The 72,089-nt window shown below is 37.2% G+C and overlaps 2 long non-coding RNA genes across 2 annotated transcripts; one reads left to right on the top strand and one right to left on the bottom strand.

Annotated features, from left to right (window-relative positions):
- Positions 1 to 36,213: 36,213 nt before the first annotated feature.
- On the bottom strand, positions 36,214 to 42,382 carry LOC108592217 (uncharacterized). Its single transcript, XR_008482166.2, has 2 exons — positions 40,370 to 42,382; positions 36,214 to 38,175 (listed from the first exon to the last, which is right to left on the bottom strand). It is a non-coding gene; the product is annotated as an uncharacterized LOC108592217 (long non-coding RNA).
- A 2,298-nt stretch (positions 42,383 to 44,680) lies between these two features.
- Positions 44,681 to 56,748, top strand: LOC103793794 (uncharacterized). Its single transcript, XR_620932.5, has 3 exons — positions 44,681 to 44,943; positions 52,614 to 52,710; positions 56,516 to 56,748. It is a non-coding gene; the product is annotated as an uncharacterized LOC103793794 (long non-coding RNA).
- The last annotated feature ends 15,341 nt before the right edge of the window (positions 56,749 to 72,089 follow it).

Below are 72,089 nucleotides of genomic sequence, written 5' to 3'. Positions count from 1 at the left end.
AGAAGAGATTGGGATAAACTTAGAAGCCATTGTCTTCAAAGACCCCAACAACCCTCACCATCATTGTGGCCATCTACAATGATGACCACCAAGATTCTTTAAAATCTTTATTAATGCTGGCCTTAGTTGACGGAATGGCGTGGAAACTACATAACTGTATTCTGACTGGTGCCAGAAATGTTACAGTCCACACAATGAGCATCTTTGCAACACTGCTTTTCTCCCTAGAACCAATTAATTTTTAACAAAAGTAGCACAAAATAAGCAATAAGGGAAGGATTTTCTAGACAATAAATAGTGCTGGGATACTTGGCTAGTCATATGAAGAAGAATGAAACTGAAACCCGTCATTTCACCATATGCAAAACTTTATTCGAGGTGGATTAAAGATCCAAATATAAGACCTCAAACTATAAGAATAATAGAGGAAAACCTAGGAAACACCATTATGGACATTGACCTTAGAAAGAATTTATGACTAACTTCTCAAAAGCAATTGCAACAAAACAAATATTAACAAGTAGAACTTCATTAAAGTAAAGAGCTTCTGCACACCAAAATAAACTATCAACAGAGTATTGCAAACTAAGCATCCAACAAAAGTCTAATATCCAGAATCTATAAGGAACTTAAACAAATTTACGAGGAAAAAACACCACCATTGAAAAGTGAGCAAAGGACATGAACAGACCCTTTATAAAAGAAGATATAAAAGCAGCCAGAAAACATGAAAAAAATTTAACATCACTCATTATCAGAGAAATGCAAATCAAAACCACAATGAAATAACATCTCCCAAGGGTCGGAATGGTTGTTACTAAAACGTCAAAAACAACAGGTGCTGGTGAGGCTGCACAGAAAGGGGAATGCTCATACAATGTGGGTGGGAATATAAAGTAGTCCAGTCACTGTGGAAAGCAGTTTGGAGATTTCTCAATAAACTTAAATAGAACTACCACTTACCTGAGCAGTCCCATTACTGGGTATATATCCAAGAGAAAATAAATTATTCTACCAAAAAGACACAGCACTCAAATGTTCATCGCAGTGCTATTCACAATAGCAAAGACTTGCAATCAACCTAGCTGATCATCAGCAGTGAACTGAATAAAGAAAATTCACTACATGTACAGTATGAAATACTATACAACAAAAAAAAGAAATAAATCATGTATTTAAAGCAGCATATATGCAACTTAAGGTTATTACCCTAATCCAATTAATGCAGAAACAGAAAACCAAATAGCACATGTTCTCATTTGTAAGTGGGAACTAAGCATAGGGTACTCATGGACACAAAGATGGCAACAACAGACAGTGGGAACTGCTACAAGGGAAAGGGAGGAAGAAGGGCCAGGATTGAAACACTATTGGGTACTATGCACACTACCTGTGTGACAGGATTACTTGTATCCCAAACCTCAGCAACAGGCAATATACCCACATAACAAACCTGCCCAACAATCATATGAAAAAATGCTCATCGTCACTGGTCATCAGAGAGATGCAAATCAAAACCACATTGAGATACCATCTCACGCCATTTAGAATGGCGATCATTAAAAAATCTGGAGACAACAGATGCTGGAGAGGATGTGGAGAAAAAGGAACACTTTTACACTGTTGGTGGGAGTGTAAATTAGTTCAACCATTGTGGAAGACGGTGTGGCGATTCCTCAAGGCCTTAGAAATAGAAATTCCATTTGACCCAGCAATCCCATTACTGGGTATATACCCAAAGGACTATAAATCATTCTACTATAAAGACACATACACACGAATGTTCATTGCAGCACTGTTTACAATAGCAAAGACCTGGAATCAACCCAAATGCCCATTGATGATAGACTGGATTGGGAAAATGTGGCACATATACACCATGGAATATTATGCAGCAATCAGAAATGATGAGTTCGTGTCATTTGTAGGGACATGGATGAATCTGGAGAACATCATTCTCAGCAAACTGACACAAGAACAGAAAATGAAACACCGCATATTCTCACTCATAGGCGGGTGATGAAAAATGAGAACACATGGACACAGAGAGGGGAGTACTAAACACTGGGGTCTATTGGGGGGAAAAGGGGAGGGCCAGTGGGAGGGGGAGGTGGGGAGGGATAGCCTGGGGAGAAATGCCAAATGTGGGTGAAGGGGTGAAAGCAAACAGAACACACTGCCGTGTGTGTACCTATGCAACTGTATTGCATGCTCTGCACATGTACCCCAAAACCTAAAATGCAATAGAAAAAATAAATAAATAAATAAAAATAAAAAAATTTAAAAAATTTAAAAAAACCTGCACATGGACCCCCTGAATCTAAAATAGAAGTGAAAATTATTTTTAAAATAGTTTTCAAAAAGATAATAAAAATGGAAAAAAAAGCCTGAATAGACTTTCCCAGAAGAATGCATGCAAATGGCCACAGGTATTTGAAAAAGTGCTCAACATCACTAATTATTAGAGAAATGCAAGTCAAAATCACAATGAGACAGTACTTCATACCTGTTAAAATGGCTATTGTCAAAAAGACAAGAGATAACAAGTGTTGGCAAAGATGTGGAAGAAAAAAAAGAAACTATTGCACACTGTTGGTGGAAGTGTAAAAATTAAAACAGTCATCACAAAAAATATTTGGACATTCCTCAAAAAAATTACTAATTAAACCACCATTTGGTCAAGCAATCTTAGTACTGGGTATATAGCTGAAGGAAATAAGATCTGCCTGTCAAAGAGATCTCTCTACTCTTATGCTCATTGCAGCATTATTTATTATAGCTAGAATATGGAATCAATCTACGTATTCATCAACAGATTAAAGAATAATGAAAACATGTATAATTTACAATGAAATACTACTCAGCCTTATAACCAAATTAAATTCTGTCATTTATGATGTCATTTATGATCCAGAAATGGATGAACTCGGAGGATGTTATGCCTATTGAAATAAGCCAGGTGGTGAGAGACAAATATCCCGTGATCTTATATGTATGTGAAATCTAAAAATGTTTAATTCCTCAAACAGACAGTAGAATAGTGGATACCAGAGGTTATTGGGTGGAGGCTTGAGGAGATGTTGGTCGAGGACACAGCATTTTAGATAGGAAGGGTAAGTGCAACAGATCTATTATAAATCCTACTGACAATAGTTAATAATAATATATTGCATGCTTAAAATTTGCTTTGAAAATAGATTTTAAATTTTCTCACCACAACAAATAAATATGTGAGATAAAAACATGTTAATTAGTGCAATTTAGCCATTAGCAATGTACGCATATATCGAACATGATTTACACCATAAACACATACCATTTTATTTGTTAATTAAATAAGAAACACGGGTAAGTGCCTTCATCTTACAAATGAGAAAACTTGAATTCAGGAGTCTAGATCTACAGCACATGCTTAAGCACTATGTCGACAAGTTTTCCCCAAACCAAAAAGAAAAAAAACCAAAAAACCTGTTTAAAGCTGTCATCAACTACTCAGGATTTAAAAAGTAATGACTTCACAATCCAGACTTTGGGACCTTATGTAGCAGCATTTCTTTGTTTCTTTTTCTCTCTCTTTCTTTCTTTCTTTCTTCTTTCTTTCTTTCTTTCTTTCTTTCTTTCTTTCTTTCTTTCTTTCTTCTTTCTTTCTCTCTCTCTTTCTCTTCCTTCCTTCTTTACTTCCCTCCTTCCTTCCTTCCCTCCTTCCTTCCCTCCCTCCCTCCCTCCCTCCTTCTTTCCTTCCTTCCTTCCTTCTTCTTCTTTTTCTTTCTTCCTTCCTTCCTTCTTTCTTCTTCTTTCTTTCTTTCTTTCTTTCTTTCTTTCTTTCTTTCTTTCTTTCTTTCTTTCTTTCTTTCTTTCTTTCTTTCTTTCTTTCTTTCTTTCTTCTATTTTGACAAAGTGTCGCTCTGTTGCCCAGGCTGGAGTACATTGGCATGATCTAAGCTCACTGCTACCTCTGCCTCCTGGGTTCAGGAGATTCTCCTACCTCATCCTCCTGAATAGTTGGAATTATAGGCGCCTACCACCCATGCCTGGCTAATTTTTGTATTTTTAGTGGAGACGGGGTTTTTCCATATTGGTCAGACTGATCTTGAACTGCTTACTTCAGGTGATCCAACCGCCTTGGCCTCCCAAAGTGCTGGGAATACAGGCATGAGCCACTGTGCCCGGCCTATAGTGGCATTTCTTAGCAAATAAGACACGCAGTTGAAGGCGTTGCAGTGAATGCTAAAGTGTATTAGTCAGGGTTGTCCAGAGAAACAGAACCAATAGGATATATGTATGGAAATATACTATAAGAGATTTATTATGAAGGATTAACTCACTCAATTACAAACACTGAGGAATCTCATGATCTGCCTTCTGTAAGCTGGAAGTCCAGGAAAGCCAGAGATATAGACTCAGTCCAAGGCCAAAAGCCTAAAAACCTGCAGTCTAGGGAAGGAGAAGATTGATGATCCATCTCAAGCAGAGAGAACAAATTCGTTCTTCTTCCACCTTCTACCTCTTTGCTTTATTTGGATCCTCAAGGAATTAGATGATGTCCACCCACATTGGTGAGGGCAGACCTCCTTTACTAAGTCTACTCATTCAAATGTCAATCTCTTCTGAAAATACTCTCGCAGGCACAGCCGGAAATAATGTTTAATAAGATGTCTGGGCATCCCATGGCCCAGTCAAGTTGACACATAAACTTAACCATCACAACCAGTTCTTTGGATTTTCCTTTCCCCTTTCTCCATTGATGACTGTTGCAGTGTACAGGAAGGCTAGCAGCTGCAGAAGGCCATGCCTGCTTCTGGGAGCAGCACAGAAGCCAGAGTTTCCATAGAAAGACTAGATCCCCACAATGGTCAAACAAGGGCTTCAGGTGGCTCAGCAGGTAAACAGCATCTTAGCAGTAGTGATCAGATGTTTTAAATGTATTTGTTCTGACTCTGAAACTACACATCATCTTTGGTAAAGTGATGCAGCCTTGACATTAAGCCACTGTCTAATACATAGATGATATAAAACCCAGACTACCATTTCTCCTGCTTAGGGCACATGCTAAATGAGAAAAGGTGTTTAAGAGGTACGGGATTTGCTCCGTTTTCAGGAGATTATAAAAACATATGTCCAAGCATCTTTATCTTAGTGATCTCCTGAGGGAAACAGTCTGAGTTTAAGTACGAATTACCTGAAGCAAGCACAACAGCTGATCTTTCCACTCTGACATGGTTGCAGATGACTACTGTGTTGCTAATTCCTCTCTCAGGGTTGAAAAAGTGCAGCCCTGCTTAAGACCAAACAGATATATCACTGAGTGTTCAGCTTCTCAATTCATCATGTGTTATGAATCCACTAATTCACAAATTTACTTAGCTGCTTATTAGAATTAAGCAGGGAGCTTGCAAAATACTGATGCCTGCATTCTTCCCTGGCACATTCCAATTTAAATATCCTAGAGTGGGGCCTGGATACAGAGATTTTTGCAAGCTCCAAAATGGCTCTACTATGCAGTCACCACTGAGACCCACTGTCTGGGAGTGCTGTTTATAAACTGCTCAGGCCCAAATAAGCATGTTTGCTATGTATATTGACAAGCTCTCTTTTGATATCTTACAAAGTAACAGTCAAATGAGATAATGTCTGCAAATTGCTCAGCATAGTTTCTGGCAAAAATAAGGTCTCAATAAATACCTATCCTTATTTTCCCATATAGTAATCCTTATTTTGGCACATGCATGCACACACACACATGCACGCCCGGCATCACCACCCTACAATCACAAGTTAATAATATGACAGAAATTTTTTAGTATCAAGATCAATATAAAGTTCACTTCTTTTGTCCTAATTGCATCAAATTGTTCTAAATTATAGGTCATTTTCTGCTTAAGGATAAGTCTAAATGACAAAAACATATCTTCTTTGGATGTTTGGGTTTTGCTTTAGAAATTTTTAATAATTCATATTATTTTCTATGTATAGATAGCACTAGAAAGCTTAAATATGAGAATTCAGGCCTTATTGAAAAATCAGTGTTCCATTTTAATAAACTCTGGTTATTTAATTTTTAGTAATTTGCCTCTTATCTGTCACTATGGAATATCAAAAGAAATTTGGTCAATTTAAAGTTCTGGGCAGTTCGATTATTATTATTTTAAATGCTGTAATCCCAGCACTTTGGGAGGCTGAGGCAGGCGGATCATGAGGTCAAGAGATCAAGACCATCCTGGCCAACATGGTGAAACCCCGTCTCTACTAAAAATACAAAAATTAGCTGGGGATGGTGGCACACGCCTGTAGTCCCAGCTACTCAGGAGGCTGAGGCAGGAGAATTGCTTGAACCTGGGAGGCAGAGGCTGCAGTGAGCCAAGATCGTGCCACTGAACTCCAGTCTGGTACCTGGCGATGGAGCAAGACTCTGTCTCAAAAAAAAAGAAAAAGAAAAAGAAAGTCAAATTGTCCCTCTTTGCAGATGATTTTATATCTACATATTCTTGCATGATTTTATATCTATAAATCCTAAGGACTCCACACACAAAATAACTCTTAAATCTAATAAATTCAGTAACATGGCAGGATACAAAATCAACAAACAAAAATCAGTAGTGTTTCTATACACCAATAATGAACTGGCTGTGAAAGAAATCAAGATGGCAATTCCATTTATAGTATTAATAGCGACAAAGTAAAATGCCTAGGAATAAATTTAACCAAGTAGGTTAACTACATCTATAAGAAAAACTAAAAAAAAGGATGAAAGAGATTAAAGAGGATATAAAAAATGGAAAAACATCCTAGGCTATGGATCAGAATAATTTATATCACTAAAACGACTTCCCAAAGCAATCTATAAATTCAATGCAATCTTTACCAAACACTGTCATTTTTCACACACACACACACAAACTAAAATTTGCATATAACCAAAACAGCGACCAAATAACAAAAGCAATTCTGAGCCAAAAAACAAAACAAAAAAGAAAAACTTGAGGCATCACACTACCTGACTTCAAAGTATACTTTAAATCTCTAGTAACCAAAACAGCATAGTATTGGTATAAAGATAGACACACAGATCAATGGAACAAAATAAGGAATTCAGAAATAAATCCATGTATTTACAGCCAAAGGATTTTTGATAAAGGAGCTAAGAGCATACCTTAAGGAAAAGACACACTTTTCAATAAATGGTTTTGAGAAAATTGGGGATCCGTATGCAGAAGAAAAAAGTTGGACCCTTATCTTTCACCATACATAAAGATCAACTCAAGATGGATTAAACACTTAAATATAAGACAGAAATATATAAAACTATTAGAAGGAAACAAAAGGAAAATACTTCAGGACATTGGTCTAGGTAAAGATTTTATGAATAAGACCTTAAAAACACAGGCAACAAAAATAAGGAAAAGACAGATGGGACTACAATAAATTAAAAAGCTTCTGCATGGCAAAGAAAAAAAATCAACAGAGTGAAGAGACAGTCTGCAGAATAGTGGACAATATTTATAAACTCTTTGTACAAGAGACTAATATCCAGAATATCCAAGTAACTCAAACAATTCAACAGAAAAAAAAAATCCCATTAAAAGTGGGTAAGGGACATGAATAGACATTTCACAAAAGAAGACATACAAATGGTCAACAGATATATGAAAAAATGCTTCACATCACTAATCATCAGAGAAATGCAAATCAAAACCACAATGAGATATTATCTTAGTCCTGTGAGTGGCTATTATTAAAAAGACAAATAAATAACAGATGCTGGTGAGGATGTGGAGAAAGGGGAATTCTTGGTACATCGTTGGTGGGAATATAAATTAGTAGAGCTACTATGGAAAACAGTACAGAGATTTTTGTAAAAAACTAAAAAAACTACCATATGATTCAACAATTCCACTACTGGGTATTTATACAAAGGAAAAGGAATCAGTATATCAAAGGAATACCTAAACTCACATGTTTATCACAGCACGATCTACAATAGCCCAGATATGGAATCAACATAAATGTCTATCAGTGGATGAATAGATAAAGAAAATAAGGTACACATACACAATAGAATACTATTTGGTCACAACAAACAATAAACTCAAGTCATTTGCAGTGACATGGATGAAACTGGAGGTCATTATGTTAAGGGAAATAAGCCCGGCACAGAAAAACAAGTATCATATGTTCTCACATATGAGGGAGAAAAAAACGTTGATCTCATGGAGGTAGAGAATAGAATGATAGATACCAGAGGCTGGAAGGGTATGTGTGGGCAAGGGCAGAGGAAGGCAGGGAGGAATAAAAAGAGGCTGGTTAATAGGTACAAACATAGAGTTAGACAGAAGGAATAAGTTCTAATGTTCCAAAGCAGGGCTGGTTGACTATAGTTGACAATATATTGTATATTTCAAAATAACTAGAAGAAAGGACTTGAAATTACTCCAACACATAGAAATGGTAAATACTCAAGGTGATGGGCATCCCAAACACGCTGACTTGATCATTATACAGTCTCTGTGTGGAACAAAATATCATATATGTGTTCATATATATCCCATTAATATGTACAAATATTTGTATTTATGAAAAATACTAGTAGAAAAAATAAATGTTTTACTGTATTTCTGAGTATTTTTACCAAGAAACTTGCTTTTGCTTTTATGTTCATTTAGAACCTGTTCAAAATTACAAGAAATTGTATAAATTGTGTTGTCATCAACGGAATCATTTTTATTGATCTGCAGGTTCCTAGATTTTAAGTTCCCCCTTAATGCCACTGGAGGCACACCTGGAAGACAAAGGTATCCCATTAGCTGAGAAGGTAAAGGCTATGTTAAGACATTCAGGAAGTGGATGGCAGTGAGAAGTAAGTTGTTTAGAGAGAAAGAAAAAGCATATGCTTTTTGTATATGCTTTGTGACCTTGATGTATGGAAGTGCTTAGCATATTCAAAAACTGGAGGTAGGATATTATGACAGACTCAAAAGGCTAAATGGAGCATATTAGACAGTGAAGCTGAAGAGATAGGTAAATGCAGGTCTTTATCTTTGTGGAGACTTGATTCTTCATGTTGATTCTTTCAGACATCTATTCAACTCCAATCTGATTTGGCTTTACAGTAGAGGTCAACTATTTCCACAATAATTCTGTTTAAAAAACCAATCCAAAACTCAGTGGCTTAAAACACTATTATTTGTTCTCTCTCACACACCTGCAAGTTGACTGGAAACTAGCTGTTCCGGACTGGTCTAGACCCTAAGCTTCAAGTTAGGGCCAGTTTGTTGCACGAGTCTCTCTTCTTTCCTGGACCAGTCAGCTACCTTGGTAGTCCCTCTCACAGCCACAGCAACAGGCAAGTGGGGAAGTCCAATTACCTAAGCACATTTCAAGCCTCTGCATGAATACTGTCTGCTAATGTCTCATTGCTTGGCCAAAGCAAGTCACATGGGGGGCTCTGAGTCAAGGGTCAGGGAAACATACTCTGTCTATCGTAGGGGGAAGTACAAAGTTATACAAGTTAAATGGTTAAAAGTATGGATGGAGAGAGAGGTAAGACATTTGGGCTAAAAATATAGTTTACCATACTCACTGAGGTGAGGTTTTGGTGATTCATTATTTTACACTGTCCTGGTCACCCAGTATCACCCATATTGTCTTCCTGTAGGAGTCGACTTGGCCTTTGTTGACACTGTTCTTTCATCTGGTCCTTTTCCTCTTATGCTGCATGAATTATTCCCCAAAAGAAAGAATAAGAACAGTAATCACTATTCATTTACTTAGGGAAAACATCTGGTGGATTGTTTTTGTTTTTCTTCAGTTTTCATCTGGATGTTTGGCATCGCGTCAAGGTTTTACTCTGAGAAGTTTTAAAAAGTGAGTCCAGTTAGTGTGTTACTTCCTCTCCACTTTATAATAATACACTAGAGTCTTGCTCAAATGCCACCCCTGGGATGCATGCTGGGAACCAAGTTACAGAGGAAAGAGCAGGCTAAATCCCTTCTGATGTTCATTCACAACAGTAAATTCCCTCATAAGCGTAAACCACTGGCCCACTTTAGAAATCATCCCGGGCCTTATTTTTTCACATTACAATGAGATTCTAATGTGCAGGAGACCCTGGGCATCCTTAGATTTAACCTGCACAGTTTGGGCTATTTGCTAATTACCCATGGGAGCACAGTGGGTGATCACTTGTCATTTTTGTTGAGATGCATATTTGAGTGCTCTTCGTTCCCATCTTGGTGCCACAGTTCTGTTCTCTAATTGATTCTTTTTCTTTTCTTAGGGAAAATTACTTTACTGACAGTATTTCAAATTGGGAACATTTCCAAATATCTTAGGATATAACTCTTTTGATTGCTAGAAGTCTTTCTTGATCTTTTTTTTTTCCAAAAAAAAAGATGATTATAAATTCAACTTTTGATACTTCAAATGAAATAAAGTTTAAAAAAAAGCACTTCAGGGCAGCTTTGGTATATATTTAGTAAAAAATAGATATGCGTATGCTATCTTTGGTCCTGAATTGGTTTTTCTGCATGAGCAAAGCACATATGAAATTGATATGTTAAAGTGCTAGATATGGCCTGTGGTATAATCAGGGATGCGGGAACTGCAAGCAGAAGGAGCAAGGTATAAGAAACCAAGAAGACCTGAGAAGAAAGAGGTAGGCATTAAAAAGAAACAAAAACTGGGAGACAGATCTAGTCAAACAAAGGGAAAGTAAAATCAGGAGATCATGTACCCGTGACCATGAAGGTAAACAATTAGCAAAACCATAAAAAAGTTTCAGGATGCTGTATCAGGACTCAGTACCCAAGAATCTAGATTTAGTCATTGCAGGTCCATGTCAATGGGTCACGTTCCACTACATTATATGCCTTCCTAAAAGGAAGGAACCATATTCTGCTCTATTTTTTTTTATATCTCTGCTTTCTAGCACACTATTTAACTTAAAATAGGTACTTTATACATGCCTGATGAATGAGTAAATGTGCGTAAATGAACATAGGAAAATTTGTCAATGAAGAACAAGGCCCAGCCTTTCAGGATGGTGTTAGAAGCAGAAGTTTCTTATCTGCTGGGCAGTTTGGAGAAGGCCATGGAGATTTATCTTTAGTGGAGAGTGATAGTAGAAAAGGGGTTGAAAGAAGTTCTTGAGTCCAGGTATGAAAACAGTGATCTGCTTGCAGGTCTGAGGAACAAGGTAAGAATGTAGCATGGCAAGAGATATCACATTTAGAATGAGGTTGTAAGGTGATGGCAGGACAAGAAGGACTTCTTACTGCATGTCTGAAGAATTGAATTAAAGTTCCTTAACATCCCCAACCAAGTACATATACTACTCCACAGCCAGAGGTAAGGGTCAAGTGACCTGCAATGATAGGGAAAAAAGGTCTATTTGGTTAGGAGACCTGTGAGATCACTTAACTATATATTCTTTTTGAATTATCAATAAATTTTGAAAAAGTATAATTTTCTTAAAGTAAATTTGAATAATGCTTAAAACCCTAATCAACCGATGCTATTTTTGTTATTGTACACTGAAATGAGAGCAGTTCATCAAGCAAGAACAAATAACATTGTGGATCCCTACTTAAAAAATCTCAAAGGACACTGTAGGAAATCTACTTCATACTGTATTTTTACAACCCTCTTTTTCTTTGAATAAAGTATTAAATTTTAAAAGTTTGGAAAAGGAAAACAAAATAAATAGAAAAAAGAAGAACGAAAAATATAAGTAGTAGAAATAAGTAAATTAGAAAACAGAAAGCAAAAGATAAAACTACTAATTGAGTCCAAGATTTGGTTAAGGGAGAGTTAGAGAGAGAGAGAGAGAGAGAGAGAGAGATCATGAGAGCAAAAACAAGAAGAAAAAGAGAGAGGAAGAGTGAGGGAAAGGCAGGGAGAAAGAGAGAAAGAGAGAGAGCAAACCATTAGCTAACCTAATAAAAAATAAACAAAGATATGGTGTATAAAGAAGGATAAAACATGAATGTGCAAAATTATCTATTATAATAGAGAAAATAGGCACAGATACAAAAAACCTTTACTCTGTTTCACTCCGTAGGAAAAAAAAAAATTGAAACCTAGGATCAAAGGAACAAATTACCAAAATATGTCCTGGTAAAAATATGAAGTTAAAATGAAAAAGTTGTCAGGAGAACATCAAACACAAAAGTACTTGGTTCAGACATTTTTTACAGGTGAATCTATGAAATCTATAAGAAATAAGAAATTCTAATCTGATTTAGAGATGTTTCAGGCTGGGTGCAGTGGCTCACGCCTATAGTCCCAGCACTTTGGGAGACCGAGGTGGTTGGATCACCTGAGGTCAAGAGTTCAAAACCAGCCTGGCCAATGCAGCAAAATCCTGTCTCTACTAAAAATAAAAAAATTAGCTAGGCATGGGTGGTACACACCTGTACTCCCAGCTACTTGGGAGGCTGAGACAGGAAAATCACTTGAACCCAGAAGATGGAGGTTGCAGTGAGCCAAGATGATGTCATTAGCTCTAGCCTGGGTAACAGAGCCAGAATCTGTCTCAAAAAAATAAAATAAAATAAAATAAAGAAAATGTTTCTGAAACTAGAGAACAAAGGGAAAGGGAAAGCTTATCTACTTGTTTTATGAAGCCCTTATTATCAAAAGCTGACAATATAGCATGGTGCAATAAAAACATTAACTATTTTATTATAGCAGAAACCAAAAAGAAAGTATTGTCAAATAAACCACAGTCACATACTGTAAGAATTATGTACCATGAACATACGAAGTTTATACCAGGAATGCAGGAATAGTTCAATAGATGGAGATCTAGCAACATAACTTGCATATCAATAGATCCCAGGACAGCAGTCATTTGACCATCTTCATAAATACCAAAAGGCATTTGATAAGTGTCTTTTATAACACAAATTGATTTTTAATCCCCTAATAATAACATTGAATCACCATGGGCTCAATGTTAAAATACTAAAAAAATTATTAAAATTAAATACAAGCTAAAGATATCTACCATTTTATTAGTTTTAACTTTCTGTAAGTATTAGAAATACCTTTAGCCAAAATAGAATAATAAGAAGCATAAAGATTAGAAGGAATGATGCTAAATTTTCATTATTTGCAGATTAATTTTGACAAATGAGAAAAAAACTATAACACTATTACAATTAAACATTCAGTAGTTCGGCTGTAGAGATTAATATACAAAACGATTGTTTTTCTAAATGTAAATCATAATTGATAGGAAAATATAATGGAAGAAAAATTTCATCTATTAAAAAATGTAAAACACCTAGAAACAAATGCGCCCTTTCTATTTGGAAAAACAAAAACACAAACTTCACTGTTGCATCCAAAAGACTCAAGTAAATATGAGGAACTGACTTATTCTCAGATAACAGTGATCAGCTTTCTACCTACAGAACAGTGTTTCTCAACTCTGTTTTCACTATAGTCTTTCTAAGGAGATTTTTTAAAACTTTGTTTTTTCTTAATTACTTCCTCCTATTAAATTTTAATGCTACAGATATACTAAATATATTTTTATGTATATATATCTGTTCTTTAAATATAAAAAGGAGTAAGATTTTTTTCTCCAAATGAATTTTTGTCCTTTTAGAGGTAATATCACCTCTGTTGAGAATATATGAAACAGACACTCTCCCTTAATTAATTCATAACTTTAATTCAATCACAATAAAAATACCAACATTTTTTGACAAGAATTCCAATTTATAAGACTGAAGAAAAGTTTCAAAGAATAAGAATAATAATGGGTACTAGGCCTTTTAATTATTAGGCATATTATAGGAAACCAGTAATAAATATTCTATAATAGATTTTCCAGAGTAGACATTTGTTAAGTAGAGCCAATACACAGGTGAAATTTAATTGTGATTAAAAAATGGATTATCAAGCAAATGGAATTGGAACAAATAACTAACCAGAGAAGTAAGATTGGGAAGGTGAGTATCTAATCACACTCTTTCTACCAAAATAAATAAAATGGTTTAAAGGTTTTAATACAAAATGAGATACCATATAAGTAGTAGAAAATATAGGAGAATTATTTATAGCTTCTTAGAGGAGAAACTTGTAGAGTAAGAAACAAAACCCAGAAAATGTTATAAAATTAAAGTCTTTGCATAAAACTTAAATATTTGCAAGGTTAAAATACCATAAAGTTAAAAGACAAAACATGCCAGAATAAAATATATTTGCATCGTATATGGAAAAATGCTATCCGTAAGATATATTGAGCTCTAATAAATCAGTGACAAAAATACCAATGATTCCAGAGAAATGGACAAAAAACACAGAAGGAAAGGAATACAGTTTCTAAATGTAAGAGAAAAATGTTTATTCTCAATATAAAACTTGAGGGAGACTTTTTCTTCATGTATGAAAGTGGCCAGGGTCAAAATATTTTGTAAAATAGTGTGTCACTGGGAACATGTAGAAATATAAATTCTTGCCCATTATTACTGGATGTATAAATCAGCAAAGTTTATGTTTAGCATAATTTGTCAATTTCCATGAAAAGTAAAAATGTACATACCACTTGACCAATATGTTCAGATCTAAGTACTTATACCACAGATATATTGATACATTGTCTTTGCAGTTAAAGACTCTTTTCTCAAGAATGTTTATTACATTATTGTAAGAGCAAAGACGCACTAAATATCCAGTAATAAAAGTTACATATACATAGAGAGAGAAGTGGAGTGAATTGAGGGTAGATATCTCTACAGAGAGATACAGATAGATATCTCCTATCAATTCTGTTTCTCCGGAGAACATTGATATGGTATGTCATTGTACCTTTTAACAAAACTTGATGAACATGTTACAATTATGTAGTCAACATCTATCTCTGGAAAGACATTCCAGAGTGTGATAACAGTGCTTGTGTAAATTTGTTACTCAAAATTTGGTTTCCAGCAGGGCAGCATCAAGTGGAAGTGTGTAAGAAGTACAGATACCCAGGCCCCACCTGCTCCAGACCTGTGGTATTGGAATCTGCATTTTTTTTTTTTTTTTTTTTTTTTTGAGACGGAGTTTCGCTCTTGTTACCCAGGCTGGAGTGCAATGGCGCAATCTCGGCTCACCGCAACCTCCGCCTCCTGGGTTCAGGCAATTCTCCTGCCTCAGCCTCCCGAGTAGCTGGGATTACAGGCACGCGCCACCATGCCCAGATAATTTTTTGTATTTTTAGTAGAGACGGGGTTTCACCATGTTGACCAGGATGGTCTCGATCTCTTGACCTCGTGATCCACCCGCCTCGGCCTCCCAAAGTGCTGGGATTACAGGCATGAGCCACTGGAATCTGCATTTTAATAAACTACAGCCTTTAAGAAGCACAAGCATGGGGAAATATGGCCTGAGAGATAAGGGTTCAGATGAAAGGCAGCAACTTCTTCAGCCTAGACACTCATGCATTGGCTGAACTTCGCTCTCTTCCCATTCTTCATTCCCCTCTCTCCCTAACTTGCCAGTTCAAGGTGCACAGATACTCTCCAGCCCCTCTCCCTTCTTACTTTCAAGCTATTTCTCACATGCTGCCTATCATGGCCTTTTCTCTTAGCAATTTTCTTTCCCTCTTTTAGAAGTAAAGTGCAGTAGTCCAAATTAACTTCTAGTTTCTGGGATTTGCCCACCTCCAACCCTTGATGACTCCATCTCCATAACACTTGGGACCTTGGGGACAGAGGGCTTGGGGTGCACAGAGCAGACACTGCCTACTTGGCATTGCTCGTCTTCCTCAGCAGTTGTGGAGTAGGGGCTGAGCTGTTCGGAAAGAGGGGTAGGATATTTTGGAAATTTTTCTTTTCATTTTTGCTTTTGTGCTCATATTGTGTTTTAGATAGAAATTTCCTTTTTAACAAAACAAGATTTCATTTAATGAAGGGGTTTGTCTCTTGATGCTCACACCAAATCTTGAAAAAATTTTAACGTTGGGAGCTTTTAAAAATAGCATAAATGATTGCAGAAGTCAGTGGAAGATAAATTGATCTTATTAGAGGATAAACTACTCAGTAGAGGCTCACCTGGTTTAGAGAAAAACTGTAACCTAAACAGAAAGAGGGAAAAGAAATACAGGAAAAAATGGCATTGGAAAATATCGGACACTGACAAGACCCAAAAACTTTGCTTGTTCACACTATTGTTAGCTATGGCTCTTGTAATGTTTTCAAAGAATAAATGATCCTGAAGTCTGCTGTAACTCAATATGACCTTAGAGACTGTCTTCTAACAACTCTTCTGGCTATTCAAACTACTCAGCATTCAAATGGATGCTTTAGGCTGCTGTGTGACTTAGAAAAATGAGTTCCATTGCTGCTTCTGAGCTCTCACTTTGATGCTCAGACACATTCTGCCGTATATCACTTCCTCTATCCAAATAACCACCCTCAACATCAAAGGCCTTCCTATCTCCACTTGCCGAAATATTTTCTAAGCACTTTAGGCCTATGGGCCAATCAAATTCCATCTGTCTAGCAGAGTCTAATGCCACAGACATAACTCTGCAAAGCACTTCTCACTGTAGGCAGAGAAGGGCAGATGGGATTCTGCTAATGCCGATTTTAAGTATTATTTATCTGATCTTTCTCACTCCCACAACGACAAAAAGTCAGGGCCAAGTCTTGACTTAGGTATAAAGTTGCCCTAGATAAATTTACATTCTTATTACTAGAAAAGAAGATTATTATAATGTTATAGCCTATATAACTACAGGGATCCTATTAGCCAGGTAAATAATAATAACTTCTAGTTGGACTAGAAATCACTGGTGCTTCAGAGTACTAATTCATGAATTATTCTTAAGCATAGAGGAATCCAGTATTTTTATTTTCCCCTATGGTATATATGAAGTTTTTCAATTATGCTTTACAAGTTTTATTTTCATAGAAGTAAATATGTTTTTGAAATGTAATTTTAGGTAGAATCTCAACATTTAGAATTGAAAAGTAGGATTTCTCTTAAAGGAGATAAGTAAGTCCAAATGTTAAGACTGCCTGTGACCCTGTGATATACTTTGAGGTACAATTATACAATCCTGGAGCTCCATAGAACATAATTTGATAATCACTGGTCTAAATGAAACCCAAATTTAATTTTGTGTTCTCAAGTTCCCTATGCTATTTTTAGTTCTCTTGCTAGATTCATATCCTCTTCAATCCATGCATCATTAAAATTCATAACAGTTGGAGTTTTTCTTGATTTGGGGAGACCCATACTTACAAACACCAAGCCTTTAATTTTAACTCTTTGGATTAGATTGGGTTAAATATTTCTAAAGTAAAATATATATTACCTAATGCACCTTAAATGGTGTGCTAAATAAATTTTCATCTTTTTGGTTTAAAAATTATCATTTTGGAAACTATATGTTACAATACTAGATAATTAATGCAATACAGTAGAAAAAGCATGAACCGTGGAGTCCATAGCATGCAGCCTTTTAACAGCTGTGTCACCTTAAGAAAATAACCTTAGTCACTTAAAAATTCATATCAGAATAATACCTATATTTGCAGAGATGACTATAAAAATTACTTAGAATACCTTTCCCAAAGTCAGTATCAAATAACTTGGGAGTGGGAAGCTGAGAGGGGAGTTGATAAAGACCGCTAGCTGTCTACCCAAATCCATATTTCTCATTAGGGACCGAGTTTTCCCAGGGATAATTTACCTTCACCACCTTTTAGGGCCATTATTGAGTGGGGCTGTAGGGCAGCTACCAGCTGTTTCTAGCTAGCACCAGCCCAAAAATTGACCCTTTTCTGTTGCAGCACATGTTGTTTGCCTTCCCTGTTAGTTGGGTGCTGTGAAATTCTATCAGGCCAGAGCTGTGAAATGAGAGAGAGGCAGTAACACAACCCAGGGAGGTGACATAAGAGAAAGATAACCTGCTGTTTAACTTACTTGTGTCCTCCAGACCTGCCAGGGTCCAATTTGCATAGGTGCCATTTCTACCAAACAATAGACCATGGGGGCTATGGGGGACTGCCTAATTTTGTGCCTTGGGAGATCTGATGGGATCATGTAGACTCAGGTTACATAGTTACTTGATACCCCATCATTGGAAGTCCAGTCTCTATTAGGCAAAGAGTTCCTTTGCCAACAATGAGTAGTTTTCTGTCACTCAAGGCCTTGCTCTAAACTGCTGTTTGCTTCTGTTGTGATTCTTTTATTGAGGCTGGCATCCAATCACCATGGAAACCTCTAATACCAATAGACGTGCTGAATCTTGTGAGCCGAGTGACAGGGCCAATCGTACTGCAGCCGGAAGCCAAGTGACCTGATTCTTGAATCCCCATGCCGACATTCTGTTCTGTAGGTTCATTTCTAGGTATTAACTGTCTTAGTTCAGCTTCTCTGGATAAGCAGAGTCTGAAACAAGGGCTTGTATGCTAGGTGTTCTTTTTTTTGACAAATAAGTACTGTATATATCTATGATATCAAATATGATGTTTTGAAATATGTATACATTAGGGAATGACTAAATCAAGCCAATGAGCATATTTATTACCTCATTACTTATCATTTTTGTGTGTGTGGTGAGAACATTTAAAATCTACTCTCTTAACAATTTTTCGGTATACAAAACATTGTTATTAACTATAGTCATTATGTTATACAATAGATCTCCTGAACTTATTCCTCATATCTGACTGAACTGTAGTGTCTTCTGACCAATATCTCGCCAGTTGTCACCCACTCTCCAGCTTCTGGTAACCACCATTTACTCTCTGCTCTTAGGAGTTTGACTTTTTTAGATTCCACATGTAAGTGAGATTATACAGTGTTTGACTTTCTGTGCCTGGCTTATTTACTTCATACAGCATCCTCTACGTTCATCCATGTTGTCACAAATGCAAGGTTTCATTCTGTTTGAAGACAGAATAGTATTCCATTGTGTATATGTACCAGATTTACTTTATCCGTTTATCTGTCGATGGACACTTACGTTGATTCTGTATTTTGGCTACTGTGAATAGTGCTTCAATAAACTTGGCAGTGCAGCTATCTCCTTGACACACTGATTTCACTGCCTTTGGATATATACCCAGTTGTGGAATTGCTAGATCATATGGTGGTTCCAGTTGTGACTTTTGGGGAAGCTTCATACTGCTTTCCAAATGGCTGCACTAATTTACATTCCCACCAACATTGCACTGTGTTTCTTTTTCTCCACATCTTTACCAACACTTATCTCTTAAATCTTTGTTAACAGCCATCCTAACAGGTGTGAGGTTATATGTAATTATTTTAATTTGCTTTTTCTGATATTAGTGATAGTCAGCATTTTTCATATATATACCTGTTGGCCATTTGTATGTCTTTTAAGAAATGTCTTTTCAGGTTAATTGCCATTTTTAAATTATTTGTTTTCTTGCTATTGAGTTGGGTTCCTTATATATTTTGAGTATTAACCTATTAACAGATGTACGGCTTGCAATTTTCTGCCCATTCTCTGTTGATTGTTTCTTTTGCTGTGCATAAGATTTTTAGTTTGATGCAATCTCACTTATGTATTTTTGTTTGTGTTGTCTGTGCTTTGGGGTTATATCTAAAAACATTTGCCCAGGCCAATTTCAAGAAGTTTTTCCCCTATGTTTTCTCTTACGTTTAAATCTTTAATCCATCTTTAGTTGGATTTTGTATATGAGATAAGATGAGGGTCCAGTTTCATTCTTTTGTATATGAGTGTCCAATTTTCCCAGCACCATTAATTAAAGAGATTGTTATTTTCCCATTATATGTTCTTGGGACCTTTGTTGAAAATTGGTTGGCTATAGATGTGTGAATTTATTTCCAGGCCCTTTATTCTGTTCCATTGGTCTAGATACCTGCATTTGTGACAGTACTGTGCTGTTTTGATTACCATAGCTTTGTAGTAGATGTGAATTTTGGGAAGCAATGAAGGTTGAAGTTTGAAAAGAATGAAACTGGGAAGTAGAGAAAGGCAGCCCATGGGTCATTCTCAAGCTACTCCCCACAGAGGGCAAGTAGGTATGATTTTGGCGAGGGACCCTCTCAGGATGAACTTCAGTATTGTTTAATATTTGAACTTCTGTCCAAGGAACAGAAATGTTGTATCCACTGACTCCTGCTCCATGGGTCAAGGGCGGCCTCCAGAAATGTTAAATCCAGGTTTGCTCACACATAATAATGGCCAAACAGGCTACTTTTGGCATCCAATGTGGTAATAATATCAGGGAAGACTTGAAGCAAAAGGAGAGATCCATATAGTGCAATTCAGGTAAGGAGCTTTCAGGTGACACCTGCCTGCAGCTAGCCACTACTCCTACTACTGAGTAACAAGGCAGGGCACAAGATGTGCCCCATGCAGGTATGCTATTTTCCCTAAACCAAAGGGTCACTTCTTTCGTAATAAAAATTTTGTTTTTATTTATATTTATAAAAATAACTATTTCTAACTCCCACTAAGATTCTTTCTCTTCCACCATGTGTTTGAAAGCAAATTGGTTAGGATTACACATAAATTAAGAGTAAATCAGCTCTGAGTGAAATCCCAAAATGATCCCTAAAAGCACATGTGTTTTGACTTTTGATATGTCTATTTAGTCTACACAGTGGCCACTTATTTCCCCTTAATTTCTCACTTTCTCTTACATTCTGGTTGGGTGAAATAATCAGAGAGCCAAGTTATAAATTAACATGGACTACTGTTATGATTGCATAATATAACTTATTATTTCTTACTGTCATTTTTAATGAGGTCAAAAAAGTCAAAGCATGTCTATTATAGCATTTTGCTAAGCATTATAGCTTCATTTTGTTATTCAAGGATATACATTCACACAAATATATGTACCAAATTAGTACAAATTTGTACCAATTGTCTTTGATTTAGGTTCATTACATTAAAAAAATTAAAAGACTATTAAACCATACACAATAAGATGATGTATTATGTACAGAACTTTCAATATACATTCCCAGTTTTAAACAAAAAAAACAATATTGCTTTTGAACATAAAACATTTAAATCAAATATCTGCTTCCGCCAAAGTGTTTTAGGAAAAAAGTAATATGGACAAAAATAATAATGGCAAAAAAAACAAATTCAACTTCAGATGGCTTTTATCTTTGATGCAGGCTCTAATAGTTCAAATTAAGCAGAGACTAAAATACAAATATTGATTTTGGTGCTGGCTAGATTTCCAGGGTCTTTGAAATGTTTAGAAAACAGTCTGCACATTTCATTTCCTTTCTGTTTGGACAGCACATTGTTGCCAGTATTTTTTTGATTCAAACATCTGGAAATGCTAAAACATACAGCTGGGCAAAGCTGTCAGTGATATTTTGTTTTCTTGAGTAAGAATCAGAACCTTGACCTCATCCAAGGGTAATTATCTGGGCAAGTTTAATGATGAAATCCTGAGGAGTGGTGACAAGATGAACACCCAGGTACTGGTGACCATGGAATTTGGAACTGAGTTTGTTGCTGCACATCTCTGAGTTTTATGAGATGCTGTTGAAGACGTCACACTGCCTTTGTCAAACCTCCTGGGTCTCATGTCTGCTCACACATAGGGCAAGTCATGGCCCTCCCCTTCTGATTCTGGTAAGGGTGTTATCCACACATGCATTAGGAGAGAGAGGAGCGCAGCCCATACTCTTCCCAGCAATCCACTCCCAGTGTACATACAAGACACATGAATCATCAGCAGTGAAGTGCCATAAGGAATCACATCGTATCTGTGGAGAAAATAGCAAGAACGAAGATGGAGCCTCTGCAAGTCCAATGGATTAGAAGTAGTTCAAGAAAGCAAAGAGGAGAACCAAATGGCAATAATTTTGTTTTAATCTCAAAGTCAAAACTTCCATTAAAAAATTCATACAAAGAAATACTTTAATCATAAATATAGGATAGCAAATTATTCAAATGATCTTACCTTTTATGTCATTTAAGGAAATATTAATGGTTTTCTTAAATATCACTTTAATGATGATTTAACATAATATTTAATGATAAATATAGGATAGTAAATTACTCAAATGATCTTACCTTGTATGTCAAATGAGCTTACCTTTTATGTCATTTAGAAAATATTTTGGTAGTGCTCGTGAAAGCTAAATATATGCATGGCCCAACAATTCTACTCCTGGCAACACACCCCATAGAAAGGAGTGCTTAGTTCTACTGAGAGGCATATGCAAGAATGCAAGTACTGTAACAGCCCCAAACTGTAAATAATCCAAACATACATCATCAGTAGAATGGGCCAATGAATTGTGGTATATTTATAGAATGAAATATTCAAAATGGCATCAAGAACAGAACACTGTTACATACAACGAAATAGATGAGTCTTGTTGACATATTGTTAAGTGAAAAAGTCAGATATAAAAGAATACAATATATGATTCCATTGATACAAAATTCAAAAGTAAGCTAAACTAATTTATTATGATTAGATGTCAGATGAGTGGTGATCCTATGGCCAAGATACTGATTGGTAAGAAACATCTGGAGCTTACGAAGTGCTTGAATTGTTCTATATCTTGATTTTGGTACTGATTACACAGACATATATATGCATATGTTAAAATTATTCTTGTTGTACATATACAATTTGTGTCCCTTATTGTAAGGCATGCTTCTATTCGAAAGAAAAAATCACAGCGGGCAGGGTGCAGTAGCTCACACCTGGAATCCTGGCACTTTGGGAGGCAGAGGTGCACAGATCGCCTGAGCCCACCAGGAGACCAGCCTGACAATACAATGAGCCCCTGTCTCTACAAAAATACAAAAATTAGCCAGGTGTGGTGGCATGCACCATAGTTCCAGCTACTTGGGAGGCTGAGATGGGAGGATTGCTTGAGCGCAGTTTGCAGAGGATAACTACACACTGGCCTAAGTGTAGATAGGCTCTGTCTCAAAAATAAGATAAAATAAAATAAATCACAGTGGTGGACTCTAATAACACCCAAAGTATAAAATTGTTATTGTCATTGAAATTAATGGTACATTAAGCTGTTAATGCATTCTAAGAAAGTTCTAGTATAAGAAAAATTCTATTTTTTATTTATTTATTTTAATTTTTTTGAGACAGAGCCTCACTCTGTTGCCCAGGCTGGAGTACAGTAGAGCAATCTCAGCTCACTGCAGCCTCCACCCCGTGCCTCAGTCTCCTGAGTAGCTGGGAACACAGGTACACACTACCCTTCCTGGCTAACTTTTGTATTTTTAGTGGAGACAGCATTTCACCATGTTAGCCAAGCTGGTCTCTAATTCCTGACCTCAAGTGATTTGCCTGCCTAGGCCTTTCAAAGTGCTGGGATTACAGGCATGAGCCACCACACATGGTCTGCTATGAGAGTAATCCTTAAATTATATAAATGTTTCTGGACCCAAGCATCCAAATTAATAAAGTCACTTAAAGCAGTCGGTTTGGAGGCCAAGGTTCAAATTATGCTGACTTTGCTCTCTAATTGTTGGATTTTCATTTTAGAAACTATCTTCTTACATTACAGGATATAATTTTGAATAGGAATACAGGGCAGATATTTGTTCTTTAAAGATGTCCTAAGTTTTTACCAGTAATACATAATGTGAAACTCTGGGATGTACAGAGATTTGCAATGTGACTAATATTTTTTGCTATGATCAGTAATCAGGTGTGGTAGGCTAAAAAATAATGAGAGTAATTATGTCGTCTGGCTCCACAAATATTCCTAAGGCTGATTCCAAAGAAAGGTTCCTAAAATATGCAGACCTTTGTTAGCATCAATGAGTAAAGGCTTATCAAAGCCTGACAGCAAGTTTGCACAGTTAGAAAGAACTTGGCTCTTGGAACTCAAACAAGTCCAAATTCAGGAAACTAAGCAACTTTGTATTTATTTCAGCAATTCAGACAGGAATTTTCCATGAGATAAGCGTATTCTCAGGAAGTATCACCACCTTAATTTACAGTAGGGTAGTGAAATAACTCCAGGATCTTCATCTTTAATCCAAAAATGTTCTCGTTCCTCTTCTGTTAGGACCAGTGCCTCCTTGCTATCTTCAGAAGGGCTGGGGTTTGTAGCAGTGACTTGTGAGTCATTTTTCCTCCAGTTTCTAAATCATCTATTTGACTTAACCAATTAAACATACCTTCTTTATGCTCACATTTTCTACCTCATTAGCTATTTTCATTCTTCTATTTGAAAAAGCATTTGATAGAGTCAGCACACAGGGCATCCTGCTTTGCCGTCTTCTTCAGGGTGACATTGAAAGAGTTGTCTGATCTTGCTAAGTCTCAGTTTTCTTGTTTGTAAAATGATGATGTAATAATGCCTGCCTTGCTAGCTTGTTGGAAAATGTTTGAGGAACATTCTTGGCCAAAGATCAGGGGAGATTCCCTTCTCTTTGCCAGGCCCTATGTTAATTAATCTGCTTATTTCTAAGCATTGAGAGAAACATTCAGAACTCCAGGTTTAGACAAAAGGGATATATTTCAAATACTTATAGTTTCTGCACTAGATAATATTAAGTATTATTCACATAATCCCCACTTTGGAGTCTCCGTAGTCTTTCTGTTAAAAGGCTTCTTTCTTTAAATTATATCAAAAAGGTTACAGCAGTAAAGAAATATGACACAGGTCCCTCTGGTTTTAGTCCCTTAGGGATCAGATAACCCATATCCCTCTGTGTCAATTATGACATCCAATCCTATCTCTTGTTTCTTATATGGGACCTGAAATGAGGACTTCCTCTCCTCTTTAACAGAAGTATGACCAATTATCCACATTTACATTCTCATGACAGAGCAAGAAATATTTTAATGAATATTTTATGCTTTATGTAGCTTACATAAAGCGTTGTTATTGTTTGAGAATAGATGAATACAGTATTTTTTTTTTTGAGACATTGTTTTACTCTTGTCACCCAGGCTGGAGTGCAGTGGTGCGATCTCAGCTCACTGCAACCTTCACCTTCCCGATTCAAGCCATTCTCCTGCCTCGATGACTTCCAAGTAGCTGCTGTTGCAGGCGTCTGCCACCACTCTCAGCTAATTTTTGTATTTTTAGTAGAGACAGGGTTTTACCATATTGTCCAGGCTGATCTCAAGCTTTTGACCGCAGGTGATCCACCCACCTCAGCCTCCCAAAGTGCTGAGATTACAGGCGTAAGCCACCGCATCCAGCCCTGGATACAGTATTCTTAAAGGTCTAATATATTTTTATTTTAGACTGTTTGACTCAGAAACTCATTATTTATAGGTATAATTTCCTACGTATAAATTTATTTAGATCATCCATTCAGTGACCACCATTTACAATTATTACTCTGATTACTAAGAGACATTAGCCTTGTTATTGAGTGTACTTAATTTCCAAATCTATGACCTTCCCTTCTTTAATTAACTTCTTAAACAGTGTTAGATAAGATTGTTTCATTCTATTTGTTTCAAATTAATACTATCTGCAACTGAAGTATGTCCCAAATTGCCTCAGCTTTTTAGAACCAAGAGTAACACTCCTGGAGTTCATAAACATCAAACCAATATACAATAAACTACTTTTGAGATGTGATATCTTCCTTCCTAGGAGAGTGCAATAAATTTTGGGCTTCCTGGTTTTATAGCTCCTAATGGACACTAAGAGAACATTAGTTGCTTTAATTAAAATGACACACATGTAATTACTAAGCCTGATGGTAAAATGGTTTGGTCTTTTATTACATTCAAAGCAGTGGTCTTATATGACAGCCAGTGTCCGTTAAAGCAATACTAAGTTTTTTATTTGTTTGATTTTTGTTTTGGTTTTCGTTTTAACAGCAAATGCAATAAAACTCTAGGATTCCCAAACTGAACTAGTAAAACAAACGAACTGCAGCTATTGGTATACACACAGAGATACGCTGACAAGTTAAGGCATACAAATATAACAGTATTTGTAAAAATAAATAAATAAAATTTTAAAAGTTACTTAAAAGCAAGTGAACTGTTACTTTTAAAGATAACAACTGGGCAATGTGACTTTTCTAGGGGAACTTACCCCTGGGCAAAGTTGTGATGTTGTGTATGAGATTATTTTATAAATCCAATGGCACATGTTTAGTCTTTCAAATTCATTCTCTAGCCATTGCTAGTTCTTCCTGCATAAAGTTGAAAGTCGAAAGCCATGACTCAAGTTAAAGAAATGTTTTACTTTTTATTCACTTGCACAATGCATCATGGCTGTGGTTATCTGTACCCATTTCACATCTCCACTTCTTTGAGCAAGAATGGCTTGTTGGATGACCCAGGGGCCTGCTTTGGTGGATGTGCAGGAGTGAACACATTGTGCTACTAGGCAAAGGCCTCCTCACGGGTTTTTTTGATTTCCCTCTCACTGGGGTGGAGCTGATTCTTTCCCACAGCAAGTGAACAAGGCTGCCAGGGTTTATTCCAGTTGGATGGCCTCAGAGCAATTAGGGTATACTTTAATTACTAATGAGCCATTTAGATTTATGCAGAAACTTGAAAAGAAACTTGAGTTATTTTCTTACTTTGCATGCTTCACATGTCTCGGTTCTTAAAAAGCTCAAAATATTGAGCCTTTCTTTCTCCATGCATTAGTCCAAACAACCCCTATCTGAAGCATTAAAAAAACTCTTTCAGATCTTTACCTCTCAGAATGCTAGTGAATAACATTGAATATTCTGCCATGTTCATAGAAACATATTATGTAAAATTGGGTAAATCTGAACACACTCTTTTACCCTGTTTTTATAATATTTATTTGGTACTGGTTTAAAATGTATAGGGACAAATTATAATTAGTATTTGATTTGATTTACTGATTATCTTCTATAATAAAACAGTTGCTTTCTTCCCAAATGGACTGTGTTTGCATACGATCCTAGTCTCTCCCAACAGATAATGTCCAAGCACATTATTTATTTTATAGGAACATATATTGGAAGTCCTTGGCTGGTGTCCATGTGCAGCCCTCTCCACAAAGAACTGCTAGTACAAACCCTTGACTTCTGCAAAAAAAGGCTAAAGTATGCTAAAAGTTAACTTGCTTCCCACCAAATAGAAAAGTCTTACATTTCAAGTTCTAAATGGTGCAGAAGGCCAGAGTGAATCCAGAGAAGTCATGTTGTAACTTCAGCCTTGGGAAATAATAGTCTTTATCAGAAGTAGCAGAACTATGAGAAACAATTAGGAAAAGAAAGATGGACTGAAATCCTTGGGACTTGTGTCTTTCTGGGCTCTAGTTCAGCTAGAACCCAAGAGACATCAAGTAACTATGCCCAAATGGATGCTGTTCTAGAAATCCAGCTCAGATAGATCCCAGAGACCTTCAGAAAGCCCCATGATGCCATATGTGGTTGAGGGCAATGACCGGAGAAGTGCCTCTTGATTTGTGTGTTATGACCAAGAGGGTGTAAGCCATGCACAGTGGCTGTACAGATCCCAAAGAAATTTTCTTGATTAACATCTACACAAATTCTGATGCCTTTGTCATAATCTGATAAAAGGCCCACCCAGTCAGCTGTGGTGGCATGTGGCTGTGGTCACAGCTACTAAAGAGGCTGAGGTAGGAGGATCACTTTAACCCAGGAGTTTAAGTCTGCAGTGTGCTATGATGACACCTGTGAATGCCTATTGCACTCCAGCATGGACAACATAGTAAGACCAAATCCGTAAAATAAATAAGCAAATAAATACTTGTAGAAAGCAAATTAAAAATTTATTTATTTTTTATTTTATTTTATTTTTATTTTTATTTTTTTGAGATGGAGTTTCGCTCTTGTTACCCAGGCTGGAGTGCAATGGTGCGATCTCGGCTCACCGCAACTGCCGCCTCTTGGGTTCAGGCAATTCTCCTGCCTCAGCCTCCTGAGTAGCTGGGATTACAGGCACGCACCACCACGCCCAGCTAATTTTTTGTATTTTTAGTAGAGACGGGGTTTCACCATGTTGACCAGGATGGTCTCGATCTCTTGACCTTATGATCCACCCACCTTGGCCTCCCAAAGTGCTGGGATTACAGGCTTGAGCCACCGCGCCAGGCCTAAAAAATTTATTTTTTTAAATAAATCATGAAATTTTTGTAAAAAGATCCACCCGACTAATGCCTATGCTTCTATTTCAGAGGCAGTTAACTTCCCAAACAGGAAGTCTAATAGCAAATCTCCTTTTAGACTTACATTCAATAGAAGACAAAGCTTCAAACATTCCTGTGTCTGAATTGCCTCTGATCACTATGCATTTAATACCCTGAGTAATAGCAATACGTTAATCAATTCTCCGCCACCTGTTTAAATCCCACCATAATGAGATAACATATGCAAAGACTAACACAGGCCAGGAAGTGTTGGCCCTCTTACTTTTTTCCCAGCAAGCACACAGAGATGATGTAAGGTTTTCCATCAAAATGAGCTTGTGTATGTAAAAGCACTTCACTGAACACATCCAGTATCAAATTGTAAAATAATATTATTCTGCTGGTTTTGGTCCCATGAGACTAAAGGAAAACAAGTAGTTGTTAAACAAATTTGCCTAGTCTCTTTCATGTCACGACTAATTACTAATCAATTTTATGAGTATATTTCCAGCAAGAATTTATTTGGATTATAATCAAAATGAATAATTTGATACATGCACCAAATTTATGTGTAAGATTGTTCATCAATACTTTATGTATTTATAGCTTTGAAAATTTAAAGCAGTTTAGTTATTCAACAACAGGTGATCGTTGAGAATTACGGTGCTATTCAATAATTAAATTCATGCTGGAAAATAATATTTAATAACCTAAGATAATTATCATTTATTTTTAGCTGAAAAACAAGTTATAAAATAATATGGAGAGAATATATGCAAAAATACACACATACACATACAGAAAGATATGGCATTTATTAAAAAGACTTGGAAGAGATATAAAAAAATGTTAACAGCATAGGAATTCTGGATTTAAAAAAATACATTTATACTAAATTGTATATATTTCCCACATTTATCATATGGGAAAAAACAGTTATTAAAATGAAAAGATTCAACATAGTGAAAACAATTAGTCAAATGGGCTGTAAGAGATTATGCAGGCAAAACACCTGGGTGATTAGATTTTCCAGTTTTCCGCTAGTTGTTTTGATTGTGTGTAGGCGTAGTCTCATTCATTAGTTTAGGAGCTCAGACCTGCATGAAGTCCATATAAAGCATATATAGATAAGAATAGCAGAGGTTGTTAACTTTTCAATTAGACCCACCATCTGATTCTCTTCAGGCCCATGTCTCTTGAACCCAGGATGAATTTTATAGCTCAATGTATCAGTTAACTCTAAGCCGGGCTAGATGTTATTTGTGGTAATGGTGGTCTCCTGTTTCTTGTGAGTGGTGAGTGGTCTAAGGCAGATGTCCAAGAAATCCAGATGTTAAGGAATATCACTGATTTTAGAGATACAGGAGTATTTCATATTCTTGTAGCAGGGGCGACACCACAAAGCAATAGTCAAAAACAAATGGCTAAAGAAAATAGACATGTGCAGGGTAAACGCAAATCACTTTTACATATCATAGAAGGTCAAGACTTTCAGCCACTCTCCAGGCATTTTTTTGTTTTTACTTTTCCCTTACTTACATCAAAGTAAAGATTAAAATTTTCCAAGACAGTAGCCCAAATTATTTTTTAAAAATTGCTTAAGCTTTTTCCATGTATTAGCTACTACCTCCAAACCATGGTTACTTTATTTGTCTTGGGTGGACTGTTTTTGTAGCACATTTCTTGGTGATAAAGACAGTGAATATATACATTTCCTACTAGGTACCTGTCTTTCTTTTTTTTTTATTTTTCATTTTTACTTCCTAATTTAATCTTGGAAACAGCTTTTGAATACACATTTTCTAGAGCCCTTGAATACACAATACTTTCTACCAAGAAACGTTGTAAACATTCAAAGTGAGAAATCCTAAGGACAGCTTTAAAAAATGCCTCATCTTAAAAAGCTATTGCCATATACTTGTTCAACATATTTGCTTTGCATTTTTTTGTCTTAAAGAAATCTTATATAAAGCACGTGGCCATAAAGACTGAGCTGACCACCTCCAGGTGTCAACAGAACATGAGACACCTGGCTCTCCATCAGTGCTTGCTGCTTCTGCAGGCATGGGAGTGAGGAGGCACGTAGACAGTTCATGGCTGCACAGAAACCAAACCCTAGTGTATGGGTTAGGATTAGCACCAAGTGCTTGGCATGGAAAAATGCTTTTTTATTTTTTTTTACTTTTTGTTTTTTTATTTTTATTTTTTTTTTTTGTCGCCAGGTGCCAGGCTGGAGTGCAGTGGCACAATCTCGGCTCACTGCAGTCTCCACCTCCTGGGTTCAAGCAGTTGTCCTCCCTCAACCTCCCGAGTAGCTGGGACTACAGGCGCACCTTACCACACCCAGCTAATTTTTTGTATTTTTTTTTAGTGGAGATGGGGTTTCACCATGTTGGCCAGGATGGTCTCGATCTCTTGACCTCGTGAACCGCCCGCCTTGGCCTTCCAAAGTGCTGGGATTACAGGCGTGAGCCACCACGCCCGGCCAGAAAAATACTTTTAAAGTAAGGCATTCAGTATGAGTAAAGGGACTTCCTGTCAACATGATGTTATTTCATTACCTAAGAAAGAAGTAAGGAATAAACTAATGAATACGACATGAATCTCTTTTTAAAAAAGCCAAGCTTCAGGCACATCTCTGCTAGCCAATAGCCAAGAATTCCAAGATGTATAGAACGGGAATGATAATGTCCTCCTTGCTATTCTAAAATGTATACAACATATAGCTACATATGTCCAGCGCCAACGCCACCCTCAGGATTCTTGGTGTCCCTTGCGGAAGTCCACATTTTTGTTTAAATCATAGCACTTGCCAACTTCTAACACAAGATACAATATACTTATTGTGTCTTTAATAGTTTCCTTCCACTATAATTTAATCCCCATGAAGGCAGGGTTGTTCTCTATTTTGTTCATTAATCTACCAACCAGCACCTAGAATGATGAGATTATATAAGTTTGTAAATATAAATCATTGTTTTTCCACTTAGAGAGTTAACTGCTAAAAAAAAAAAAATTCTTATGTGACTTCCCTCATTAAGTTGACTAATGTATACTCGAAGATTTGTATCATTTTCTTCCAAAATGTATAAGTGCCTTAATCTGGCCCTGTGTATTTTTATCCTACTTTACTGAGGCTCAAAGCAAACCTTCCTAAATCACCTCCTGATTTAAATTGTGTCACACTCCACTGCCTCAGGCTGTGTGCTTACAAAAGATTTAGGGAAGTTCTTTCTTTCTTTGAGGCAATCAGAGACTTCTATGTATACATAGTGGGATAATTTATATTTATGAAATGTTAAAATATTATTTTGTGTTTTTCTTTTATGGTTCACAAAAAAAAGATGGGATCTATTTATGCTTTTGTTCTCATTTTTCTCCCTCTCCTGATTTCAAGAAGGAAACCAGGTCTTTTGCCCTCCTTTTCTCAGGTACTATCTTACGGCACAAAATCTGCTGATAAACAGTCTTTTCCTAAGATGTTGTGAAAGCCTAAGCTTACTGCGGAGCTTATGCCAGATGTAACAGAGGGAGTGGGAGAAGAGATTGCCATTGGGTTCCGGAAAGACTGGAGGGACTAGATGGAGAGGAATACAAACAGCCTAGAGCACAGACTTTGGCTCTTACTTGGAGTTGGTTGGGAAGCCATCAAAGAGTTTTGGGCAGAAGAGTGACAAGTTCTGACTTTCATTTAACAGGATTACTCTGTTGCTTTGTTGAAATAATCTGAAGAAGGCAAGGGATGTAGCAGGGAGAAGAGCTGGAAGCTACTGAAATAATCTTAACAGGAGGTAATCGTGGCTCACACCAAAGTAGTGGCAGTGGGATTGGTGAGAATGTTCAGCTTTTGGGAGAGCAGACCTTTGAATAATACTTCTTAACAAGAATTAGGCAGCATTTTGACTCACTTAAACTCTCTCTTCAGTGTACCCCTTTGGCATATATTCTTGAGACTGTTGGATTTGACTATAGTCAGCAGATGTGGATGCAGCAAAGCTAGTTGACCACACATAAATTGAACTCATAACCTTGATCTTATTAGCTTCTACACTAATCAATTTAGCTAAAAATGGGCCAAGAAACTATAGAGGCTCACAGACCTTCTTTCATCAAGTCCTATATAACCTAAGAATTATCTGCCAACCTTAGGTAAAATCCTTACAGTTTCTTTGTTTTTGTTGTTGAAACAGTATTAAGTGCCTATAAAATTGACTTTAAAAATAAAGTTCACAGAGAGTTCTGCTTGTAAAACAGCAAGCGCTATCCATCATGGACCCATGGAGCCATTCATAAAAAGTCCATTTTTGCATGTCCATTTTGATAGTCTTTCTTAAATTGGAAAATAATTAAAAATTTCTGAATTTGCTCATTTGTCCACAGGGATCAATTCACCTTCTGGGCACACAGTTGTATATTCTAACAGAATTACACAAGGCAAAGAAATACCATATATTACAGCTCAAATGGTAATAAGAGATGGAGATAACCACCTCTTGAATAATAATTTTTAAACCCTTCTTTACCCAAGGCACAATGTTCCTTCACAGGAGAATAGTCATGTGGGAGAACATGCCAATTATAAGGCAATTGGTTTGTTTTTCTAGCAGACTTGCTTTATTAGGAGTCCCCTAATGTATTACACATTCTGTTACAAAGTGTGACAATTTACAGTGCATTCTGGGGATTTCAGAAAAGGGAAAGACCTTGCAAATTATTATCTGTGACAGAATTATAATTTTACAAATGATTAATCTCAATCATACATCTCTTTTTCCTCTTGGGCTAAGCAGGAATATTATATCCTGCAAAATTAGCTGTCAAAATGTGAGCCCATGGTTTTGGAGTATTTGTACATCAGGAAAATGAGAAGAAGATCTTTATTAATGAACTGGATTAAATAAATAAAAAGGTTATTGTAGGAGACATGCTGCTTTGTTGCTACAATATGTCTCATGATTTCCCAGTAGCCAGATGATATTTACCAAATTAAATCAGGGCTCAGTATGACTATCTGACTGTTTTCCGGGGCTACCCTTCCAGCTTAGTGTGCTGTTTTTACATATGCCTGTCTTTGGGGCTGGGTACATATGCTAATGCCTTTGTTATTTAAATGACACTAACTAGAGGTAAATATTTTGAAGACAGAATCATTTGGAAAGTATTTGGGAGTGGAAAAAATTGTACATACATCACCAAACTGGTGTTGAGGTCAGAAATTAGCAGTTCAGGGAAGAGGAGAGAATTTAAAGGGAAAATTACACATCAAGAGCCATGTGAACAGATTGAGCAATCTTGAAATCAGGCATTTTAGGAAACATTATTTTGTAACATTGGATAGTTAACTTGAAGTTGCTGTTACGTTATAATGTATATCATCTATGACTTTCCCTTGTAATTGTGTGTGTGTGTGTGTGTGTGTGTGTGTGTGTGTGTGTGTATCTACATCCCAGTAGCTAGGATGCAAGCTGTAATACTATTCCTTTAATATTGTAGATATTTAGTTAATAAAATAAGAAAGGAAGAAATAGAATGGAATAGCGAGAAAAAGCAGATGATTAAAAATAATGGTGGCTTCTAAGTTGGGCTGTTTAGATATCTAGTCACAGGATAAACACCTCAACAACTCACATCATGATATATTTTTTAACTTGGAAGGAAGAAAGTGAGAGTCTGAAGTTTTCCAAGATCACAAAATAGAGCAAAAAACGGAGCTTTTGCAAAAGCTAATGATGTTCAGGGTTGCTTCATACTGAAAGGCATAGCCACTGCATTCATCTCACCTCTGGCTATGCTGAGAATTCCTGTGATTCAGTTTTAAAAAAAGGGGATGTTTGGACTCCACCTTAGATCTGTTTGTTTTTAAACTCGTCAGAATTTTCAGACCTCGGTGTACTTTAAAGTTGCAGCAGGACAAGTAACCCTGAGGGTTGGCCAGAGCTGAAAACCCTCGGCTAGGGATTGTTGCTGTTGTCTTTATGCTGGTGGACTCTACTGTCTTTTCTCTTCAGGACTCTTGTTTTCACCTGTATCTTCAGTGATACAGGACAGAAAACCTCATATAAGATACCTTATTAAGAAAGGGAGTCGCTCATAAGGATACATATGTGCCAGAACTGGAACTGTCACAAGATGAGGCCACTCCAGAAGCCATCCACTAGTTCCTTCATAATCCTGAGCCACATGCCTGCTCTCTCTGTCGCTATAAACCTTTCTCAAAAAATTATGTACCCAGTGGCATGTGTCTTTTTTTTCTCCATTCTGTATGGAAATGTTTCCTCATTCTTTATCTGCTCAGTTTTGGCATTTTCTTTTCAGTATATGTGGAAACCTGTACTTCCTCTTAATTTCTGCTTTTCATAACTTCAGTTTCCTCCCGATCCAGGAGACATGCCCATACTCTGGCTGTCGTGTCCTTTGCAGACTTTTTCAGCTCCCCATGCTAGCTACTTCACCACCTAGAGAGACTGACTGACTCAGCTCATTTTTGTACAAAAGGCTATTTCTTAGTTTACTGGAGAAATACCTTTGGGTCAGGTGCCTCTTCTAATACAATCATCTGGGACTAGATGTTTGGAGTCACAGTGACCAAGGTATGTCTGCCTCAGGGTGGTCTCTTTTAGGGGAACTGTGCATATGATAGATACTTGGTATTGTATATGCTATGGCTCCACATTAGTTGTGTTTTAGAGGTATTTATATATATGTCTCCTCTTCTAACTTTCAAGCTCCTGGGGAACTCATGCATTTTTATATTACCAATAATATTTAGCAGCTTGATTGGCATATTTCTATATTCAATGCATATTGCATTGATATATATAATTATATTCCTCCCACCTTCTTTCTCACCTTTTTTTTGGCCTCTCTCTCTTCATTCCTTTTTTTATCCCCTTTTCCCCCTTTTTTCCACAACATGTAAGGATCTATTATGCCAAAGACAACACTAGTCACTTTAACATCAAAATTTCAAAGATGCATTTATCACCATCAGGATGCTCCATCTAGGAATGTCTATAATAGAATGTCATGTTAGAAATACCGTGTTTGTCCTCCTCATGTTTTTCCCTCCCCTGTTTCACAGAGCTTACTCATTCCTTATTCCTGTTTTGCTTTGCAGACTTTTTCAGGGTGGAAAACAGAAGAAGCAGATGTTAGTGTTTCTTTTTGCCTTTTCTAATGCCTAAGGTCATCGAAGCGATGTTGAGTGTCCCAGAGGGGATGTTAGAGAGGGATGTCTCTGAGGAAAAAAGACAGAAAAGGAAGAGAGACTCCTACAGCTGGGAGGAAGTGTGTGCATGGGGTGGGGTTCCCTGGAGGAGTGGCAATCTTGCCCTCTCTTTGGCAGCACCCCAGAGAGATAGCAGATCCCAGAGCAAATGGTTTTGTGCTGCTCCCTGGTGAGGCTCCCAGCTTCACCGCAACATGGGAACAGCAGAGTCTTTCTACCTGAAGCAGTAGACCGGGACATTAGTCATGGGGAAGTAATCAGTGTCCAGGGAACCCGTTTTACATCTTCAGAGTGTCAGGACACTGAGACTTCTACATGGTAACAGACAAGGAGGATTTTCCCTTGGGGAATGGGATAGAACTTGACACTGGCTGGGTCAGACGGGGATTGGAACAAAATTTAGATAACTTTAAAAGACAGAAAGAACTACTATTTCCTATAAGTTTGTGAAATTTGTATATAAGCAAACACGTGACAAGAAGATAGTAAACTAATTTCTGATAGCAGTCATTATAACATACTCTAATGCCATAGAAAGAAAAGAAGATTAAATCTAGGAAAATCCTTGCTGCTTGTTACCATTAGCATGACCCTGTGGAGTGTGTCTGTGACTTTAGGGGAAAAACTAAAACCACTCACCAGAAAATATAAACAGACCTACACATTGTAGGATGACTCTCGTGATGCCTCATCCTTATCAAGTCACGTGAGATGCCAGCTGCCCCTTGGAGATTGCTCACTGTCTAACCAGAAGGTAGTACTCATTTTCTCACTGTTCTCACAAGTATTTTGTTGTTCAGCTAATTCATTTCGCCTTTTGACATCTCATTCAGTTTTATTTTTTGAGAAATGAAGATACTACTTTAGAGAAATTTGGGGCAGGTTGAACTTGTATATAGAAAAGTGCTTACAATTTACAAAGCATCTTACTAAAGCTATGTACGTAAGTAGTTTTATTGGCATAAACAATTTAAAGCATATCAGCATTTCTTCCAACAAAGTATCTCAATTATGTTCTACAACTTCATGAAAGAGGCTATTTATTTTACCAAATCAAAAAGCATTTTTTGCTTAAGTCCTATCTCATTCACACAATCATATATTTATCAATAAATATATGGGGCCAGGACCTATGTTAGTGTTCTGTGTATAGAGATAAATAATAGAAAAGGCTCTCACCTTCAGTGAGATTACAGTCTAGTAGGGGAGACCAATATTACATAAATTTGAAAAACTATCAGAAATGCCACTAAGGTCAAGAACAGAGTATTGAAGACAATCAGACTGTGCTACCCTAAAATTAGCCACTTAGCATAGAACGATTTTGAGCTAAGGGCAATCAAGAATCAACAGAGGCTAGAAGAGTTCTTTCCTCCCATATTTTCCTAAAAGCAGAGAATAAATTTTTGAACTCCTCCCTTCCTCTTCCCACCCCACCATCCAGAGAAGAAAACTCTTATCATCAAAGACAGGGAGTTAATACCAAGCAAGACAAGTTTGTAAAAACAGACCTTACTAAAACAGCCCTTACCTTCAGTTAGTTCCTTCACATATATCCTAGTCACTTCCCCATGATTTATGGTCTCTTGAAGTCCAAACCTTCTTTCCTTTTTTAAAAGGGTACATAAGCCTCCAAGTCTAACTATTTATCTGAATTTCTGTGAACTCCCATGCATGTAAATATTAATAAAATTTTTATTTTTTATGCCCCCAGGGACTAAACATAAGAGGGAGAGAAAAAAGTTTTCCTTCTTGACAGAGTTTAAGACAGAATAAGAGTGGCGGCCAATATTAAGAGTGAACCAAGGAAACACTTCTTGAGAACTGAGGGTTAAGCTGAGTCCTGAATGATGAACAGGTGAACAGGTGCCAGTCAGTGTGTATATGTTTGTGTGTGTGTGTGTGTGAGAGAGAGAGAGAGAGAGAGAGAGAGAGAGAGAGAGAGAAAGCTTTCTAGATAGAGGCACAACATAGGTAAACATCTTTTGTCCTAAAACACAGAAATAAGGCATGTACTTTTCTTGAGTGGGAACATTTTAAGAACCTTCCCGGTAGCATTCAAAACATGACTGCATTAAGATGTTCCAAAATATAAGAGGCATGTGAAAAAAGGGGAGTGGAGGCACATGTTCTATAGGAATCAATCTAAAAATTGTATATATTCAGTATATATGATAATGTTCTGTTATGTTTTGTATGGAAATCAGGCTGATTTTGGTAACTAATTTTCATCTCCCCAAGTAACATTTCTTTAATGCAGTTTTTTCTTCTGCCAATAACCATGCTACTATTTCCATTTCTTTTTTTTCCTCTCTCATAAAAAAAACAAGTACCCATATTGTTTACGAGACCTATTTTTCATACTTGATTAGCTCACTATGTGTTAGTGGTTCATATGTAGGACTGTAAGTTACAGGTTAGTGTATTCATTGTTCCAATGATAGAAATTTTGATTCTCAATATATTACAACAAGTAATCATAAGATTAAAATTTATGTTATATATTCTTTGTGTTAACATTTCTGATCCATTTAGGCATTGGTGAAGACATCATCTTCAAAGCAGTATACTCAAAAACACAAACTTGTCATCAGTTGATACAAAGCTTCCTTCCAGTGTGATTAGATGCAGCCAATGCAACATCAGCTCTGCATTGCGTTTCTTACTTTTCATTACCTTCATTAAGCACGATACCAACAACATGAACTGCTGCTCCACCACTGAATGGCACCTATTGTGCAATTTCCTGGCTGTACTCTAGGAGTTTCTCTTGCAGAAATTTGCTCAAAATTTACTTTCACTCCACTTCCGTTAATACAATTGTTGCAGTCATGCTGCAAAAGACACTCTTAAGTTGTTGCAGGTTGTGCACATCAGCACTACTTTTCCCGAGGTCAAAGCTAGGAGAATTTGAGTAACAAAACAAGTTAGCATTTGATTATCACCCAAATTATAAAATATATGTGTTTATATATATATATGAATCTATTTGATATAAATAAATCATTGAATAAATAAATACACAAATGGGGAGAAATTGACAAACCTTCCTTACAAAAGAATTTCAAAAAATGTTTCAAAAACAAAAAACTCTGGAATGTGGAGCTCCATTGTTCTCTTCCTAAATTTATCCTGGACTTGGTGACTTTCTTACTAAGTAGACGGTATTCAGAGGGAAAAATAGTAACTTCATGCTGAGGAAACCAGAAAGGGACTATCTTAATCAGTGACCAATATTAACTTCAAAAGCACTTTGAAAAAATTATATTGGTGATAAAATTATGACACTTAAAGTGAACTGATTGAATCCACTCCCAAAATTATAACACTTAAAGTGATCTGATTTAATCCACTCCCCATCTTGCCTTTTCCTTAATTATTCCTGGACTTAGCCAATAAATGCTGCAAAAACATTAGAATCCTCAGAGAGACCAAATTATTTTTAGAATTGTAGTATTGAATATTGAAGCTCTATAGTATTTAATTTATCAAGAATCGGAGAATGGACCAATTTGGCTTGGCAGAATATTCAATTATCAAGAACAATCTATTTTCTAAGTTTCCATACTGTGTGTATATCTGCATGCTGTAAAAACAAAAGTGCATTTTCCCTGTGATATTTGTCAGATCTCCACCGTCAGACACTTGATCTCTACAGGCAAGAATACTAGCTACTGTGTATTATCTCCAGTGGGTAATTCACCCCTGGTCCCCAGTCTTGGGTCTGCCCTCAGCACAGAGGGTGGCTTATTGTATGCAAGAGCCTGACTGTATGAATGAGGAGCTGTATGAAGCAAGAGCTCTGGAAAGGTGGGTCCAGATCAATCATTTCTGATGTTGAAAATTTCCATTTGAAAAAGGGCTGTTTCTAAGTACCATGTATGGACACAACTATTAAGAGGGAAAACCCAGTGAAATGCAGGATCGTTGTTGTGTTGGTGCTGCATTTTGTTTAGCTTTTTGTTCCATAAGTCTAAATAATCAATTTAAGCATTTTCATTCTGAATGGATCCAATGAATTAATTATGTTATCTTTGTATAAGAACCCCTGGGGAGAAATCAAAATCAAAAGCACAGGCGAGAGAGAAAGAAAGAAAAAGGGGGAGGGGGGAATCAAGTGTGGATAATGGAAAGATAAAATAGACAAAATCAAATTTGCACCGAATGTGTTCCAGGTCCAAATTTCCTCCAGCTCACATCTTTTGTAAGTAGCTTCCATAGCCTGTGAATGTGGCCAATGAGTGTTTTGCCAGATTCAATATAAATATAACAGACTCTTCAAACATAACCCTACTGCTTGCCTCACTGGGCTGTAGAAGCTGTTTACATAGCCCATAGATAAACAGAAAACTCAATCTGCTTATTTCCAGCTACCCTGTTAGCAAAAAAGAAAGTTAACGAAGGACGCTGCAAAGGATTGTGGTGTGTTTAATAAAACACTTTCCCCAGGAATTGAAAGAAGCCTCTGCATGTGGGATGCAGCAGCTCATCACTAATTCAGAATCTCCCTTCAGCCTCAGACTTTTGTCTTTCTTCTTCCAACTGCTGCACTTTCAAGCGTGATGGCTTGCTGAGTAGGCTTCCCTACTCTGGAAGGGAGCTCAGAGGGAAGGGAGCGAGAGAGAGTTCATTAGGGGTATTTCACAGTCACTCAGATCCCAGGGTCTCTGTCTCATCTTCGCAGATCACACTGCTCATAGAGAGTCTTTCTTTATTTTGTTACTTATCCTTGTACTGCCAGAAGTCTACAAAGATGGGGCTCCTGCATGTCCCCATTCACATCAGTGGGATGTGAGCACAATTCAAAGCCTATCCTGAACCCATGTACATTCACTGATTGCAAATCAGCTTATTGTATTTTAAAAATTCAACGTTTTCTTGAAAATGCTGCATTTGAAGATGAAAATCTTACTCTAAGAGAAGCATATTATAAAAAAGAAGAATAAAATAAAGAGATGAGAGAGAAAGCAGGAGGGGGAGGAGAACAAAGAAAACACAGACAAATGAACAAAGAGAGTGATCAGGTAGGATTATGTTTTCAAATCCAGATAGCTAACCTATGAAAACCAAATTTTGCTTAAGGTTTTCACTTACTTCTGTGCATGTATTTCTTTTCAGAAACCTCTCATCAAAGCCAATCAGCATTGCTAATGTATTGGTCACGTTCCAGCCTTGAGAAGTCAAACTGAGCCAACGTTATTAAAGTCCTGCAAAATCAAAAGAGTCAAAGCCTTTTTTCACCAAATGGTCCTTTTTTTCCTTCCGTTTTCTGGATCTGGAGACTTGATTACAGCACATTCTCCTAATTATAAGGTCTACTTTGAACACATTGCTTTATTCCTAGAAAGTCAATGGCTATTAATGATTTTATCGCTGCAATTCATGGTTACAGGTGGGCATTTGGTTCATAGAATTCTCCTCATTTGCCACTGATGAATTGAAACTTCTGAAGCTTCAAAGAATGTCTGGGTAAAAAATGGGCTGAATTCTCCTATTTGGAAACCGGTATGCTCTCATCTTTGCCCATGGGCAGTATTTAGGCCACTGAATCTGTATTCTATCTAATTTTCATTCAGTTCAAGCTGATCTTTAGGGCTGGGAGGCTGGCCTAGTAATGCAAAAGCTAGCTACATGTGCTTTTTTTGTTTTTTGTTTTTTTTTACATGAAAAGGACAACCATTCCCGAATTTGAGCAACGCTCCTGGGCTTGGTCCTTTGCGTGACTGGTTGGCTGTTGTGTAATTATTTGGTTGGTATTAGAATGCATAGGCAGACACTCCCTGAACATGCTGTCTACTACATCTATACACTCTGAACAGAAGTAGAAACATGTATGTCTTTTCTCACTCTTTCAGACTCCAAAGAGCATTTATTCAAAGGCAGCTGCACTGTGTTTAACTAAGGTTTAAGGACTTTTCTTTCCTCCAGACCACTGAAGCAGGCATAGTCCTTGACTTTAAATTGTTTAGACTTCATGTGGGAAGGTATGCCATAAAGAGGATAAAATAAAACAGTGCTTTACAAGCTAAGTTATGATATATGAGAAATGTGTCACAAGACACCTAGGGGTTCATCGTGAAATGTCTGCATAAGTAATGAGTGTTATAAGATGAGTTGGATGGTACGAGCACAAATTAACTATTGAATCTTGGAGACAGTGTGAGCTGTCCTTATTTCTGAGACACGATAACTATTTTCTACAAGAGCAAAACATGTGGGTCACTTGGGTGTACCAGTGGGATCCACTGGTGTCACACTGCAGGTTTATTATGCTGAGCCATTTTCATTTCAGCTTTGCTGCTTATTCTGTAATACTTTTTTTTTAACTCACTTGTACTTTGAAAGCCTGCTCTTAGACTCTGAGCTTTAATGCTCTGCATTTCCAATTCTGTTAGTTTTCTCTGCAGCCAAATGAGCTTACATTCTTGTTCACCCAGTATTCATAAAAAGGATGTTTGCACAGCAGGGAAGCGTATTCTCATTTATCTCTGACCAGAAATGTGAAGAATGAAATGGCCTGATGGCCATTATCTTAACCCTGTGTGACCGAAAGCATTCTGAAGTAGTGGGAGAAACAGTTGGACCACAAAATCCTCATTAAAGTTTTCTTCTATCAGCATTGGACCACAGATTAAGTCCCAGTCACATTTCTCACAGACGACTTTTATTGCAATAAATAAATATATTATTTTGTAGTCAACAAAATAGAGTCATCTGACTTGAAAGCCTACAAAACTGATGAGTTCAAAGTGCTCAGTGGGGGCTACTTGGCATATCATTCCCTGAGATTCCTCCTACTATCCACCCCATTAAAGAGAAACATTAAAGGTCATGACCGTGTTCCTCTGTTGTGATGCCCCAGTCATCCCTTGGAAGAAAGTCGAAGCCATGGAAAGATGTTTTCATTATTTCTGCAGGGAAAATAGTTTCATATTCAGTTTGCTGCACACAAGATCTAGACATAACTGAAAGAAAATGAGTGAATGTATTGGGCTACTTCTCAAAGACAACAAATAATTCTCAGACTTTACTCTCCTAAGAAACCCCTCAAGAGTAATGTAAAGAGCAATGACACACACACACACACACACACACACACACACAAGACTAGTAAATATCTCTAATCAAACTACAATCAACAAAGCACTGATCACAAAGAATCTTTAAGTAGATTTTATCACCAATGGTTGGTTCCTCAGTTATAGATAAGCTTTTCAGTATTACTGAATAAGCACATGGGTGTAGTCAGTACCTGGCAAAGGCCAGATTCTCTATGCACTATTCCCCTTAAATTAATGGGTTGAGTACAAATTAATCTAGCAACTCATTTCTTAGATATCTCTATGTAACTAGCACAGAAGGAGAAAAAGGGAAGGCAGGGCTGGTTGGCTATCTGATAGCCTTGAAAGACAATTAAGCAATTAGAAAAAGCCTGCACTGAATACCAATAATAAAATGCCAAGTAAATGAAAGGCTGAAGCAGTGTGAAGGGGGAAGCTATTTGGCAAATACAGTTAGGGAGTAGGAAGGAGGTCAGGAAATGGCAACATTACAGGGGGTGTTTTGGGGAGGAAATATAGCTTGAAGAGAGCTTTGAAGGATGACATGATGAAGGATGGTAGTAGAGGAGTACTATTAAGGACTTGGGTCAAAATGCCAGGATAGTTGTTTCTCTGGGTCACTTCCTACCAGGAACAATCCTGAGACACCAAATTCTCATCCAATTCCTCCTGGCTACTGGAGGCGTTACCACCATGGAACAGGAGGAAGTTGGTCACCTGGTCACATATCCCACATGGGATGTTGACTCTCTTCCCCTACCACTCAGGGGACCCCGTGCTCCTTTCCTGACTCTGAGTTGGTGCATGTCACTCTTTCAGGAGGGCTGCGTGCTCTTCTCCTCCCCTCAACCTCAATGCCATCAGAGCTACTCCACAGGTGTCTGCTCTGAAGAACCATCTAGTGAGAACTGTAGTCCAGGTATAAACTATTAAAGTACTATATCAGGACAAGGAGTTGAAGTCAATGTGAGAGAAGTGACTCAGGCAACAAAAGAAAACAAAGTATGAAAAGTGATCGTATAAACTGGCACTTCAACAAATAGGGAAAGCCAGATGAGTGTAGCTGGGGTAGTAAAAAGGATGGTGAGAAAGATGCTAAGTTTGGTTTCAGCTAACTAAGGCAATAGAAGTTGAATTATCCTTAGGCAGCTGATACCAAGAGGGTGTGTTCCTTCTGTTCCTAGCACCTAGCAGAGTGTCTCGCATATAGAAAGTGCTCAAATGTGTCGAGAGAATTGTATTGGAGCCAAAAATAGTACTTTTTAGTGGTTCACATAAGGTGATGCCTCAGAAACCTCAAATAATTCCAAATAACCACGATTAATTCCAAGAGCACTTGCTGTCTCTATATTGTAGTGTATCATTTGTAGAAGGTGGGAGTTGGAAGCTGGTAAAAAGAAGTCATAACTTCTTTTTAATACTCAGATATTGTTTATACTTTATTTTTCTTTAAATGATAACATGTACTTAAGTACAAAATATAGTTAAACAACACTCATAGCAACAATTATGGAAGAGCTAAGCAGGGTTGTTCGGATTAAAGTGGGTGTGGGGCTTCCAGAACTCTGCCTCTCTATCTGGTCCCTTATGGCAGCCCTGTCACTCTTTCTTAGGGCTTCATGGAAAACCACAAACCCAGGCTTAATGCCCAGTCTGTTGTGTTTACCCTTGTTGCTCTGGATAGTTGAAACTTGTGGTCAGAACAGACACTTTGTAGGTCGACTATTTAAGCACTATTTACTAATATGCAGTAGCCGCTGACTTCAACCACCATATGCCAGCTTTACTGGGATGCAAAGGGCTTAAGAATATTTGATGAAAGAGTGAGGAAATGTTGTGAAAGGGTGGAGCCCTTTACACTCACAGATATTGTAGGGGTGGAGTGGGGTGGGGTGGAGTAGAACAAAATAAAAACATGTGGCCTGAATGGTTAGCTCAGGCCCTATGTAAACACCTTACCCTGGTGGTTCAAAGTTATCTTTTTCCACCATTTTTATGTACCAGGGGTTTGAATGAGCCACAGAGAAGCCGCAGCAGCAGATGCTGTTCCCATGAGATTTCTGGAATCCACTTGGCCACTGTTCACTTCAGCAGCCAGGCATTTGGATGTCTCAGAGCAGCAAGCTTGGCACTGAAGCGTCTGTGGTGATCGTTTTGATGTGCACCCAGGCTTGAGCTCCCCAGGCCAGCTAAGAGCTATTTCTCACACGTCCTCATTGTTTCGCACTCTCCCTCCTGGGAGAGAGGACATTTGTTAACGATTAGGAAGACGAAGGCTTTGAACCGTGCCTCTCACCCACAGCGACACGTGGGCTCTAAGCCCTGGCACCTGGTAGCGTCCAGAGGAATATGAACTTCCTCTTTTCTGCCCTCTGTGAAACATGCAGCACGTTCACTTATGAGACAAAAAGAAAAAAAAAACAAAATGGGCCAGTCTTCTCTCTCAAAGGTGAGAGGAGCAGACTGAAGTTACTTCTGCCAGACAGACGTTCCTTGTCCTGTGATGCTCCTTAATAAACTGGTTCATGCTACCACATAAGTAGCTGCTCTGCAGAGAACACAGCTGACATCTAAGAATTTCCTGGAATATATGTTATTTGATTGAAGGTAAGATTTTTAAATATATTTTAGCAAAAATAATATGTTATTTTTTCTTTATTATTTAATTGTATCTCATTAAATTTTAATGTATTATAAAATTTAAATGTATTATTGTTTATTGTATTAAAATATGTGTATTTATTTTATTTTATTTTATTAAAAATAATAGGCATCTTAATCATCCAGGAAACCACAAAGGAAACACTCAGTTGTTCAGTTAATGTCAGGATGAGCCAAGCACTCAAAATGCAAGTCAGGTTATGACAATTACCAGGCAATTGTCAAGTTTCCCCTTTACCTGCCTCATGGCTCATGGGGCTGGTCCCAAGTTTATGAGGTGGAGCAATAAAGTGTCTCTCTCTTCAGCATAGGGAGGCACAAGGGATTTGGTTAGCTACTCACCTTAATTTAGCTGTGTGCCATGTTTCCCTGGCACGTCCTGTAGTGAAAACAGTTTAAAAATGGGATGAGAAAGCTGAGGCTTGCTAACTCAGGTATTAGATTTAGTGGCGAGGCTCCTGTGAGAGCCCTAGCCTGCCAGAACTGCACTGTGCTGCCCTGGACCCCTTCTAATCTGAAAGAAAATGTATGAGGCAGAGCCTAGTGACCTCAAAGGGACCCTGGAGCATAGGTGAGCTGTGTTCCGAGGAGGTCCGATGCCGTGAGAGGAAGGGCTGCCCTAGGAATGGCACCACACACAAACTTAGCTGCACTCACTACACACATCCCTTATTACCACTGTCACTTAGGGGACAGGTCTGACTGACCTTGTGCAAATTACAGCTGCCTCTGTATGTGGCCATAGAAAACAGAGGTGACAACCCTTAGGAGAACAGGAACTCCTCTAATGACCTCTAATTACAGACATCAAACAAACTGAAAGCAATTCCTTCCCCTGTTTTCTTGAGATTCCCTGGGCTTAAAAGGCCCACAAAACATTTCCTTCCATAAATGTCACCAATGCGCTAGTAAATGCACATCACTTACGCTGACAATGTTTATGTCAATCAAATTATAAAATGATTTTATAAATTACAAAATAACAATGCCCTAACTAGTCACTGCCATTGTATCATCAAAGCTAGAAAATACAGTCAAGATCCTCTGGCCACAGCTTGAAGCCAGAAAGTGTCAGAGCCACCTCAGTCTACCCCAGCTTGCTTCAAACTGGTTCCCAGGAGCCTGTACCTCTGATAGTAGAAACAGCATGCAGTTCCTTAATTACTCGCACCTCGTGAAAGGGAGATATGACTAAGCACATATGCAGCCTGCTCTACTGAGGGAGAAACCAATCTGCACCCCACCCCCAACACCATACCCCATCTCTCCCTCTCAGGAACTCTGAGCCTGGAGTCAGAGCATCTATACTTGGCTTAGCTCTTTCTCAGAATTTATGGAATACCCAAATCTAGGAACTGCCAGAATTTTTTTTTTCCTGACTGGAAGAAGAACTGGATTGAAATAATTTCTACCTTCCCTTAAGACTCTCAAGATAGAAGGCGCTGACTCAAACAGTGTTTCAGGAAAAGAGAAAGCTGTAAAATCCTGGTTTACGGCATTGTGCTGCATGAAATAAATTACCTGTAAATGTCTTGGCCTGCACTGCCTACCTGGTGTTTTAAACTTGAATTAGTTGTCAATATTAAAAAATCAGAAGCTGTCTCATAAAAATCAATTTATGGATTCTCTTTAAAATGTTGAATATTTGCAACACTGGGCCTGCAATCATGACTGGTGATGATTAGTTGGAATCTATTGACTCTCTGCACAAGGCTGCCTCCCCTAGGCCACCATGGCCTCCACTGTGCCTCAATATAATGTCTAATATCCGAAGCTACTTAGTACCTTGCCCGGAATCACCTTCGTTCACTTATATTACTTGCCTGGCTGCTACATAAACTTGAACTTCTGAGCTCTGCTCTAAGTCACACAGTCTACTTCTATGTATCGCTTCCCCTGCTGCCCATGATAGGAGGCCTGGATTTTCTTAAAACATCCATGAGTAGTCTTTGGAAGAAGTGGTAAAGAAATCATTCCTTCTTCATGAAGAGTCTTGACTCAGATTCCAGCTGAATGTCTGTGTATCCAAAGAGAATGACCAAAGGTATGCAAATTAAGACTCTTGAAAACAAGTAGAAGCATCATAATTCCTCCAGATAAAATATGTTGTCTTAGGTTTCATAACTAATTTACAAATATGTGACAGAGTTACTCAGTAAATGCAGTTTCTAAAGTACAGTAGGAGAGTGAGCAATGTGGGTTCCTTCAGTAAATAGTGAGTGCATAGGAGCTCAAGAAAAGGAGAAGTTATTTAGAGATGGTGCCACCCAGGTAGTGCTGTTAATAGAGGTGGCATTTCATCTGGGCTTTGAGGAGTGAGTGTATTAGTTTGTTTTGAATATGCTAATAAAGACATATCTGACACAGGGTAATTTATAAAGAAAAGGAGTTTTAATGAACTCACAGTTCCATATGGCTGGAGAGGCCTCACAATCATGGCAGAAGGCAAAGGGGGAGCAAAGGCACATCTTACATGGCATAAGGCAGGAGAGTGTGCAGGAGAACTGTCCTTTATAAAACCATCAGATCTCATGTGACTTACTCTCTATCATGAGAACAGCAATGGAAAAACCTACCCCCATGATTCAATTACCTCCTACTAGTTCCCTCCCACAACATGTGGGGATTATGGGAGCTACAATTCAAGATGAGATTTGGGTGGGGAGACAGCCAAACCAGATCAGTGAACAAGAGTTGAGCATGCAGAAAGTAAAGAGAGGAACCATCTGAGAAAAGCACAGATGGTGGGAAATATGGGCATGCTAAGAAAAAGAGTGATTCAGTTTCCCTGGAACATTCCTGCATTCTCTCATACTTAAGAATAATAAACTATTTAAAATGGAAGGTTCTCATGTCCACCTCCAGATATTATATTTCAGCAGTCTCAATGAGGCCCCAGAACCTATCATGAACCATCATCACAAGTGATTCCGTTGTGAAGGGAACACAGCTCATACTTGGAGAAAAACTTGCATCAGGTGTACAGTGGGTGGATGTGGGAGAGGTGGCAGGGTCTGGACCACAAACAGCATTAATTTCCGGCCACAGAGTTTAGAATTGTTCTGTAAGCCACAGAGATTTGCCTTTCCTGCCATTCCATATTAGCATAAAGAAGGGAGATTTCTTAAAGACGACACTCAGCTTTAGATCCTAGGAGGCACCATTAAGAGAAGCAGAGAACACAAAGACAGGATTGCGGACCATTCCTCCGATCAGTTTGTAACATTCAGGTTTAGTTGTCATCGGCTTTCCTCTGCCACTGACACCATGAACAAAGGTGAAGCAGATACCTATGGGCCCTGGCTCAGATCCCTCTCATCTTAGGTTCCAGGTACAAATCTTCCAGGACTCAGTTATTCATTTGTGAAATGAAGATGAAAATATCTTTCTTGACTTGTTGAGGATCTAAGTCGGGTAAAGTATCTGAAAGCCCTTTGAGAACTACACACATGTAAGAAATTATCTTCTTGGGCAGAAGAATAGATTTTTAAAGTTCCTAGCATGGCTAAATGAATGCTAGTACATATATGCCATGCGTTTTCAGAGCATGTAAATGTAATGCTCATTATGAAATACTAAGATGAAAAATATAAGCTGGATATAAATTATCTATCTAGAGTGATTATATTTTTAATTGCCATAACATATGTGGGAAATATAGTAATGTGTAAACAGTGGTTTTCTCTCGTGGTGAGATTGTACATAAGATTCTCTTTTGCTTGAATTTTTTTTCTTGTATTTTCAAAATCCTCTTCACAGTCATTTATTACTTTTGCAATCAGAAAGAAGAAACTCTACTTTTCAATCTCAGAGCTCAAAGCCATTCTGAAACCAGTGATTTTGGGGGAGCAGTATGCTCTTAAGCCCTCTCTTCAAAGACTCTAATCTACTTTGATTTCGACAATTCCTGCTTGAGCACAGACCTATTTTTTTAAAATTGAGGGTGTGTGCATGTGTGTGTGTGTGTGTGTGTGTGTGTGTGTGCAGTTTAGATAGAATCCATAGGGAAAACAAAAAGAAAAATGCTAAAGTACATGCCTTGAGTTTGTGAAGACTAAGTCAATATATCTCAATTAGAACCAGGAATCTTTCCAATATTTACATTGGATTTGCTTCCAAATGTTTGGCTTTTAATGGGCTGTAAATAAATTGGGAGGGATGGAACACTGGAGCATAATAAACACAGAGGATGCTAACCTCTGAAGAAAAGAAAAAAAAGGGAATTTGTAGGGATAAGCCAATTTTAGTTCAAAAGGAGATATAATGTTGTTTACAATTTCTCTGATTCTGTGGGGGTCAGAAATAGAAAAGCAGGGGTACATGAGAAAAGACTTGAGACATTGTATTATACCTTGGGCTTCCAGAGAGACAAGAATTGGGTACCTCAAGGATGTTTAACATGCTGCACACAGCTTGAAGCCAGAATGAGATCAAACAACATACAAAGCTAGGAGTTTCCAAGGTCAATATGGCAGACTTCTAAGGTCTGAAAATTAACAAGATAAGAAGAGAGGGAGAGGATTGTTTCTTCATTATGTGCATTATTGAAATTATCAGAATCAAGGACAGAGACAAAATACTGAATAAAATTCAGGTGGTGTGTATTTCAGAGGATGACCCTAAGGTGAAAACCATGATCATTCAGACTAAATTTCCAATTTACTAATTATTTTATTCAGAAAATTTATTCAAATCCATGATATAAAAACAAAAATTCTCATCTCCCCACTCATAGTTAGCCCTGACTCTTTTTGTTCAGAAAAAAATGTGAGAAAGTCAGGGAAGCCAGAGTTACTTAGGTAGGAGAAAGAGCATGTAAAAATGTAGGTATAGCCATTTGTATTCTGTTAATAGATTCGCAGTGTAAATTGCAAAAGTGAATTTTCAATTATCAAGAGAAGAAAGTACATAAAGTAATATGAATTTGTAAATTTAGTTTCTCATCAGGCTTTCATGCCAACTCCATATTTACTCACTTGAACTTATTGTAGAAAAGCAAAGAAAAATATGTGTGACTGTGACCTAGAAGTGTCATGAAATATTTGAATCTTTGTTGAATTTAGTCACTGGTTTTCTTCTAGTCATCTCAAGAATATTTTGTATAAGAAATAAAGCATTTCATTTTTATTTCAAAGGCCATTTGTTTTCCTATTAAAGCAAGAACACATACTAAGCCCTCAAAAATGTCTGTCATCTGGAAATATTTGATGATTGAGATGTAAATTTGGTATCTGTGCTTATATGCTTCTCTCTTTATGCTTATGCTTATATGCTTTTGTTTTTATTATTGGAGGTAGAAGATAGAATGACTTTATTCAAGTCAACAACTAGTCTGGTTTTCCACTTTATCTTGTTAGTATCTGAAAAATATAATTATTTTCCTAGAAACATTTTAGTGAGTATCCCTATTTTTCAGAATGAAGATACATGTAAAACAGATATTTATTTATACCTATAAATCTCTTACTGGTTTGGCTATCTTTTATTTTAAATTATTAATATTACCACTTAAGTGCTTTTTAAACTTATTTAATTTCAATAGTCTTATTTATCAAATTATTTTATAGTTCTCCCTAGGCATAGTCTCATAATTGTATCACCAAATCCCACTGGTATCTGGTATTAATGAAGAAATGCAATAAAGACAAAGTTTAATGCTGTCACCTTTTTTTTTCTATTAAATTCATCCTAAATACTTTGAAGTTTTACAATTATATAGTCATGGCTGGTTTAGCTGATAAGGAATATGCAAGTCTATACTTTAAAAGTTCAATACTATGCCAAACTAAAACATTCAGATAAAAATCCTTTGCAATCATCATTGTTGCTTTAAGAATTTATGAACCATCCCACTATTAGAAGAACTCTGCTCACATTGTATCTAATTTGATTCATCAAACAAAGCTAACTGGGAACAATATAGGAAAACATTGCTTCTTCATAGAGTTCTGACCTCTGTAATAAGTACCTGAAAAGATCCACAAAGCAAATGCAATGCTATTTTTTTTTCATTCCTTTTTCCCTAGGTTAATTAGGTTTAAATATTGGGATATGATAGGGGATTATCTTTAAAAGAAAAAGAAAATTCAGCACAAATCAGATATCAGAAACTTACTTTCATTAAATTTTTTAAAACCACGTTGTGTACATCTTTTGAACACTAAGGAAAGAGAAGAAGTTCATAGGGACACACCTACTTGGAAGTCAACCATTTGCTTTTTAAAAAATTGTAGCTTGACTCTCTAAAGGAAATTACCAGAGATATTGTAGACTAAACTAAGACCATCACAATCACAAACCACTCATGTAGTAATTAATAAATGACAATTGGAATGAACCAGAGAGATCACTCCTCCTGATGTGTCAAGTTTTATGCCTTTTAAACTACTTGCTGTTATTTTCAGTGAAGAAAAAGGACGAGAGAGGTCGTGAAAACTTAGACAAATCTCAATCAGAAAGGACTTCAAAGACCTGACAGAGGCCTGTAAAAGATGACTTTTTAGCCTCTCAAAGCCACTTCTCCCAATAGTAAACCTGTCCAATGCATGTCCCCTCCACCAAGAAGCATCCTTTCCCAGGAATTTCATTTTTTCTCTCTTTCTTAGGACAGGGCTGAGTCAGATATACTCTATGTACATTGTTTAAAGGAATATTTGAGATTTCACTAGCTGGAGGAACAGTTATTGTAATAAAGGTTTACATCTTAAATGGATATTTCAGCAATGTACTTCTTTAGCACATAAATAAATAAATAATAAAAACCTGAGTTTTTAGATGAAGGATGAGTTACAAATCGTTTCTGTATAGGTAGCATTATGGAATCTTTCTTTCTAGGAGGTATTCTATGCCTTTAACTATTTTGCAGTAATATCAAACATGAGTCTCTGAGTTAGAAATCAAATCGATGTTCTCACCAGAACTGATGTTTGGAAAATACATTGAAATAACCTTGATTTTACCCTTTGAAAGGAAATAGTGAGACTCACACCTTGTCTCTTCTTCAGGGTTTGACTGTTTGGCAGAGGAAGGGCACCAGTGTTTATCTTCACCTGTTTTTCTGCAGCATTCTGCCGATGATATCAGTGTCCTGTCTGCTGTATTAAGGGCAATGAAGGTTATGAAACTAGAAATTAATCTAGTCTGAGAACAGATCACGCAGTCCTTCCATATGCATTGTCTTTGAAATGGTATGAAAATATGAGTCAGTATGACTCATTTGGCTTCCTGACCTAGCCAATTGTCTGGCTCTCCACATTAATACAATCACCTGAACCAGCGTCTCTTTTCATTTTGTGTGGCCTCCTAGATATCACCTTTCCTTTACCAACCATCAACCTGAAAATTTTCCTCGCATATTAAGATGCATTCAATACCTTGATATATAGTATGACACAGACACAATTTTTGGAGTCTCTAATATTATAGATAAATTTTTTGTTTTTATAGCAAAATGTTAAATTATTTGGAGTCCAGAGGACATTTAAGAAACAGAAGATATTTTTTAATACATATTTTTGGGACAACCTAGTCTCACTGTAGCCAAAGGGCCCAGGATGGGAGAGCTTTGAAATGAAACCATAATGCACTTTCTTGATTTATCCTTTTCCCCTCCCTAGGCCCATCCCTGCTTCGGATGAGAAATGGCAGACTATGGAATTTCAGAGATCATCTCTTTCAACACCTTGCGTAAAGGAAGTCATTGCTAGCCAAAAGGTGAAATGCGTTATCTCAAGTTGATTCAGGTCTGAACCCTTGTCCAGATTAATGACAGAATTCCGAACAGAGTTCAGTGAACACTGTGTAACATCAGCCTTGGAGTGGGGGAAGGGTGGGGAAGCTGAACCATTAACAAATGGGAAAAAAGCTTTCTGAAGCCGAGAGAAAGCATTTCTACAGCCAATTAGACAAATCACCCTTAAGAGAAAACATATTTCTCTATTAAAGCCTGCCAGCATGCAATATTTCCCAATTAGTTCAAAGAACACAGTCACAGATGTTAGCCAAAATATGCTACATTCTTTAGAAGTCCTCATATCAATGCTTAGGATCTCTTTGATTTTTATGAATGAGTTTCATGGTGTGTGTGTGTGTGTGTGTGTGTGTGTGTGTTCCTTTAAAAAAGAGAAACTTATAACCTCAGAAATTTAAACACAAACACACCCACTGAAAGCACATTGATAGCTTGGGAAATGTTTAACACTAGAGTATTGACATGGGCAAAGTAATAAATGCAAGTCCAAATTGTCAGTGTTACAGCTTATGACAGCTTTGACCTACATCCCACTCAAACAGCTAAATAAAATATTATTTCTTCCATGAGTAAGACTGCCATATTTATCAAATAAAATTTTAGATAAGAAATAATTTTTTAGTATAAGGGTATCCTGTGTAATTCCTAATTTACCTGACATTTAAATTTAACTTCAACCTTGTATTTCATCAGGCAACCCGATTTAGGAGAGAATCAGACCCCATATCTCAGAATTTATAAAAGTATTTATGAAAAGTAAACACATATACATTCAAATCACTCTTTCACTTCTCAACAAACTTTCTTACTTGTGAGAATTGCTAACTCCAGAAGACAGGCCACTGGAGAAACTATAACCAGCCACGATGCAAATTCCATCTAAAAATCCTGGAAGCTTGCACCTTGAGACAATCTGTGAAAGAAAATACATTGGATAAAAACATGCTGGAGCAATGATAGCAAAGTGTTTTCTTGCCCACCTTTTTGCAAGTTTTTGTCTGCTTCCAAGCGGCCAGGTGGTATGACTTTCTCTTCCTTTGGCCAAAGCCCATTTAGAAGACCTACATTGATCTTGAGTTACGTCATTGGGTTACAACATCAGAGTGTGCCACAGAACATGTTGGAAATTAATCCCATTTGCTGAGGGTGGGGGAAGATTCATACTCTCATGACTTTTAGACTCTCGGAATGTTAGAGCTGGAAAAGTTTTATGACTTATAAGATCATTTAACCCCTTCATATCACACATGTGGGTCCAGGTAGCCTAAATGATTTTTCCAAGGACTCACAGCAGGAGCCAATGCTAGCTCCAGGGATGATGACTCCTGATTTCAGCCACTGTTCCACACCTTGGCTATAATCAGATGCCAAAATTGGGGTTGACAATATATGAATGAAGTACAAACTTCTTAACTAATATTTCCAGCACTAGGTACCCTGTTGCTCTTCCATTCATTTTACTCTGCATCCATAGGAAACATAGCAGTGATAGCTGCTGCTACTGATTGGCTGCAGTACTGTTGCATAGCAGACGGGTCATGGGTTCTGAATTCAAACAGCACTGCCCAACTTCTGGTCTGACTCCTTCTCAGCAGTGAGGACTTGAGTAGGTTGGGGAACGTCTTAGAGCATCTCTTTCCTCATATGTGGAATATGGGATCATTATGGTACCAATCTCAAAGGGTTGTTGCTAGGATGGCATAAAATATGCAGGCAGAGTTCTTAGCACAGGGCTTGGCACAAAGTAAGTCCCTGATGAATGTCAGCCTCTATTCTAAATCATGAATATAGAGTTACAGCCTGTTTTTGCTGCACTCATGTTTCAGCCAGGAATGACACACATGATCATCTCTACTTGAAAATAAATACTTTAAGTATTTACTCTTAGATCGAGGCATAATATTCCATGAAATACACAGATGACTTGAGCCAATTATCCCACAAAGCCGGTAAAACAATCCCATCTTTATCATTCAGAATTCAAGTGAAATTTGTTGAGCATTAGTGTGGGCAGTAAAGCCACATATTATAAATGTTCTCTATTTCTCTCTCACCCTCCAAAATATTCAGTTGGTTAGGGCTGATTATTTTATTTGGCTATTTTAGCAACTGCATCCAATTACATTGCTGACTCACTTGAAGATGATTGAATATAGCAAAAGCAAAATTACAAGGCAGCAGAATATCCCTTTGGCAATGTGTCACTTCTCATACTCCGGTCTTCTCTCACTACTCCACACCCTAAACATTGTTTTCTTTTGTAACTAGGATTCCTAAAGCCTAACTCTGTCACTCCCATATATACTCTGACAGGCCACCAGGGACAAAAGTGACCTTTCTCTACACTACTTCCATGCACGTCCATTAAATTTCTCATTTCCTAAGTTGGCTGATCACTTTAGGAGTTTTGAAGAAAGAAAAGTGTGCTGATTCAATCCAAAGTATACCAGATGGATGATCCAGTTAATTCAGCCAGTGTTTCTGCTTTTTAAAAAATATTTAAAGCCCCAAATGTAGTGGATGTTTTTCTGAGTTGCAATATACTTTGAGATGGGAATGCCTAAATGAGGAAATTTTAGCCTTGTTACCCAAGAAGGGTAACCCAAATGTCTCCAAGTTCTCTAGGCTTCAGGGATCACTCATCTCATTAATACCAACTGACATGGAATGTGCCCTATCCTGTACAGCCATGGGAAGTCAGCTCTCTTCCCCTTGTATTTCTGTAAATCCTAAGGAATGCTGACATGTTGGACAAATCCATCCTGTAGTGATTTGTCAGCTCTTGTTCTGATCTGCTGCTCTAAGCAACTTTGTTGGACACCTCTTTCCACATCATAGCTCTGTTCTGGGCTGCTGCCATTCTGCCTTATTATGGCTAAGCACCAAACATTGAACCAGTGTCCACTTTGAAATCCCCAAAGTACAACACCCACCAGATTATGTTATTTAACATTTTACTATGGCTTAGGATGATCAGAGGTGAACTGCAATGCAAAAAAAGAAAACAAAACAAAACAAAATTAAAAATTCACTACTCACATAGAATCCAACCTTATATTCGTCCCCCAGAAGATTTCCTACCATCCCTCTTTTAAGCCTCCCCATGCTACTCCATCCCCTGCTTTCAGCCTGCACCATGTTCCAGGATTCAGATCATCTGCCAAGTCTATTGGAATTACAGAAACAAACCAGTGAGTTGTCTGCAAATATCTTGCCCCAGGTGGTGCCCCAACCCAATGGAGTGAGATGGACTGTGGTGAATGGACATGTGAGTTAACCAGGAGATAAACTGACTTATGTCAGCTGAATTCTTCTCCAGGGATATTCTAGGAGGACATGCTTGTCTCAGAGTAGTGCTGGGCTCAAGAAAACAGGCACCTTCCAGGATCCATTTTTGAAATACATTTAATTGAGAAGAAAAATGTTTCCCATGGTAAACCTTTCTTCAGATGCGCTGTGTACATTGTCCTCTGTTTCTGCTCAGTTTTTCCTTTTTGCATTGTTCTCAGAGACAAGTACACAGCCATTTATTTGTTTATTCATTCAGTAGTTATTTACTAAGTACTTCCTGTATGCTGGGTGCAGTGCTGTTGTTAAGAACATAGGATTGAAATAACATCTTCGGTTCCTCCCTAAGGACCTCAGTTAGCAGAGGTTAGGTGATACACAACTAGAAGAAACTCTTAAATATAAAAATTGCAAACTGTGTTCAGTGGTGTAAAGAAAAAGGACATGACTTTCTGGGAGTAATTGAAAACTGTCTTTTAGGTTGGGGGTAAAAGCACTTTATGGAGAGATGACGTTTAAACTGAGAAAGGAGGATGAGAAGGAGCTAGCCAACTGAAGAGAATATGTAAGTATGGGCATGAGTGTGGAATGGAAGTGGGGTGGGAGGAGAGAAAAAGAAGATGAAAAACCTTCATATCAAAGGAACACCGTGCAAAAGGTCTTAAGGGCATTTTATAGGAGCTCAAAGCAGCAGCAGCAACAACAACCAAAACCAGCCAGCAACAGACTCAGACACCTGGAAGCAGTGATGCTGAGAGCAGAGGGGATGAGATTGGAGGGTTTCCAGGGACCACTTTTTAAAGGCATTTATTGTAAGCCCTAATAGTGCATTTTCCTCTTATTCTAAGTGTAAATGCAAGATTAAGGATGAATGGGATGAAATGATCGGTGTTGTAATTTTTAAAAGATTATTCTGTAGAGATAATGAATTGGTGAAAGAAATAGTGGGGAGACCATTATTCTAATTGTCCAGGTGAAAGATTATCATGGTGAAAGCAAAGAAAATGAATAAAAGTGAAAAGGCTTGAGATAAATTATGGAAGAACAGCGAGAGTGAAAAACAAGAAATCAATGACTCCCAGAAGGTCACAGGAGAGCCTTCTGGCATCTTGGAAATAATCCAAGTGGTGATTACACAGCATATTCATAAGTAGAAGTTTGGTTGAACTGTATGCATCAGTATGCTCTTTTTGCTCTGTAGGCTATAAACTGGAATTAAAATGTTTAAATAAACTTTTTGGCTTGGCAACTGTGTGGATATCAGTGCCTTTTTCTTGGTTGGGAAAGCCTAGAGGAGGAGATGGGGACAAGGAATCAAGAGACCCATTTTGATGTGTGAGCACTGAGGTCCCTGAGTGTCACCCAAGTAGACGTGTCACATGGGCAGCTGTGTTTATGCATCTGGGCTGAGAGGAGAGACCTAGGGATAAATATCATGGGCCATTCTCATTTTCAGAATTCATTGCTCCATTCTGAAAGAAATCAGATAGGAAATAATAAACATACCTTCTAAAAAAACAAATTGTAGGAAGTTAAACAGGTTCGTAAAATCTTAAGAAGTTTTTACATAGACTGTCTTTCATTTCTATTGAAATTCCAAAAGTCTTATGGTAACCAGAAGCCCTATTAGGCTTTCACTCTATGGAACATTTCCAAAGTTCTGGCAGCAGAGAAAAATATCTGTAAAAATAATTTCCTAAAATTCATGATTGATCTAGATATTATTGTTCAAAACCTTTCACAGAATACAACTGCAATACAACTGCTTGTTGGTGATTTTGAAGTGATTAGATAAAAACACAGGCATCTATGCCTTCCAAACTTTTGGAAAAATAACCAGAAAGAAATATGAATCCTAATGGGTATGGTAAGCTAGAATGTTGACTTTGTTAATTTAGTATATACTAGTTAAAAATCAGTGACAACATATCTGCACCATGTCTCCCAAAGTCACACTCTTTCGTGGACCTGGAGTCATAACAAGTGGAATTGCAATTATCCAGATAATTAAAACAAAATTACCATTTTGATTATTATAAATAAATCAGATATCCATTTCTCTGAAATTGACTAAATCATTTAGTGTCTTCATTATACATTCCTCGGCCTCTTTGATCCTTTTTCTTTCAGGAGGAATGAACCTCAGATGATACACTAAAAACAAAAATAAAAGTAGATATGTACACTTGAGTTCTACCCATTCTCATACACACACACACACACAACCTTTGCTGCTGACAAGCAAATGCAACTATTATGGGGTGATGTTTACTATAAAGAATAAGAAATATAAACCCTTCTAGGAATCTGCTTCATGAAGAAATATGTTTAGAAACAGATCTGCCACCCACTGAACAGAATACACATCCAATCTGAAGATTCATTATAATTATTTCAAAATGGGTTGACAGCAAACTGCATTTAAAATCAAACACAACATCTAAGCTGACTCAAGTTAATCATGGCAGGAGTCACACGTGATTTCTGAGGGGCTGGGAGGATAATTTTCTGGACCATCACCATCCAGTTTACGCCAAGTCACTGGAGATACAAAAACATTTTTGAGACTCCTACATACCAATAAATTATACAAATTGTCTGTCAAAAGCAAGTTTGATTTAGTAGGCACTAGTGCTATGCAAGACACCCAGGGGAGAAAACCAGAAACCACTGATAGAAAATACAGAAAGCCTGGAGGGCACAAATGCAATGGGAAAAGATGCAAAGGCCATATGGCACCATATAGCCAACGTGACAGTCACTTATTTATGTGCACTTCTGTCGTGAGCACGCTTTAAAAATTCAATCCAGACTCTTTTAGAGAAGAAAGCAAAAATAATGTAGATATTCAGGGCTTAGAATAGAAGGAGACATGAACCCAAAACTTGCAATGGTAAAGTAACAATTGAGTTCAAAACCTTTACCATTACAGCGGTAATCAATATCTACATTCTACATTCTAAATAGCTGTCGGTGTTCCAAGAATTGGAACTAAACTAAAAGCATAAAAGCAGCAAAAAAAAAAAAAAAAATCTAGATTCAGTTTATTTGTGGGAAAAAGTTAAACAAGTTACTATTAGTGGCTACACAAAAAGCCAGTACCATGTGTAAAATATAAATAATAATATGACCTTTCTCTTAAGGTTATGAGTTAATTCTTGTAAATCACTGACAATGCTCGTTAAATAAGTAAGCTCTTAATGTTAGCTATTGTGATTTGCAGATGATGAAAACAGCTCAATAAGAAGCTTTCCTCTAACCATTATTCTCATGAGATTATTTCATGTTTCACAAGAAGGCAAGAAGTAATTTATGAAAGTTTGTTCACAACCTTACTTGCCTCATTTTGTACTAAAAAGCAAGGTTGACCATATCTTCAGACAATCTTGTTCCTTCCTTTTGTTCAGTGAACTTGGAGGAACTCCGGTAGTGGCAAACTCCGGTAGTGGCAGGGTCTTTGCTGTCTCAATCAGAAACCAGCATTCTAGAGATACACAAATATTTAGCACAAGGGTGTTTTTACAAATTATGTGCTAGGCTACGTGTGAGAGCACAATGCACAATTAAACTAGGCCCCTGCCCTCAGGCTCTTACAATACGTTTCCTGGCAGCCATTTGGATCCTAGGCAGAGTAGGTGGGTAAGAAGTAAGCAAGTGCCAGGCTGTGCTGCCTGACATGTAATGCATGCTCAGTAAATACTCTCTCCTCCCAGTCTCATTTTCATAACATTTAAAAACTCTCTAGAGTATCTTTGAATTTTTCAGTCCTTTAGAGTTGGAACATAGAAAAAGTAAACCCAAGATTTTCCAGTATGCATTCTCATGCTTAAGCTCTATTACTTAACTGTTTTCATGAATTAAAAACAAAATTCTATTTTTCATTGTATTAAAGACTTCCATTGGTGGTTCTCCACACAGATAGGAAGTTAGATGTGTCTATGTCCCATTAGGTCATTTTATGGCTATTTTTTGCTCATGTAAGAATATTTCCCATAGGATGATTACTTATCTAACTGTAACTGACTCATGTCATTATGCTTCCTGCCCTAGCTTTGAAAGTTTAAATGATGTCAGATTTTATGATTGAAGAATTTTACCAATAATGAGTCTAGTTTGTAATAGAAAATGACAATTTTTAGTCCTGCAAAACTTACCCTTACATGACACAAAAAATATAGAAATATAAGTAGAAATCAAATTGTAAAATGTGACCCTACTATCTCAATCTGAAACTAACATTTTACATTGTCAGAATATCAAAAAGTTTTTGTTCACAATCATTTGTTTATTTCAGGATATCACAAATGTTTTCTATTACATAGATGAACATCACAACCACAAACTTTTGAAATTCCTTAACAGAGAACATTGCAAAGCATAATTCTAACAAGAAGTGATGAAAATTAATTGCTACAAGAAAATATTTTATTTATTCTAACATTGTATACACTTGGTACTTTAAATTGTAAAAGTGATCATTGTTAGATTAAATTAATATATTGTTATGCAAAATTCCAAAAAAAAGTTTATTTTTGAAATGGAGTTTGTTCACATGAAATAAGACCATCATCCTTGATTTTCTACTATTTTATGTCCAATGTCATAGTCCGTTTATATTTTTTGACTTTATGTAATTCATTCATTCATTAATTCAGCAGATATATTTATGATCTGCTCTATATAAGGCATAGCATTCGGATCTGAACTGTAGAAGAAAACGAAGCAGACAAAATCCTCTGCCCACCTGAAGTTGCCATCCTAATTTCTAAAACTTTGCTCTAAATCCCACAAGAAACACAAATCTACTCTGTACTCAGGGATGGTAACGAATAGTCAGGTTAAAAGCATTGAAAAACATTTTATGCATTGTTATAGTGATATCATAGAAATAAAAAATGATTCATAATAGAAACATTATTTATCTACTGAACACATAGTATGTATCGAGCATGAGCCAAGCATTTTATAGGCATTACCTTATTAACCTCAAATCTGATGAGTTGTACCATAATTATTCCCATTTTACATATAAGGAAAGTATGTTTTATTCAAGATGAATAGCTTTTAAATGGTAGGTCTTCATTTCAATTTAGGTCTAGGGTTCAAGTCTGTGTTTTTAAACATTATGTTCAATAAATTCTGGGTTTACACAAGGGACGGTTGTAACATAATAAATTTCTAAAAAATAAAATCTATTTAGATGTAGGGCTAATGAGATATTGAAAAAAAACAGGAAGTGCTCAGAAACTCAATTAGAAAGTCTGGCCTTAAGGCTGTAGAATTAGCATTTGTACAAGAACTAAGAGTAGTGCTTCACAATCTTACCAATACATGTGATCTTAATACTTAAAACATGGAAAAGTTGGGTGGCCCAAAAGGAAAGCATTGTTCAAGAGGACCAAAAGCAGATGCAACATTCCTAAGCTCTGTTTCATTTTTATTTTCACCATTCCATTGCTTTAATTCATGATGTTTTGAGTCATTCAGAGATCATCTGATTAGAGAATTGCTTTCTTAGAACTTTTCCAGTCAACTCACGTTATATATTTGTAGCTGATTCCCTGTGGAAAGAAGTATGGAAATAATCTCATTCTTTTCAAGTCTGAGAAAAGACACAGAAAGAAGGAGGTCAGTAACACAAAGAACATGGGACAGCTGGGAAACAAGTGACAGGTGCTTCATAAGTCAGTAGATGCTGGATTCCGCTCAAGGGTTGCATTCTTCAAGATGTCTAAATATTTGCATCGTGATGGAGTGTGTTTAGTTTGGAAACCATATAATTTAATGCAGATCATACATATAAATGAATGCAAATTAAGTGCTCATTTTGAACACTTTTAACAAACTTCTTGATAAAGTCAACTAAAATTCTGGGTAATTTAAAAACAAAACAAAAACCTTATGAACCAGCATGAAAGTAAGAAAACTATGGATATCAAATACCAAGAGAAACCAGGGATCCTGGGAGTTGTTCAAGCACCAAAGCTGGTTTTTCTTCTAAGGACAGCAACTGGGAGATTGGGGACTTTCAGTGTAATGGCTGCAGAGAGCGCAGAGATCAAGAGATAAGACTTCGGGTTGAGATGGTTACTCTCTACTCCCAGACTATTACTATAGACAAAGAGAGTTCCTAGTATTCTGGTCTTAGAGTTCCCTTCCCCAAATAAGTTCAAGCTATAGACAGATAGCAAAGAGGAAAGTGTGGAGAACGGTGGATACGGATCTGGGATTTGTTTTTATCCATCTAGATGGGTGAAGAACTACCTAGATCTGTGATCTCACCTTCCCCTCCCTTAAGGTCACACAAAAGCCTATCAAGCTTTCTGACAAATGCACTGCTGAAAGCACATTCATAACCCTGTCTATAAGTGAGGAAAATGACCACGCAAGTCAAGAATGCACAGTCATGTACACTGGATTTGCTCTTGTCTTCTCAAAATTCCAGAGACACGCCTGGGTGCTAGTCATTTGCTGATTGGAACAAAGGCAGCTACATGAAGAGTGAGCTGATTGTTAAGTTTATTTGCATGCCAGGCAGTGTCTACATCATGGTCTATATTTCCTTGGGCAATGCCCTCGAATTCCTGGGAAAGTTACTTTTAGGACTTTTGTAATTTGCTCTAGGCCTCACTTTAAGTCTCTGGACTCTCTCTAGGTAACTGCAGATGGAAAGGCAGAGAGGACCAGAGACTGTTAGTAACACTATCTCAGGCCACTTACTTATGCTGGGCTGACACTGCTAGGTTCCGAACATCTGTGGTAGGTACTCGCATCCCCATTTTATGGATGTTAAAACTGAGGTTCAGAGAGGTCTGTGAACTCACCAAAGTCACACAGCTTATAGGTAAGTCAGAATTCAAATGCTCTGACCCTACAGTCAGCTCCTTAGAACTCCCTCACACAGCCTCTGTGTTTGTGGCTGCTGTATTATCAACTGCTCAGTTCATGGATTGGCAATGAGGCTTCTAGAAGCTATGCCTGCCTCATGATTCAATTATGGCAACAGTCTCAATCTAGCTAGGATTTTTAATAGGGTGGACTCAAAGCATTTAGAACACTTTAGAAAAATAATATTCTTAAAATTCTAAAGTTTTATTGTTTCTATTTTCTTATTTGTTTAGCAGCTAGATGTCTTATAAAAATAGCCCAGTTATACTGACCACAAGAAACATACCTTTAATTTAATTGAATAAGGACCATATATAGTAGAGTGAGTCATCTCTAAGTCTGCATGCTCTCCCAGGACACTGGATTACTCATGATTCATAAGGATTGTAACACAGGATCCTTGGGAATCTTATAAATAAATCACTATTTTTTTCTGAGTTTGTTAATATTCAACTCTTATTGAGGTCAATTATTTAGCTTCTTGAGCCATGGAGTACATTTCCGGAAGCCTACTCACTTTTACCCATCATCTTTTTTTCAAAAAACCTGAAACTGGCTCGAATATAATATATTGAATTATGTTTGGGAAGAGTGCTGGGAAAGCTGAACTGATGATCCTCCAAAATATGCTTGTCACCTGCTGTGAGTTTCTGAATCATGCCATGAAGAGTAAAGTAGTGCCAGGAGTGTCTCCGAGAAAGTGTCAAGAGTGTCTGATTTAATTGTTAACGTAAGGCTTTAAGATGCTGTTTTTCCCTGGTGCTAACACCTCTCATTGATTCTGGAGCATTTCCATTTGTTGTTTAACAGAAACAGCCTCGGTATTTATAGCCCTATCACTCTAGAAGGGAAGCATTTGCAATTTGCACTTTCAATTTTGACTTCGAGACTTCTTTTTCTTTAAACACCCTACAAATGAGTGTCAGACTGCAATTCAAAGAATGCTTTGCAATTCTCATCCCTATAGGCAAACGTTTCAGAAGAACCCACATACTTCTTTGCGAATTGAAATCTAAATTGATGAGCCCTAGTTAGCCTCAACCCCACTATTGTCAGGGCTTGGGGAAAGATTTGCATGTGTGTGTGTTCTTGTGTGCATGCTGTGACTGGAGTCATACCCTATGGCAGATTGCTTTATCTAAAAGTAGTCACAACCAAACGTATTTATACTCCATCCTACATGCTTTTCTTACGATGTGATGTTAGCATTCCTCCATCAGGATGTGAGGTCTTTGTTTCTTCCTCTTGAACTTTCCAGGATCTTTGTAAATCCTTTGATCAACATAATGATGTTGGAGTGGTGCTGCATGACTCCCAAAACTAAGACATTAAAGGCAAGACATATTCTACCTCTCTTATTTCTCTCTTCTCTCTCTCTCTCTCAATTCTGCTTTTAGCCACCATGTTATGAGGAAACCCAGAACACATGGAGAGGCCATTAGTGGATGTTCTACCCGAAAGTCCCTAGTAAATATTAGTTGATATTGTAACCATCCAATGGGTTGTTTTTGTCCATGCCCAGGTACACCCTATTTATCAAGACAGGGGAATTGCAATAGAGAAAGAGCTTAATACAGATAGAGCCAGATGATGGGAAACCAGAGTTTTATTATTACCCAAATTGGTCTCTTCAAAGGCTCAGAGACTAGGAATTTTTCAAAGTGGTTTGGGGAAAGAGGTGGAGGTTCCTAGGCAATGGGCTTGCTGATTGGTTGGAGCTGCAATTATAGGGGTGTGGAAAATGTTTCTCCTATGTGTTACTTCTAGGTGGGACCACAGAAGTGGTTGGCTGGTCCAGGTCAACCATGTCATATCAGACATGAAAAAAACTTTAAAAGGTATCTCAAAAGGTCAATCTTAGGTTCTACAATAGTGATATTATCTGCAGGAGTAATTGGGTAAGTAAGTTGCATATCTCGTGACCCCAGGAATAATGGCTGGCAATCTTTTATGTCTACACTTTAGTAGAATTCAGGCTCCTCTATCTTCCTAGCCTGGTGATCTTTCATTAGCTTTACAAAGGCAATTGAGTTTGGGGGAAGGACTATCATCATTTAAACTATAAACTAAATGTCTTCCAAGTTTAGTTTGGCTTAAGCCTCGGAATGCTTAAGGGCAGATTGAAGGCTAAAGGCAAGATGGGAATTGGCTAGATCAGATCTGCCTGACTACCATAATATTTTCCCTAATAAAATTTATGCAAAGTTGGTTTCTATTTCATGACCTCAACCTCATGAATGACAGAGTCAAAACCAATCATCTGTCAAGCCACTCCCAGATGTAACTGTTCAAAACGTTCACTTTGCCCACTGCCTAGACAAAGCCAATTCATTGAGACAGGGAAATTGCAATAGAGAAAGTAATTCACACAGAACTGGCTCTATGCGAGACCCAAGTTTTATTGTTACTCACATCAGTCTCCCTAAGCATTTGAGGCTTTTTAAGAATAATTCGATAGGTAGAGGGTGGGGCAGAAAGTTAGGAGTGCTGATTGATTAGGTCAGAGATGAAATTACAGGGAGTCAAAACTGTCTTTTTGTGCTGAGTCAGTTCCTGGTGGGGGCCACAAGATCAAATGAGCCAGTTTATTGATCTGGGTAGTACCAGTTAATCCATAAAGTGCACAGTCTGCAAAATATCTCAAGTACTGTTCTTAGGTTTTACAATAGTGATGTTATCCCCAGGAGCCATTTGGGGAGGGTTAGAATCTTATAGCATCCAGACCTAAACCATAATTTCTAATCTCATGGCTAATTTGTTAGTCCTACAAAGGCAGTCTAGTCCTCAGGCAAGAAGGAGGTTTGTTTTGGGAAAGCACTGTTATCATCTCTGTTTTAAACTATAAACTAAGTTCCGCCAAAGTTAGTTCAGCCTATGCCCAGGAATGAACAAAGATAGCTTTTAGTTAAGAAGTAAGATGGCATTGGTTGGGTCAGATCTCTTTCACTGTCTCAGTTATAATTTTTAACTGGTGGTTTCCCTAACCCATAGAAATTATGGGAGATAATATGTGATTATTGGTGGTTCAACTCATTACTTTTTGGGAAGACTTGTATGGCACAATTTAGAGATCAGTCAGTTCACACATATATTTTTCCTATTTTGATATTACAAATTTCAATCAGAAATTCTGAATCAATTTTTTTGGTTGTCAGCAGACTTGTTTAAAATGATAATTAACATTTACTGAGGACTTGCTATATAAGAGGCATTGTCCTAAGTCCTTTACATATATTATTAATAACATATGCATACTCCAAATGAACCATGAGTTGGGCACTACTGACCATTAGACTACTAGAGAACACTTACAAAATGCCCAGGACACCCAGTAGCTCTCCAGGTTCTGGAAGAGAAGGAATAGGCAGGAGGATTGAGTGAAATTGTGGCATAGGGAGGCCTGGTTTTTGGTGGACAAGAGAGAAGAAACAAAGCATTTATTACTCATTCATTTATTCAACAAGTGTTTTCTGAGCATGTACATGTGCCAGGTCTTGTTTTGGGGCTGAGAAACAGCAGGGAATGAAACAGGAAATTACTCTTCCTTCATGGAGCTGACTTTGTAGTGGACTCGATCATGTTGCTTCAAGTTTCCCAGGGTGACCACCATGCATTCCATGCAGCTCCCTCTGGTTCTGCTGAGTCAGAACTATTGAAAAGGAGCCAAGTGTGGAATATCCTTAGCACCACAGGGACATTTATTGTCTACTCTTCTCTAAGTAAAAGAGCTGATAGAATACAAAGAAAAGAAGAAAATATCAATACCAAATCAAAGCTAAGTCATTAAAAAAAAAAAGAAAGGAAGGAAGAATAATTTGGTAATAATTTCTGAAGGACAAAGAAAAAGGAAGGTAATTTTTGACTGTAGAACACTTTTGAGCATGGAAAACGCGTCTGATTAGAGACTTTATCCAGTCAAAGCGAAGCCAGGGAACACAGGAAACCATAGGGTGTAAGTCAGAAGGAAAGATGGGAAAAATCCAAAGGAACGTTTTGCTTCCTTGGAAATTATGCCGAGCCAGCTCTTTTGAAGACACTAACGGCTACAAAAATCACAACCATCTCTAAGTCATCCCAGAGCTCATATAAAATAGCCAGATCCTATGACGGGTTGCCTGCAATTTTTCTTTTGCTTAGTTTTGAGGATTTATAAGAGGAAGAATGAAACTACCAACCCTAACTTTTCCCCTAAAGTGGGTCAATTAACTGCTCACCATAGGCAAATTGCAGATTTAGCAGGCCCCTTGCAAGTTGTAATTGCAGATTGACTCCTCCATCCTAAGAGGAGGAGTAAAGCTGCTTACCAGGCTCTAAGCTAGGTAGAGAGCCTGGTCAAACTGTTGGTGCCTCATGACTCAGGAGCCCAACAGCAAGGCACCTTGTGAGAAAATACTGGAAGGCCCACGAGAGCCCTGAGGACTTCCCAGCAAGCCTAGGAGTGCGAATGCCTGGCAGAGCTGGCCGGCTGGAAAGCAGTCTTGAGTCTCAAAGGATTTCTCTGCTCTCTCGTGAAAGACAATAATCTTCACTTCGGGCAATCACCTTATTAAAAATCTCACTTTGGTGGTCCCTAAAGTTCTTTTAATGTCTAACAAAATGTTGACATAGTCTTTCATCATAGCTATGGCTCAGAGGAAGCAAAGAAAGTCTGGGAATCTTGATATGTATTTTTTTTTTTTATCAAAGAGTTTCTAAGATTAACTTCCTCTCTGCCACTTACAACCTCTTAAAATGGAAAAGATAAAAGTGTCATCTAAACAAAAATGCGTCAAACTAAAGCTGGCTTAAACGGAGAAAACTCATAAAGAGAGTTACTTGTTTTAAACACATATACAATGTAAACGGTGTCAAAAGTTTAGAATCTAAAATCCTTAAGTGTATTTAATGTTGCCTAGAGAATACATTCTACATTTGAAAGCAAAACAAGAACAATATTTCTCTTAGTGTTTATTTTTCAGGTTTATTTTGCCTCAAAATTAATTGGGAAGCAGAAAAAAATAAAGAAAGAAAAAATACTTTAACCACAGAGAGACAACCAAAGCACTCTCTGTCAAGCTGTTCACCCAGGCAGCCTGCACCTAGAGAGCAGAAATTGCTCTTTCTTCTTTCCTTCTCTCTGGTAAAGGAATACTGAGCTATTCTTTGAATGAAAGAAAAGTCTCTACCTACATAGTGAGACATAACTTTAAAGAGATTAATGAAAATACTCCTTAGAAAAATACAGTTATATGGTTAAGGGATGTTTTTCCCCCGAGATGACATATAATAGAAAAATTATGAACCTCTGTACCAAAACATGTACATTATCAAAAGATCAAGGAGAAACACCTTTGCCATATTTATAGTTTTTTTTTTTTTTTTTTTGAGACAGAATCTTGATCTGTCACCTAGGCTGAAGTTCAGTGGCACGATCTGAGCTTACTGAAATCTCTGCCTCCCAGGTTCAGGTGATTCTTCTGCCTCAGCCTCCCAAGCAGCTGGGACTACAGACCCACACCAATACGCCTGGCTAATTTTTTGTATTTTTAGTAGAGATGGGTTTCACCATGTTAGCCAGGATGGTCTCGATCTCCAGACCTCATGATCCACCCGCCTCAGCCTCCCAACGTGCTGGTATTACAGGCGTGAACCACCATACCTGGCCCATACTTTTAGTGATAACTTGTTCATACCACCCAATAAAAAATGGCTCATAATGTAGTAGAAAAATGGCAAAAGAATGTGAAGTGGCAATTTACAGAAAGCAATGTAGTTATCATACAAGAGATACTCAGTTTCATTCATTCATGAAAATGCAAATAAAAAATAAATGGAACATCATGTTTTACCGCACAGAAAGACAAAAAATTAAAACTTTGAGGTTATCTGGTGCTGTCAGAGATGTGGAAAATGTGAACTCTCAAACATTATAAGTTGATAACTTGGTGTAATTTTACAACAGGAAAATCTGCCAATTAGTATCAAAATATAAAATAAACATGCGTTTGACCCAATAGTGTTATTACATATACACACACTCAAAGAAAGTTTACTTCTAAAAATGTCCCTGAATATACATGAAAAGAGTTTATGTCAATGTGTGTGTTTAACTGTGTGTGTGGCGTGTCTCTGTCTTCACACATAAGGGTGTTCATTGCAACACTGTTTGTAAAAGATAAAAACTAGATATAAGCAAAGTCCATCTGCAGGGATTAAACAAATTATGGAACTATAAAATAATAAAACACTGTAAAGTCATTAAAAAGAACAAATTAGACCTGTATGAAATTATATGGAAACATCACATAACGCAAGAGAAGAAAGCAAAGTGTAGGACAATATATCTAGTCTGATCATTTGTTATAAAATAAACATACACATTTGCAGGGAAAAGAAAGATATAAGTACATGCAATGCCCTCCCCACTGTACGATATATAAAACTGTCAATCAGTTATGCTTTGGAGAAAGCCTGAGAGATGGGGTGAGGACAAAATAAAAGAATTTTATTTTTTTGATTTGTACATTTTTATTTATTTTAGCCTCATATGTTATTTATTTTATAAAAATTCCAAAGTTATCTGACAACGGAAATTATCCAACCCTTGTTTTCTTCTTTGTACCTCTTTGCAGTAAATAAATATTAGTTAATGCATTAAAATATATTTTTTTCCTGGCTCTTTTTCTTGCATATTGAAAATCAAAGTTGAATTTCTCTACCAGTTATATAATTAAAGGCTGTCAGATTCAAAGAGAAATTCAAAAACTGATTTTCTAAGAAAGGGAGGACATAACGATGCACCACTGATGCTTTTACTCTTAATAAATCCCTGTCTTTAAACAGCAATAGGTTTTCTAGACAATCATTTAATATGATCCTTCTGCTCTTGCCAGTTCACATCTGGGGATGGTTTTGCTGCCTTTGGCTAACACTGAGGAGTTGTCAGGCAAAGGCACCAAGTCGGGTGTCTTCAGGACAGACATTGAAACACAGAAAGGACCAAAAAAAATTGAAGTGAAATAAACCTGAGAGCTTAAATAAAATGGGCAAATTTCTACAAAGGTAAAAATTACAACATGAAAGAAAATTTATAGCTATTAAATTACTAAGTAAAACCCACTAACAACTACTATAGTATTATATGTACTAAAATCTAAAAACTGACAATAGCTAGAATAATCTATATGGTAATTGGTTGGAGTAAGAGACATTAGTATGGATTCATGTTAGATTAATGTAGATATAAAGATAGATTATACATATAAATATCAATTATAAACTTCTGTAGTGAAAGCACACAGATATCTGTATAAAAATGATCATTATCTCTTACATCATGGCATGTTAAAAAATTAACTTAAAATACATCATGGATCTGAAGGTAAAACTTAAATACAAATATTCTTGAAAAAAGAATAAAACCCTTTGTATTTCTGAGAGAGGCAAAGATGTTTACACAGAACACAGAAAGCACAAAACCATACATTTTAAAAATGAAAATACTGTATTTTATCAAATGAAAATCTTTTTCTCTTTGTAAGACAACATTATGAAAATTAAAAAGCAAGCCATAAAGTGGGAGGAAATATTTGTAATATGTAGATCTGACAAATGACTTTATTCAGACCATATAAAGATATATCACAACTCCATAATGAGACAACCTACTTAATAAATGAGGAAAAGATTTGAAGACATTTCAAAAGTGTGGGGGCAAGGGATATATGGAACATCTCTGTAACTTCCTTTCACTTTTGCTGTGAACCTCAAACTGCTCTAAGAAAATAACGTCTTTTTTTAAAAGTAGGGATCTTATAGCATAGGCTAAAACTGCATATGCAGCCATGATATAATTCTATGGATATACACACATCATAAGGAAATGTTCTCTGGCTGGGTCTTAAAAAGTAATATAAAATGAAATAAGGAAAAAATCAAATAATTTATAATTAATCAGTTTATAATCCTGGGGATTTTTCATTTAAGTCCTCACAGATTTATAGCCCCACCAGAGGGGTACATTTGTTAACAGCCGATGAACCTATGTTGACACATCATAATCACCCAAAGTCCACAGGCGACATTAGAGTTCACTATTGTTTTACATTCTATGGGTTTTGACAAATGTATAATGACATGTATCCATCATTACAGTGTCACACATAGTAGCTTCACCGCCTTAAAAATCCTCTGTGCTCCACATATCCATCCCCCAATACCCAACCCCTGGCAAACACTGATCTTTTTACGGTCTCTATAGTTTTGTCATTTCCAGATGTTACATACTTGGAATTACAGAGTAGGTAGCCTTTTCAAATTGGCTTCCTACACTTAGTAATATGCATTTAAGTTTCTTTCATGTCTTCTCATGGCTTGATAGCACATTTCTTTTAAGTGCTGAATAACATTCCATTGTCAGGATATGTCAAAGTTAATTTATCCATTTCCCTACTGAAGGACATCAGGATGATGGTTTCTTCCAAGTTTTGACAATTATGAACAAAGCTGCTGTAAATTTTTTTTTTTTTTTTTTTTTTTTGAGACAGAGTTTCGCTCTTGTTATCCAGGCTGGAGTGCAATGGTGCAATCTCGGCTCACCGCAACCTCCGCCTCCTGGGTTCAGGCAATTCTCCTGCCTCAGCCTCCTGAGTAGCTGGGATTACAGGCACGCGCCACCATGCCCGTCTAATTTTTTGTATTTTTAGTAGAGACAGGGTTTCACCATGTTGACCGGGATGGTCTCGATCTCTTGACCTCGTGATCCACCCGCCTTGGCCTCCCAAAGTGCTGGGATTACAGGCTTGAGGCTGCTGTAAATATTTAAAAAGAAAAGGAAAGACATTTCAGAGAAGAACATATAACATTCGATATGTACATTTAAAAGTGCTCAACATCATAAGTCATCAGGGAAAAAAGTTAAAGTCACAACGAGATACCTCGATATACTCATTGAAATAGCTAAAATTAAAATGACTAACATCAAGTATTGGTTGAAATACAAAGCAACTAAAATTCATATATATTTTATTGGGAATATAGAATGGTCAAATCAATTTTGAAAAATGTTTGGCAGCTTCTGATAAAGGTAAACATGTATCTACCATTAAACCCAGGCATTCTATTCCTAGACATTTGCCTAAGAGGAAAACATACAGCCACACAAAAATTTGTACACAAATGTTTATGG

Source organism: Callithrix jacchus, chromosome 6 (assembly GCF_049354715.1).
Source record: "Callithrix jacchus isolate 240 chromosome 6, calJac240_pri, whole genome shotgun sequence".
NCBI lineage: Eukaryota > Metazoa > Chordata > Mammalia > Primates > Cebidae > Callithrix > Callithrix jacchus.
The sequence above is the reverse complement of the archived record's forward strand: the minus strand, read 5'-3'. Positions and strand labels throughout refer to the sequence as shown.